Below are 72,089 nucleotides of genomic sequence, written 5' to 3' on the forward strand. Positions count from 1 at the left end.
TTTTTTGACTCCACTGAACTGATTACCATATCAGCACTTATAGTGTCTTATTGTTACATCATCCCATCAGTTTTAAATATCTGTTCAGCTCAGCTGAGGGAAGATTTCTCTACCTGCTCATCCCACTTAACTGTTGTTGCAATTTTCCAAGGAACTTTGCTCTTCATGTGTTTTCAGCCCAGTTCTTCTTACTCCTTAGTTCAAGACAAAATGACCTCATTGTTTTACATGCTTGTGATCCCCATGTTAAATCCTTTGATTTACAGCTTATGGTACAAGTATGTGAAAGAGGCCATGGGAAGAATGAAGAATAAATGGTCATTTTGAATATTTATTTTAAATAACATATATGTATGTGTATACATATAGCTGTGGTTCTTGTTTTTATAAAATTAAGTGATATTAAATGACAGAATGTGTAAAATACTCATTTAAATATAAGGTTGTTTGTACTAATTTACAATCATAGCAAAAATTTTCACTTTCCTAAATGGTTATATTGCATTAGAGATCCTAAATTTTTAGATAGTACTTCTTTGTGGAATATTAACTGATGTTTCTTGTTATGTCTAATTTATTCTTTTTTTCATTTTTATACTATTTCAAATATCTAAGATACATTGAATGTTTACTAATTCTGCCATACTTTTAGGTGCATAGTATTTCATGGTGACTCCAGTAGTTTCACACTAATGAATATTATAATCTAATGGAAGCAGTAAATGTTATTTAATTATCATACAAATGATTCATGAAAGCCTCAAATAATCATGAAATATATAGACTAGGTGCTATAAATCCAAAACATGTCTGTGTTTTGTACACAGAGAAGGCAGGCTTCCCTGAAAGGAGAAATTTTGTCTCACATCTAAATGATGAGAAATGATTTAACTTAGAGAGAGGAAACAATTATAGTCAATGGGACTGGTAACTAGAGAGGACTTGAGAAGATCTACACTTTACCTTTAAAGAAGAAATAAGATCCAAAAAGCTTAGGTTATAAAGAACAAAGGGAAGGGCCTCAGGAAAGCACATCCTTGAACGGTAATTCTTAAATCTTCCTTCACTTCATCTAGAAAGTTTTCCTTCCCTTCTCCCCCATTCTCAGCCAGGGAAAAATACTCTTTTGATTGTGTGTGTGTGTTTTAAATTAATTTATTAATTAATTTATTTTTTCTTTTAAATGTTACATTCAAAAAACATGAGGTCCCCATATACCCCCCACCCCTCCCATGCCACCCCTCCCCCATCAACAAACTCTTCCATAATTGTAGCATATCCACTGCACCCAGCGAATACATTCTGGAGAACCACGGCAGAACATGGACAGTGGTCCACATTGTAGTCCTCACTCTCCCCCAGTCCACCCAGTGGGCCACAACAGGACACACAAAATCCAGCTTCCATCCCTGCAGCACCAACTAGGACAACTCAAAATCCTGAAAATGCCCCACACCATATCTCTTCTTCCCTCTCCCAACCATCAGCCACCATAGCCACCCTCTCCACATCACTATCTAACATTTCTTCCCTTACTAATCACAAAAATACTCCTTTTGAATTCATAAATGCTCTCCTGAGAGTGTTTGAAAATATTATTCTGTTTACTAAATCATTTACTTCAATATGTAGTTGTGAACAGTTTGTACTCAAGATTTGAGTGCTTCATTTCTCTTACCCACAGATTTCGTAGCATGTCTAGGACATAAAATGGAAAACAAGCAAATAATTGATAAAATCAAAATTTCAGGAATATTTTAGTTGCTCATGAGGCTTTGTCAAAACACAATTAACTAAGGGTATGCATGTGTCCTGATATAAATTTTATAATTTAAAAAAATTACATATACTGGTTGTGGTTACTGAAGACTATGGATGTATGAGGAAATGTACATTAATTATTTCAGGACGTAAAGAGAATTCATCAATGTAATTTTTTGATATTTTCCTACTTTATCTGGCTCTCTTATACTTTTCTATGGCCAAAGCACTGAATGTCCTTGAAAAGGAAACATGTTTATGGCCATTTATTTGAAGGGTCATAGACGACTCAAGAACACTCCTAATTATATATTATAATTGAACGAGCTAAAAGTTACTGAACAGCCTAGGCTTTGATATCTATATTGTAAAATGCTCTGTGTGAAAACATTTCAGAATGGGAGTAAAACCAAACAGCACCTTTGATTTTCAATTTGGCATTTAAGGAAGACAGGAACTTGTTAGGGGAAATATAGGAATTGAAAAAGCCTATTGAACCAGCAGAATATCTCAGGTTACATGTTGGATCAAGTGTTAAAAACTATTTGACCTTGAATGAAAGGAGGAAATGGCAAAGACAAATGAGTTGATATGGCTCAGAGTCTTCCAAAAAGAGTTGGGAGGTCATCAGAGGGGTCATGCTTATGCATACCTCAGCAGGACCCCAGAAAAAGCCAAAGTAGATACAATCCTAGGTACTGGTTCTCCTGAAGGTTACAGAGATCCATAGGGTGTAAAGTCATGGCAGATGGATTTGGAGCTCTGTGCCATGTCAGAGGGCCCTACTTTGAAATTTGTGCTCCTGAGTGTGATGGAGCTGGACTCAGATGTGACTTTTCTACACATGCCTCTTCTGTCACTTTTACTAACTTGTGGATGGCACTAGGGATGGTCCATACCTAGGAGACTTGAATCTCTGGACGGCCCATATGCCAGCTGGGCCCTGAGCCTCAGCAGACTGGCGATTCCTACTCTTTGGTTCCTCAGTCTTACCCAAGTCAGTAACCGGGAGGTGAAGATGATCAACCACCACACCAGGGAATCAAGACTGCCTACAACTGTAGTAGAGGAATTGTATCCATCATCCATGTGGAATCTAAGCCCCCTCTTGATCTAGAGGTGGAGAGGACATCACCATCCCAGGGTCCACAGTATGGAGGAATAAAATATGGAGTAGAGTGTACTTAATGATATTCTACTATAAAACTATTGTGACGAGTAATAGAAGAAATTTTAGTATTGAGGTGGAGAAAGTGGCCACAGTAGTTGCTGAGGGCAGGGAGAGGGTAGAAGAGATGTGATGTAAGGGCATTTTTTGGATTTTGAGTTGTCCTTAATGATATTTCAGGGTCAGATGCTGGACTTTATATATCCTGCCATAACCCACTGAATGTACTGGGAGAGAGTGTGAACTACAGGGTAAACTAGTATCTGTGTAGTGCAGCAGTGCCCCAAAATGTTTTCACTGAGTGTGATGAGTGTGCCGCAATGATGAGGGAGGTTGTTGGTGTGGCAGGGGTGGGGGTTATACAGAAACCTCTTATAATTTTTAGTGGAACATTTTTTTTGTGATGTATATATCTTCAAAAAAATATAATTTACAAAAATGATGTGGTGGGGGTGGGGGGTGGGTTAAATGGGAACCTCTTATATTTTTTTTGTTTTTTTATGTTTTTTAATGTAACATTCCTTGTGATCTATTAATTTTAATTTTTAAAAAAAGCCTATTGAGAATGTTTGTTTAGACAAATAGTTTGAAAGTTTTCCTCCTCACCCATATTTTCTCAATTAACCCATAATATACTGGAATTATTTCTTATAGCAGTAACATTGCAGAATAATGTATTTGAAATTAAAATATTAATGTCTAAACAATTTCAGGGACTGCCATTAATTTGGAACATGGAAACATGGCATCTGATTAAACCATCTCCTTTCTGTATGATATCATCAGTCTAAAGACTGATTTGATTTCCATTGTGTTCCCTTTTATTAGCACTGGTGGGTGTGACTTAAAGGTAGGGATATATTAAGCCCTGTAAATGGATGACCAAAAATTGAAATGACTAATTTGATATTGTGCTTCTGTAACTAAGGGTTAACAATTAACATATGAGTGTGATTACTGAATCATTATATAGATGCCTTTTCACTTTTTAGTATACTGTAGAATAGGCAAAAGTGCATACTTGGAATTACTGAAACTTGCTGAACTAGAATCCAGGTGCCTTGATCTCTGATAATGATTGAACAACTATAGAACCTTTTTCTCCTCATTATAAAAACCTGTGACTGACGCCCTTTTGAAATCCCCATCTTGCTTTACAACTTCAGAGTCTTATGATCACTAGACACTCCCTTAACGTCTATTAATAAAGGAAACTGAGCAAGCACTACTCCAATTACTCATTAACTTAAACATGCCTGTCTTTGGATACTATAAAACTATCAGAATTACTGCAGTTTGGAGGGACTCATTTTAGCCATTAGGCCACTGTTCTTGCTGTGTGCTGGCAAGAAACTCTTCTCTCTTTGAAATCGGTGTTTTAGGAACTGGTCATTATGAAATGCATTGGACAAGAAACTCGCTTTTGCTCAGTATCACTTCCTCTACCTTAATTGTGCAAGTTGTGGATGACTAACCAATAATTGGGAATAATTTAAGAAGGTTTATGACTCAAGAGCTTGGGAAGATGGTATGAGGTGGCCTTTCTACCTTGGAATTCTAAAGATGTAGTAGAAAAATAATATCAAAAGGGTTTAATGTATCTTAACCTATTTGTTCATTCCCCAGTAGTCACTTCTTTTCTGTTCCTCTACCTCACAGTCTTTCCACAAGTATATCACTGACTAATGGGGTTTCTTCCAAATATGATATTAAAAATATGTGCTAATAGTGAGCTAATATTTCAGGCATATTCTTTTATCTGTAATTCTTTCTTAAGCTTTGTAACTGAAATCCATAAACATAGGAATGATATGGTAATGGTAGGTTAGTTATGTGTGTAAGTCAGCAAATAGATAAGTACATAATGGTAATTTCTTACTTAACCACATTTGTAAGAATAGAGTAGTAATAACACTCAGTGACACAGTTAGTGGGAAGTACACATTAGAGCCAGAAGCTACAAATTTATCTCCTTTTAAGAAATCCTTCTGCAGGAACATGAGATGAACTAGGTACCAAGGGTCACTCAAATCACTGTGATCTTTCACATTCTTGCTTCTTTATTAGACTTCATTTCTCTCTCTGTAAAAAAGGGGCTCAAATTCTTTATTATCATTATTATTATTATTATTTATTTTAAAGAAGCTTTAGATTATACAAGTTTTACATAAAAATACAGGGCATTCCCATATGCTACACTCCCCCCACACACACACACATTCTTACATTAACAACATCTTTCATTAGGTTACAATTGTTGAACACATATTAAAGTAATGTTACTAACCATGGACTCTCGTTTATATTGTAGCTTAAACTCTGTTCCACACAATTTCGTAGGTTATGACAAAATACCTAATGACCTGTAGCCATCATTGCAATGTCATGTAGGACAATTCAAATGTCCACAAAATGCCCTGATATTATACCTCCTCTTCCTTCTCCCTTCTCTTGGAACCTCTGGTGGCCACTGTCCTTTTATCTATGATAAAATTTCTTCCACTGGTAGAATAATAATGTCTATAACAGAATAATAATAAGTTTACTTTAATCTATTGTTCATTCCCCTATCTTGTGCCCACTGTATTTCTAGTTTAGAGGGGAAAGATCACATAGGGGAGATGGATGGAACTATCTTGCTTGCAGTTACAGACACTCTCTGTTCCCTGGGATGGATGTTGTCAATCATCATCTTCTTGTTAGTTGTCCTAGGTGAGTCTGGTGAATTGGAGAGTAGGTGCTGCAGCTCTGCTGAGATTCAGGGCCCAACTGGCACATGGATGGACACAAGATTTGAGTTTCTGGGACATATATTTAAAAAGTATAGTGCTAATCATAGGTTCAAATAAAAGAGACAGAAGAGTCATATGTAGGGAAACTACAAATGACTCTAACTTTATTACATGGGGGAGCATAAATTCCAAAGTAAGGTCCACTGAAAGTCTTCATTCTCTTGCCTGAGCAAGAGCAACTTTCCCAGAGAGGCACGGTTTGCCCTAACACATTTCTGTCTGTTACTTCGGTCTATTGCTCTTGGAGCTCTTCCACCCTCATCTCCAGCAATCCTGAGGGTTCCCATTTAAGTGGGTCCCAAATCACAGACTTTGTCCATCCCTGTGCCAATGACACACAGGGTTGTTCACTGCAGCGGAATAGGACATGAAAGTAATGAGCGAAACAGGGACTATTTTATCCAGTTACCTGCCATATCATTGTTTCCTCCACCATTTTGACAATCTGGATAAAGAATAAAAGGATATATTTATTACCTGCACTTCTCACTTAAATAAAGTTCTCTATTACAGGGTCTAATATTATAAGATTAACAAAAAATTCTTGCCGGAAGGCTTGTCTTACCTGCCAATACTAACTGTAAGAACCATGCTTTTCAACTTTAGTATGCAGTTTACTTTTTGCAATCCTAGCATTATATATACATGTAAACGTGTGAGCTTGTGTGCTGACACATCTCGGGCTCCGTGGCACCAGGGACCTTTTCAGTTGTCCACTGGGCCCACTGGCTCCTGAGGCCTGCCGCGCCTTCTGCTTTGTGGCTGGCCTAGGCCTGGGAGCTCTCTGGGAGCAGGGCCTGTGCCTGCATAAGGCGGCCCAGCCCCAGAGCCTCCACCTCCCTCCTACCCTTCTGCTCAGGCCTCCTGCAGCCCTGAACCCGGCTGCGGAGTCCTACCCTCCTCCACCAAGTTCCCCCAACCTGTGGGCTGCCCTGGAGGACCCCACACACCTGTGGCCTCAGGCCAGCCAGTAGCCCCCCAGGTGACTGCCCCCTGGCCAAGGGACTCATTGCACTGGGACTTCGGCCATGGCTCCCTGGAGGTGAGCGTTGCCAGTCCCGCCACCGTGCATCGCTAAGTGCTGCTTGGGTGCGATCACGTGTACCCTGCTGGCCCTAGGAGCCACCTCAGCCCAGCTGGCAGCTTAGGTGCAAGTACATGTGCACTTGGAGCTCGAGTGCTTGGCTTCCCTGTTCAGCAATGAAACCTCGAGTTCGGTGTCAGAAACTGCGAGGGCACGGCTCCGAAGGCCTCTTACTGAGTTGTGGCCCTGGGGGAGAGGCCAGGCCAGGTGGTGCACCCTCTCTGCTCCTCGGACAAGAAGGTCTTCCCTGGCAACTGGTGGCAGAGGAGGCAGCCTGGCTACAAGCACAGGAACTGAGTCCAGACTACCATGGAGATGCCTGGCTATGGTGGGCAGTCCAGCACGTCCTCCTCTTTGGGTCCATCAGAATCCAGGACGTGTGGAGGGGCTGGAGCTGGGCATAGTCTGCAGCCTGGAGAGCTGCCAGAACTGGCTGCCCTGGGAGCCGCATCCTGTCACCTCTGAGCACTGCATACACCTTGAGCTTGCAGGGCAGTGCTCGATGCTGCACAGTCACATCTGAGAGCTGAGGGTGGAGGCCCTGAGTGGGATGCTGAGCACTTCCCTGTGGGAGTGCCCAGTGGGAAACTGCAGGGAATCCTAAACCCTATCACTACAGGAGGCCCTTTCTGCGCCTAGCAAGCCTGTGAAAGTGATGGTATTCCAGGCTGAGCGTGCAGAGTGAAACTTTCTTCCTGGAATCTGAGTTCAGGACCCAAGAACTCCCTCAGTCCACTCAGGTGTGGCTGCAGGTCCATGGGTCCATGGGAAGAGCTGGGGTTCCAGAAGACAGTGAGCCTGAGAGCAGGTCTCCAGACAACAGGTCTAAGTGGAACCCAGTTGCAGACCGTAAGGGCGCCTGTGCCGGGTTGCCAATGTCTGAGTGCTACTGGACACCCCCTACTATCCTTGGGCCTGGGACAATGGGCCAATGTCAGGCAGAATATCCCTGAGGCCGCCTATGCCCTGTGGACAGTGTTCTCCTTGCTGCAGGCCCCTCCCTACTCAATAATTGGTGTATGCCCTGGCCTGAGTGCAGGTTGCTCCCCAACTGGCTCCTCAAGTTTTCTCAGAGGTCTGAGTCTCATCATGAAACAGATAAAATCCAGATTCTTCCCCCACTCTTGCCTGTCCCTATTCTCATGCCCCTCTGCAGATTGAGTAGCCCCCTCAGAGGATTTCCTCAGTTCCTTGAAAAATAGACCCAGTCCACAATGTTTAAAAAATATGAACTAGAATTTAGCATGCAATTTTACCAATGCTTTGCAAATCTTGAATTTTGTGTAAGACTTTTTGCAGCAGAGGCTTCTGTTTTTAAAAAAAATTAAGCATCAAATAAGACCTCTATTACGTTTTATTAGATTATTTTTCAAAATTTAAATGAAAGTTACTGTTCTTTCAGATTGTAAAGGTATAATATGAACGTATTAAAAGCAAAGCTAATAATCTTTTTCTTAGCCTTTGTCATTCTCAACCATTAGAAGGTTATTTAATATTCTTTCAGATAATGTCCTTGAATACATGAAAATAAAATAATTTGTCCACACAGAAAGATGTTACATATATTTTGGAAAAAAATTAATCACACAATGTAATTTGGTTTTGTTTTTATAAAGCATATGCTTGAATATCCCCATGCCAGAAGATTTAAATCTATCTTTTAAAAAAAGTTTAAGTAAGTACACAAATGAAAATACACATATCTACACATATTTCATGTATTTTTACTTTGAAATTATAACATAGAATTTTACTTTACTTAATCAATGGATTCTTTTTACCCCTCCTTTGTTCCATTTCACAAATTTATGTTCAAAACTGTATCTTTCCTATTAAGACAAACCACTAGAATTCCATTTAAAAGATTGTTTTTTATTTTTTTTAAGATTTGTATATCATTTGGTATAATGATGCATATATACTTATTTGTTTATTAATCTTCTCAGTCAACCACAGCCTTTTGCAAATACTTTCTCATCAATAGAAAGAATGCTAGTGTATCCTACTTAGTGAATATATAACATTCCACATTATGGAACTATCTTAATCTATTTGCCTATTCCCCCTATTGACAGACATTCTTTTGTTTCCAGTTCTTGGTCACTATATACTATGCTACAATAAATGTCTCAGTAAATTTGTCATTTTGAAGGCTAATTACAGACCTGACATGGGGTTGTTCATCAAAGCAGTCAGGGAACAGTCCACATTCAAAGGAAGTGGGGAAGGACATTATGTCTCCATGGTAGAAGTGACAAAACAATTGGCAACTATCATCAGTGTGCCTCATCTACCTTTAGAAAGATATAGCATCCTGAAATGTATTATTTCCATATTCTATTTTATTAGCTTTTAGCTTATATAAGTAAATATCTAGGAGTGTGTATGTGTATATGTGTGAATTTTTATTATTTTTCACATACATTCACTCAACAAAGGACACTGATAGAAGAGATACTTAAAAATCACATTACCAAAGGAAGGGTGGAAGGAAATTTATATCATCAGATCAGTGTGAAGGTAAGTTTAGCTCAGGTTCTTGCTGAAGTAGCTAAATCAAACCAGGGACAAGAGAGTAGGCTAAGATGCAGCAAGTTTGATGATTACATAGAGACTGTTGGGGTGAATATGGGTGGAGAAAAACGTACACTTTTAGTACATTTCAATTTAGAAAAAAATATATACAAATGGCAAAAAATTGCTTTTGGAAACAAATGGAACATTGCTATAAACAACAATAACAAAAAACAAGAGTGCACAAGAAACCTTTTCAACAGGAATCCTTAGCCCTTACTCATTATTGTAACTTGGGTCCCTTACCTTTAACTCCCTTTATGGCTTCCCTGTTACCTGTGTCCCTAAAGGTAAGTTTGCCTTAGCCCCAACTAGTCCTACTGAGCTAATGGAGACTCTCCAAGACCTTGTGTGTGCATTTCCTGCTAACTGTGACTGAAAGCAACCTAATGAGGTCTGCCCTGCTAAAACTCGTGATAAAGATGCCATTTTCTAGTTATGCCACACATAAATCAGAATAATGTCCATCTTGCATATGTTCTGTTTTTGAACCTAAACTGTAATCCTCTCCTCTTCTGATCAGATGTTAATAAACACCCAATCAGGACATGTCAACCCATATTTCAAGATAGTCCCCACCTCCCATTGTTCCCATCTTATAAAACTTCCCTAAGTTTTCAACCTGGAGAGACAGATTTGAGCCTTGCCTCCTGTCTCCTTGCTGTCGACCTCATAATAAACTCTTTCATTCCTCAATATCCTGGTATCATGGCACTGACTTTTGTGCATGTTAGGTAATGGACCACCTCACTCGGTAACACATAGCTGTTTTTTGTTGTTGTTGCTGCTGTTGTTGGTTGTTGGTTTTTTGATGTGTTTTTTTTTTTTTGTAAGAATTACCCTTGTATGAATGAACTATGTTGATTAAAACAACCCCAAAGGTTCTTTATTTCAACTCTGTCACTAACCTGACCACCTCAAAATGTTTTAACAAAACTGTGATTCAAGTCTGTTTGCTAGGGGTTTTAGGATATTTAGTAATTAGCCAAACCTGATTTTATTACTAAGGAGTTTACAATGTTGGAAAGTGACACATAAGTTAACAAAAGAAATATAATTTTATGCTATGCATAATGGATGCCCTACATTCATAAAATAATTAGTATTTTGCATATGGTTGGGGAAAGGCAATCACAAATACTTAATTTAAAATGTGGAATTTCAGATAACCATTGAAGGAGTATCAGATTTCTAAATGGAGAGGTGAAAGAGACTGTTTCAGCAATGAAAGAAACAGGATGAACAATGTAAAGGATATTAAAGTCATTAAGTAGAGGGTCTAAAGAATTTATTTAGACTTCTCCTTGAACTGTACAAAGAGTGTATACATACAGGATAGCTGAAGACCATAATATTAAATCAATTCTGCTCCCTTGTTGTCGTTGATCAATTTGGAGAAAAGAATGAAGCATTAAAAATTCAGTCTTTGTTAAGTTATTGCAGCATTCACAAGGGAAAACACAGAATCAGAAATCTAATTAATCTTATGTATACATAATAAAGCAGACTAAAGGCAGAGGGTTTAGGGATTTAAGTCCCAACAGCCATTTAGAATAAAATAAAATGTGATTGGTCTGTTCTTCCCCTACCAAAGGCATGGTGAGAAAGACTTGCTCATGTAAGGTAGGTTTCTGAGTTTTCACAATTAAAGAATAGAGAGAAAACCTGTGTGTGTGTGTATGTGTGTATGTGTGAAATATGAAGAATCAAGTATTGTGGAATATTTAAGTGAATCATTTTATGATTTTTTTATCCATTAAATGAACTGTGAACCCTAAATTGTTGACCAAATTTGATTAGAGAACATACATATTTTACTTATTTATTTATATTTTAACCAAGATTTGTAAGTCATTATGTTTACCACTGTGATAGTGGTATTATTTTCCTCATTAGTTTAATTGATTCTAGTTTTAATGCAAGTCATAATTGAGGTATCATATTACAAGAAACAGTATGTGTAAATATGTGTAAATTCAAGCACATGTGGACCACATTCTGTAATATTTAATTACAGAAAGAATTAAATCCAGACCAAAGACCACATTCTAATTTTCATATAGTAACAGAGAGATAAAAACACACCAGACATACACCTAAACATACACATATATACAAGAAACAGAATACTCTATATATACAAAATATTTATTGCTACTCTTCCCATTGTCATTTTAAATGGAAAAGTCCATTAAAAAGACATGCAAATGTATGAGTTATAACCAGTGGACACTACTTCTTTTTTTTTTTTTTTTTTTTTTTTAAAGATTTATTTATTTATTTAATTTCCCCCCCTCCCTTGGTTGTCTGTTTTCTGTGTCTATTTGCTGCGTCTTGTTTCTTTGTCCGCTTCTGTTGTCGTCAGCGGCACAGGAAGTGTGGGCGGCGTCATTCCTGGGCAGGCTGCTCTTTCTTTTCACGCTGGGCGGCTTTCCTCACGGGCGCACTCCTTGTGCGTGGGGCTCCCCCACGCGGGGGACACCCTTGCGTGGCACGGCACTCCTTGCGCGCATCAGCACTGCGCATGGCCAGCTCCACATGGGTCAAGGAGGCCCGGGGTTTGAACCGCGGACCTCCCATATGGTAGACGGACGCCCTAACCACTGGGCCAAAGTCCGTTTCCCGACACTACTTCTTGGTACCATATCTGTTTGGTTTCTCAGGGAATTTGTCAGTTCAGTCATACAGAGGGTTATAAATACTGTTGAAAAGAAATGAGGACCTGTGATAGAAAAAGTCAATAAAATATGTCTCATATGTCAAGAAACACTAAGGACATAATACACTAAAAACAGTAACATAATTTTGGTCATTTACTTACATGCAATATGATTAATTCAGTGATATGTCCTTTGTTGCTGAAACTTATAAAGTCCATTGTGTTTTTTGCAGAATGCAATGAATTTAGCCAATTTTTTGTCCATTTTAGTGTTTATTTTCAAACATATGAAATGTTTATGCTGTTACCTTCTGTTTTTTCTGTCTAACTTTGGTGTTTCTTAGACATCATTTTGATCTGGAATAAGCTTTCAGTTTAGTCAAATCTGCATGAGATAAGGTAAGATGTTAAGACCTCATATATCTCATGAATGACATCTAGATTTAGAATAAAATATTTCCAAGTCCTGTTTCAAATGTTTTTTTTTTCTTCAATGAGAAAACAACACCTCTTTAAAAGTGATACTTAGGGTATTTTCTGAGGATAACAAAGAAATTTTACAGAAGAAGTAACATTCTATTTTACAAAAAATAGCTTGTGGATGTCCAAATAGTTAGCTGTGGATTGACTATTTCCTTGATCATTTTTGCAAGAGAAGAGAAAAATGAGCAAGGAAATTGCTCCGCCTTGAATGAATTCATTTTCTTGGGAATAACTACTAACTCTGAGATCAAAGGGACCTTATTCACCATACTTCTAGTTGGGCCAGCTCCACATGGGTCAAGGAGGCCTGGGGTTTGTACTGCAGACCTCCCATGTGGTAGACAGATGCCTTATCCACTGGACCAAGTTCAATTCCCTATAGTGTCTCATTGTTATATCAGCCTATAAGGTTTTTAAAAAATATTTATTTATTTATTTTATTTCTCTCCCCTTCCCCCCCGACCCCAGTTGTCTGTTCTCTGTGTCTATCTGCTGCGTGTTCTTCTTTGTCCGCTTATGTTGTTGTCAGTGGCACGGGAAACTTTGTTTCTTTTTGTTACATCATCTTGTGTGCGGGGGCCATTCCTGGGCAGGCTCCACTTTCATTCACGCTGGGCGGCTCTCCTTATGGGATGCACTCCTTGAGTGTGGGGCTCCCCTACGCGGGGGACACCCCTGTGTGGCACAGCACTCCTTGTGCGCATCAGCACTGCACATGGGCCAGCTCCACACGGGTCAAGGAGGCCCAGGGTTTGAACCTGGGACCTCCCATGTGGTAGACAGATGCCCTAACCACTGGGCCAAGTATTCAACATCCACTCAGTTAATGGGAGGTTCAGAACTTTCTCTACATGCACATCCCACTTAACTGCCGTTGCTATTTTTCAAGGAACCATGCTCTTCATGTATTTCCAGCCTAGTTCCTCCTACTCCTTAGATGAAGACAAAATAGCCTCATTATTTTACACCCATGTGATTCCCATGTTAAATCCTCTAATTTATAGTCTAAGAAACAAAGATGTGAAAGAGGCCTTGCAAAGAGGGAAAAATAGAAGGTGGTTTTAAATATTATATTAATAAATATATATATATTTATACATACATATATGGTTGTTAAAATCATAATGAGTTAAAATCAACTGGCAATACATGAGGAAAAAAGTTGTCTTAAATGCTCATTTAAAAATCATAGAAACAGTTTGATCTTTCCTAAATGGAAATGTTGCATGATAGATCTGGAGGTAATGCATATTACTTCCTTTTTATCAAAAACTTAGCTGGCCCTTTTTGTCATGTTAAATTTTTATTCTTTCTACTTTCAGTTATGTAGTCTTTAAGCTATTCTAAGATGCACTCAGTGTTTATTAAATATCTTTTGTGCATTTAGGTGCTTAGTATTATATTTCAGGGTGAATCCAGAAGTTTTACACTAAGGAATTTTACAATCTAGTAGAAATAACAAAAACATTAAATAATAAGCATCCAAATAATTATTAAAACCTGCAAATCATCATAAAATTAAAAGACTGTATGCTTTAGATCCAAAGAAATTGAAATTGTTATGTAGAGAAGGAAGATTTCCATGAATGAAGAAATTTTGTCTCAGATATGAAGTATGAGTAAACGTGAAATTTGGGTATAAGAAAGCATTATAGTCAGAGGGACTGGCAATTAGAGAGGAAAAGAGAAAGTCGTAACTGTACCTTTTTAGATGAAATGAAGTTCAACACGTTGAGCTTATAAAGAACAAAGGGAAGGGCCTCAGGGAAATATGTACTTGAATGGTAATTCTTAATTCCTCCATCATTTCCTCTGGAAAATTTTCTTTCTCTTCTTCCCCATTCTTAGTTAGGGATAAATATTCCTTTTGGATTCACAATAACCCTCTCCTCAGGGTATTTTAAGAGTACTATTCTGCTTATTAAATCATTTTTACAATATGGTATTGTGAGCATTTTTTGGTCAAGGTCTGAGTTTTTCATTTTCATTCCTGTTATCCAAAGACTTTGCCCTATGTCTAAGATACAAAATAGGAAATAAACAAATAATTGATATAATCAAAATCTCAGTAATATTTTAAGTATTTGTGCACGATAGTTAAAACAGAGGTAAATGAGGGCATAGTATGTGCCTTGAATATAACCTTTTAAAACTTGTAAGAAATCAGATATACTGGTGGGACATGGAAATCATATAAGTGTGAAGAAATGCATTTTTTAGGAGAATGCATTATTTAGGAGAAATAAAGATCTTTCTTGGAATTTCTTGATATTTGCCTACTTCATCTGGCTCTGTTCTGGCTTTCTGATGGGCAACACACAAAATCACCTTGTTGAGAAAACAAGGATATTGTCATATATTTGAGGGTACATACAAGACTCAAGAGTACTCCTAATTACTTAACTGTACAAGCTAAAAGTCTCCTATTTCCTTATTGATGGCCTTTCCCCCCCCCTCCCCCCAGTTTTTGGTCACTAAGAACTATGCTACTCTAAGTATCTATGTAAATATAACTTCTTGAAGGTTAATTACAGAGCTGACTTGGAGTTAATTCTTCCATACTTTTCATCAAAGTCATCAGGGAACAGATGAAATTTAAAGGAAGGGGGCAAAGACACAATGGAAACATGGGAGAAATGACAAAAGTTTGCAACCAATTTAATCTGCCGTGATTAACACCAGCCAATTGTAAAACCCTAACATTTCTCATCCCTAGACTCTTTTTATATTAGCATTTTTAGCTTATTCAAACAAATACCCATGTGTGTGTATGTGTGAAATTTTTGTTGTCACATGCACACACAGCAATGGGCCCTGACTGAAGAAGTACATAAAAATCACATTACCAAAGGTAAGGTGGATGGAAGTTTATTTCAGTAAGGTCAGTTTGAAGGTATGACTAACTCAAGTTCCTGTTGATAGTCAAGTCAAGCCAAGGATCAACAGTGCAGACTAAGGCTCAAGATGCATAGAGGATCACATCAGAGCTCTTGGGGCAGATTGGGGAGGACTCAAATTTACAATTTTGGTACTTCACCTTTTAGGAGAATTGGCATTAATAATGGCAAACAAATTATTTTTTGGAAACAAATAGAACTTGCTTTTCACAAAGATGAGATCTTTCATTTTCACAATGTGCACACAGCTTTTTTAAAAAATCACCCTTGCATATTAGTCAAACCATCCTCCAAATCCTCTTATTTCTATTTTTTGTCCATCACCCACCAGCTGCACAACATAAAGGTGTTTTGAAAAAATATTAAATCGCCTATTATTGTGCAAGTCCACAGTTTTAGCGGTTATGAGATATACAAAAATTAGACAAATCTATTTTTATTTCTGAGGAAGTCATTAAAAAGCAGTTACAAGGCACATCTGTGAACAAAATAAACAAAATTAGAGAGTGTTCAAAATTTAGTTGTGGTGAATTGAATTGTATACTCCATTTAGACATGTTCTTATACTTGTTCTGCATGGTGGTGGCTGTGGACTCGTTGTGGATAGATCTCTCCAAGATTTTACTTCAGTTGAGGTATGACAGCATGAGAATCAAATGGATTTAGTTGCCAGGACAGGTTGCTGTGTGCATTGCCAAGTGACAGAAAAATGAACAACCAAGGATTACCATAGGAAGAAAGTATTTCCTTGCTGATGCTCTAATTTTGGACTTTTACCTAGCCACAGAATCATGAACAGATTCATTGTTTAAGCAAATCCATTGTATGATATTTGTTTTAGCAGTTGGAAAAATAAACCTGTTTTTTGGTACTGGAATGTAGGGTGCTTTGTAAAAAACCTAAAAATGTGGAAATAGCTTTGGGAATAAGGCTACTTCCAATGAGGTATTAGAAGAGAATAATTAATATGTTATTGTAAATTGGAAGAAAGGCAATACTTGTCATAAATTGGCAGAGAACTTGGCAAAATTGTGTTCTGGATGTTGGTTTGAAAGTAAAATTTTTAAGAGATGAAATTGGATATTAACTGAGGAGATTTCCAGGTTAGGTGCAGAAGGTACACCCCATCTTCTACTTGCAGCTAGCTTATAGTAAAATGCAAGAAGAAGGGGATAAAGTGAGAACTAGATTCTTAAGCCCAAAGAAACCAGAAAGTGAAGTTTGGAAAGTTCTAAGTTTATCCAAAAATTGCTTTACTTTCCCTGCTGCTAACCAAATGCCATGTAATAGCTTTGTTTCCTTTCTGGAATGGGAATGTTTATCCTACGTCTGTTCCACAATTCCCTATTGGAAATATATAACTTATTTTCTAAGATTCACAAGTCCACAGAGGATTACTTTGTCCTAGAATGGATCATATTCTTAACTGATTTTGATGAAACTTTGTACTTACCATTATTACTGAAATGACTCAAGTCTGTTGGGCTTTTGTAGTGTGTCCCCTGCTCCCACCCTGCCTTTCGCTTCCTTACACTTTGCCCGCCTGTTGCTCGTAACCTCCCTGTATTATGGCCCTTCTCAGCAGCAGTTTGTGCTGCTGCCTCCCTCTGCCCCTCCTCCCAGCCACTGTTATCTTCCCCCTCCCAGCCGATCGCTGTTCTTCCCGCCTCATTTCAACCGCCCTCATCCCGTATCCGCCCCGGCACAACCTCGGAAACAGCCCCCTCTGCCATCAATGGCTTACGTCATAAACCGCAGGTCCGCCCTTGCCTCTGCAGCCAATCCTCAGCTGCCCCGCGGACATGCCCCTCCCACAACCTCCCTGCCTCCATGACACTATAAAACCCCATGTACTTCCCGAATAAAATCAGACCTGCGCATAGACCTCGTCTCCGTGGTTTTTCCTCCATCGAACCGCGCGTCCCCCAAGCCTTGAGCCACCCGCTGCCGCCCCGGTCAGGCCGTGGCGTAGGCCCGATCCCCGGCAGCGACTCGCCTGCAGTGACCCGCCTGCAGTGCCGCAGCGGAGGCCAACAGTAGTGTAATTAATGCATTTTGCTGTGGGAAGAACCTGTCCTTTTGGGTCTAGATGGATATTTTCTTGATCTTGGTCCACATTCTGGTGAACCAAGATCTCTTAAAAATATTACTTCAGTTAAGATAGGGCCTCATTGAATCATTTTGGGTTTTAATCCAAAATTCTAGAGTCCTTTATAGAAAAAATGAGAATCAAAAAGACATAGAAGCCAGGAGAGACTTCCATGCGCATTGCCATGTGACACAAAAGCTAAGGGCCAATTTTCTCCTGCAACCAGCCAGTCACAGAATACCACAGTCTTTGGAAAGAAAGCATCATCTTGCTGACACCTCAATTTTGCACTTCTCTTAACCTCAAAATGGTGAGTCAATAAATATCCATTTTTAAAGACAAACTTTTTAATGTTATTTTAGCATCTGGGAAATTAAAACAGTAGTGAATGCTATACTTTCATAAAATCATTGAAATTTGAATTGCACATGATTGGGAAAATGCAATCAGACACACTTAAGGAAAAAAGTTTTTATTTAAATTAAACATTGAATAACTGTAAGATTTCTAAATGGGGATGTGAAGGAAACTTTCATAAATGGAATAAACAGGATGAACAATGAAACGGAAATTGAAGTCTTTAAATAGAGAATCTAATGAATTTTATTAGATGTCTCTTTCGACTGGAGGAAAAGAGTATAGATTTAATGTAATGAAGCATCACATTAAAATCACTTCTGTTCCCTTCCTGACTTGGATCAATTAAGTTACAAAAGTGAAAAATTAAAAGTTTAGTAGTTGCTAAAGCTGTTGTAGCATTCACTAGGGGAAAATACAGAACCGGATATCTAATTAATCTCATGTTTGCCTAACACAGAAGTAGGCAGGCAGAGACTTTAGAGACTTTAGTTCCAAATGTCATTAGGTAAAAATAAAATGTGATATGTCTCTTGTTCACCTACCAGATGCATGGAGAGAAAGATTTGCTCAATTCAGGTAGAGTTCTGAGTTGCCATATATAAAGAATATAGGAAAATATTTAAGAAAAGTGTGCGGTCAACTATTGAGGAATTTTTAATGAATTGTTTTATACCTACTTATTCCATTAAATAAATTCTGAAATCTCATGACCAAACAATATTTTTTTATTGGAGCTGTGTGAATTTAATTGACCTCATTTGTGTGAAGCATAGATTTTACAAATTAATATTTTAACCAAGATTCCTAAATAAGCCATTATTTTTACCTCTGAGAAATTTATATCACTATACTTATTAATTTGATGTGTTCTGGTTGTTAAGTTGACGTTTCACATTTAAAGAACCAATATGTGTAAACTCAAGTCCACATGGGCCACATATCACAATATTAAATTCTAGAAAAAAATTAAAATCAGACAAAAGCTCACATTCTAATTTTCATATAGCAACAGAAAGATACATACATACCACACAAACATATAATCACATACACACGTATATAAAAAATGGAATTCCATATATTTACAAAATATTTATTGTTCCTCTTCCTATTTTAATTTTTACTAGAAACATCAATGTAAAATCCAGAGATGTAAATATGTGTTAAATCCTGTTGTTGGGAGCAGATGTGGCTCAAGGTCCTGGGTTTGTACCTGGTGCCTCCTAAAAACAAAAAAAAAAAAAACAAGCAATCAAGTGAAAAAGAAAAACAATTCAGGAGAGGCTATGTGGCTCAGTGGTTGAGTGCCAGCTTCCTGCATACATGGTCCTGGGTTCATTCTCTGGCCCTGGAAGCTCAAAAAGTGATAGTAGGGAATGAATTTGGCTTAAGCATTTGAGCGCCCTCCTCCCATATGGCAAGTCCCAGTTTCAGTTCCCAGTGCCTCCAAAAAGAAAAACAAAACAAAACAGACAACAAGCAGACAAGGAGGCAGACAATGAGCAAAAACAAGGAGCAAACAATGAGAAGATAACAAGCAAACAGATGAGGAAGTGAACGCAAGGGAAAATGAAAAATAAAATGATAGTGAAGTTCAATAAAACTTATCTCATATTTCTGTAAACACTAAAACACCACAAAATAAAAACGTTGACATGATAATTATATTTAATAATTTATATACAATATCATGTCAATGATACGCTCATTTTTGCTGAAGCTTTAAAATCATTCTTGTTTATTGAAGAATGAAATAAATGTGATCACTTTTGTTGTCCATTTGTTAATTTTCACATATATGAGATGTTTAGTACTGTATCATCTTGCCCTGTCTACTTAGTTTTGGTGTTCATTTCACATTAGTTTAGTTTTAAGTATGAAATGAGCTGTCAGTTCAATCAAATTTTCTGCCTGTGAAAGGCAATAGAGGCTAGTACATCACATATCTCATGAATGATATCTAGATTCAGAATAAAAATTTCTTAACTTCCTATCTCAGACTTTTAAAAACAATTTTCAACCAGAAAACAATGCCTCTTGAAAAGTCACACTTGTCTGGGTATTTTTTGAGGATAAATAAGAAAATTTGGAGAAACAAAGCACTTTCTGCTTTACAGATAATAGCATGTGGATATCCAGATAGTTACATATGGGTCAACTCTTTCTTGATCATTTTGCAAAATTTGGAAGAAGAATAAAGAATAGACATGGGAAATTTTTCTCCTTTGACTGAATTCTTTTCTTGATAGTAACTACTAACTTCAAGATCTAAGAGGACTTATTCATCATACTTTGAGTTGCTTATTTAATTAATATTCTTGAAAATCTTGGAATGATCATTCTAATTAGATTGCATTCCCAGCTTCATACACCAAAGTACTTTTTCCTCGGCCATCTTTCCTTCTATGACCTCTGCTATTGCACAACAATTGGGTCCAAGATGCTCCTGGACCTCTTTGACAAGAAAACATCAGTTCCTTATTTGTTTGTGTTCTTTATTATTCATCTTCTGTATCTTTGTAGATTCTGAATGTTCTCCTGTTGGTGGTGATGGCCTTTGGTAGGTACAGGGACATTAGCAATCCCTTGCTCTATACAGTCAACATGTACAGCAGGGTGAACTCTATGCTCATGGATGGGGTTTACTTGGTGAGAAAGATGGATGATCTGACACATAGAACATTAGCATTCTGCTTATGTTTCTATGAGTCAAATGAGATTATACATTTTTTTCTGTGATTTACCTCTTCTTTACCTCCTTTCTTGTTCTGATATGCAAGTTGATGATTTCTTGTTATTCACCCTTTTTGGCCTCCTTGAACTGACTACCATATCAGGAGTTCTGGTGTCTTATTGTTATATCATTTTCTCAAATTTAAGAGTACTTGGCTTAGTATAATTTCCAATCTTTCTTCACCTGCACACCCACTTCACTGTTGTTACAATTTTCCAGGAAACTATGATCTTGATGTATTTTGGCCCAGTCTTCCCACTCAACAGATGATGACAAAATGATCCCCCTGTTTTACACATTTGTGATTACCATATTCAACCCCCTATTTTGTAGCCTATGGATTAAGGATGGTAAGAGTCCCTGGAAAGACTAAAAAATAAAGATCATTTTAAATATATATATTTACACACATGCATATATACATGTACACATAGGCACATATACAGACAGTTTTATTCCTCAAATCATAAAATATTATACAATGTCTCAAATTATTTAATTCAATTATTACTAACCTCTAATGATATTAATATTTTATAGATTATATGTCATGCATCATTTGTCTTCCTTTTATCTAAGTAAATTATTCTTTTTTTAGAGAACTTTCCAACCTAGTTATTTTGTCAAATTTTCATTTGTTCAATCTGATTTTTATATATTACTTGAATTTCCTAAGAGTTACTTGGTGTATACTACCTGCCTGTTGCATTTTTAGGTGCTCTCTATTTCTGATGGATCCAATTGTTTCTATAATAACAAGTCACATAATTTGCTGGAAATGAGAAACATTAGCCAAATAATACAAATAATTCATACCAAATACAAGACACCATAAAGTAAAACATCAGAATTCAAAGCAACATTCTAAACCTAGTGTACAGGGAAGAAAAGTTTGAAATGAAGACTCTTTATTTTTGAATATAAATAATGAATAGATGCTGAGACCAGCTCAGCAATAGGTTTGCTGAAAGGGAAGATGACATGGAATTGAAGAAATAAAAGGACAGAAAGAAAGATACAAGAGAGGAAATAAAGATGGGACAAGGGGGCTTTCAGCTTCTGAAACTGAGAACCTTGACCCTAGTTTCCACCTCGTATTTAGTTGAAACTACCAAGCAGCTGTTTGCTGTTAGAATTGCAGCATCATTTACAATAACAGGGAACAACTGCAACATCTAACGACTGCAACATCTACAATAGAACAGGTGTACCATTTACAATAAGATATAGGTAAGCCAGTTTCTCACAACAAGTAGAGATACAAATTGCAAGACAAAAGAGTTCTAGTTAGAGAGTTTGCTAATTAGATATACTAAGGTGGTTTGGACTACGCTTTTGTAGAGGAAATGGAATCCAATAGGACTAGGTTAAAAATAGTAAAACTTAAGTCTTGGTAAAGTAGTCCTTTTGCTATAATTCCTAACATAGTCACTTCCTCCAGAAAGCTTTTCTTCTCTCTTTCCTCATTCTTAGCTCTAGTTAAATGCTCCCTCTTTGTGGTTCATAAAGGTCCCTCCTCAATCAATCATCATATCTATTACTGTTAAATCATTACCTACATTGAGTTTGTGAGCATTCTGTGCTCAATTACTTCATCCCTATTATCTCAAGCACCTGCGTCACATCTGTGATACAGAATGTGAACCCAAAAAATAACAAAACCAACACTCCCAATAATACTTTTTCTTTTTCTTTTTTTTTTTTTTTTGAGGCCCTGGGGCCAGGCTTTGAACCCTGGACATTTTGCACAGGAAGCCAGCACTCAACTATTGAGCCACATTGGCTCCACTGAGTTGGCTGTTTTGTCGGTTTCCTTGTTGTTTTGGTTTTTTTAGAGACACCAGGAATGAGCCAGGGATGTCCATGTGTGAAGGAGATGCTCAAACACTTGAGTCACATCTGATCCCCCAATACATTTTATTTTTTTAAATATGTGCTTTTATATTTTTCAATTATACTTAGATAAAATAAATGTTACATAGAAAATATAGAAGATTCCCATATGCCCTGCTCCCTACCCTTCCCACATTTTCCCACATTAACAAAATCATTCATTAGTGTGGTACATTTGTACCACATTTTGGAGCACTGTCATGGAGTGTGGACTATAGTTTACATTGTAATTTACACTCTCTCTTGCACAATATTTAAGTTATGACAAGATATATAATGGCCTGTATCTGTCATTGCAATGTCACTTTCAGGACGATTCTCAAGTACTGAAAATATCCCCATATTATGCCTATTTTTCCCTCTTCTTCCCATCAGAACCTCCAGTAGCCACTGCCTCCATATCAATGATAGAAATTCTTCCATTGCTAGAATCACAGTAAGTCGATATGGAATAACAGAAAGTCTCTACTCTAGTCCATCATTCTTTCCCCAATCCTGAGAATTCTGGGATGGTGATGCCCACTTCACGTCTAATTGAGAGGGGCTTAGATTCCATGGGGCAGATGGATGGGACTCACTTGCTTGCAGTTTCAGATGCTCTCTGTTCCTTGGAATGGTCATTGCTCATCACCATCTCCATGTTAGCTGTCTTGGGTGAGTCCAATGTACTGGAGAGTAGATGTTGCATCTCTGCCGAGATTCAGTGCCCAACTGGTACATGGACAGCCCAAAGATTTAAGTCCCTTGGACCTATACCTCTCAACTCTAGAATTAACTATATTAACTATATTAACAGGCATATGTGCCTGTGTGTACATGTATATATAGTTTCAAATAGAAGCGGCAGAAGAACCACGTCTTCCAAAACATTTTAAATTGCTTATTAGATGTCAGTGAAAATAAAATTAACTGAATATAGTATGTGTCTTAATTTTTATAACTTGTAAGAAAGAAAATTAAAGTACATAATTTGGATGTTGACATGAAAGTAGTATATCTATAAAATATTCATTGGGTACTTTCCTGGAATTTACCTACTTCATCTGTTCTGTTCAAGTTTTCTGATATCAAAATATCGGAAGAAAATTATTGAGAAGACATGGATATAACCATATATTTGAAGGAACTGCCAAGACTCAAGGACATTCTTAACTATCCATTACAAGATGTGCAAGCTAAAAGCCAAATGTCTTAGATTATTTAGCGGTCATTGTAAAATGTCCTGTGTGAAAACATTTCAGAAAGGAAATAACACCCAAGGAGCAGCAATGCTTTTCAACATGGCATGTCTTAGTGGAACTCTGTAACATATTAGGGGGAAGTATGATGGTGGAAAATGTATGAGAATGCTTGTTTGGGGGAAAAAAAGATGTTAATGAAGGCTTTAATTTTCTCAATTAACCCACAGTCTTTCAGAAATCTTATTTATGATCACCAGCATGGTAGAAAACATTGTTTGAAATATATTAAAGTCCAAACAAAGTGAGAGATCAGTGGATTATCACTAATTTGAAGATATAAGCATGTCATATTAATTAATGCATCTCCATTCCATATGACAGACTAATTTAATGCGCTTATTTTTCCTTTTAATCACATCTTATAATGTGAAACTAAAGAGAAGGAAAATTTAAACCCAATAAATAAGGTTTTTAATTCTCAATAAATGGATATCTAAAAGTAGAATGAATCTATTTAATTGAATGCAGGCTTCCTTGCCCTGAAATTGGATAATCCAAAATGAATGATAACTTACTGAGATTTAGTTTTGGAGATTCATGACTCAAATAGGAATTGATAAAGATGGTCCAAACTAACTCTTCTATCTGGAGATTTTACAAAATATTGGGAAAATATAACATAAAGTTTTTTATCTATTCTAATTTATCTATTTCAATCCTTACCTTTCCCTCCCATTTACTCTCTCTGCATCATACCCTTCTCACACATTTACCAATGACTGATAACAAATATTGTTGTCCAAATAAATATTATCAATGACTATAGAGGTTTAAAATTATATGTGTTTTTATACCTTGATTCATTCCTTAAGGTTTGACACTGAAATCCAAAAATATAGGAATGGCATAGTTATGATAGATTTTAGTATATGTATAAAAGAGCAAATAGGCAGGCATATACTTGTTAGATAGTAACTACCACTGTAATAAAAGAACAGTGATAATAATGATCCAGTACGTGGGAAGCCTTGTGTTAAAGTCAAAAGCAGCAGCTTTTATCTGCTATGGAAATCCTCCTTTAGAAGCATACTATAAAAAGTTACCCAGTGCCACTCTAAATCACTGTGGTCTTTAAGAAGCTATTCTTCCTTATTGGACCTCGGTTCTCCCTTTGTAAAGGAGTAGTTCAAACTAGATTATTTCTAAAGTCCATTCCAGTTGTCACATTCTTTCTCTATGTATTGATGCTTTTACTGTTGTATAAATTTCCAACTATTGGAGATATTATTTGAAAAGATGGGTGGCTTCACACAAAAGGACTGCATTGCATCTCTATATTGATTTGGCTTGAAATGACAGTGATAATGATGTTTGTTAGATAGTGTAACTTGCAAATTGCAGAAAAGCAAGTATTTTTAAGTATGGCCCTTTAACTGACCTCTTATTCCACATTTAGATTTTAATAGACCCTTAACAGAAGTGGTTATCCAACACATTGGTGTTCAGGTAAATAAAAATTACAACTTCTGTCATGTACCCTAGCTGAATTAGAATAGCTAAAATGAAAATGACAGACAATATTAAATATTGGTAAGGATGTGGTATAACTATATGTCTCACAAACTGGTAGTAGATGTGGGAATTAGCATCCCACTAAGGTGAGGAATTTTCTTTTTTCTTTGTTTTTTGTTTATTATTATAGAAATAATGAAAATTCTCTAATAATGATTGAAGTGATGAATATGCAACTACGTGATTATACCAAATACCATTGATTGTACACTTTGGATGAACTGTATGCTTTATTAATATGATCAATAAAATTGATTTGTTAAAAAAATCTATAAAGGAAATTCTACTATAGCTGGACATATACTAATCTTATGACCCAAAAATTCCATTCCTAGTTTTATACTCAAGAGAAGTGAATTAATATATCTACCCAAAGAGTTTTAAAAATGTTCAAAATGTTCATAGTAGCACTATTTTTAATAGCATAAAACTGAAAATAACTCAAATTTCTGTCAACACATTAAATCAGGGATTGGAAAACTTTTTTTAATATTTTATATTTTAGGTTTTGCAGGCTATAAGGTATTAGTCACAACTACTCAAATACATCTTTTTATTATTAAAATAGCCATTGGCATACATAAATGAATATATTTGACTGCTCCTATAAACCATTACAGCTCATACCTTGCCTCCCCTAGCACTAAATTAGAGAATAACTTATGGTGTAGTGGTACATTGAAATTTTATACCACAATGATAATAAATGAACTGTTGAACATAATGACATTTAGGAATCTCTCAAACATCATGTTGAGCAGAAGCACTCAGACAATTATTTAACTCCTATATAGTTAAAAAACATCTAATACTAATCTAAAATACTGGATATCAATTTATGATGGGGCCCACAAACTGCCACAGAGTGCTGGTAAAGGTTTATCTTTTGACCTGGGTTCTGGTGTAGGGATGTTTGAATTTCTGAAAATTCACTTGATGTATACTTATTTTATGATCATTTTCTATGTATATCCTACTTTTAAAAGATTTTCCGAAGACAAAGTCTATACACTATTAGACTGTAAACAATTGCAAGAGATCATTATTATGATTTTTTAAAAATCTCTGGCGTTTCTTGTATACAATATGTTTCCAAAATATGTTTGCAAAGCTAATAAAGCATGACATTTTCATAGAATATTTTCATTAAATAAGTATCCTTTATGTAACTATGAATGTAATGCCTTTCTTATAGAATAGAGCTTTCATTATCAACCTAGGGGCACTTTAGTCTTGTTTCCAGCAGAGAGAGACAATGAACCTCCTTCTCATGCACACTACTTATTTCACAACGCCCATGCCTTGGAGCCAAACTATTTTCTGAAGGAAGCAATTTATAAATAGACAATTGCCAACATGGCGTTATGTTAAGAGCATCAGTGACAATAGGAAAATTATTTAGGTAGGTATGTTTTATTTTCCTTCCTTTTATGTCTCAGATATCTTAAATTATACTTTAAATTTGCTTTCTTCCTGTGTTTTTGATAGTCATTCTCAATTAAAATACAAATAGCCATGGTAGCTGCTGAGGGTAGGGAAAGGGAAGAAGAGATAGGATGTGCCGGTATTTTCAGGACTTGGGAGTTGTCCTGGGTAGTGCTGTAGGGACAGATGATGGACATTATATGCCCTGCCATTGCCCACTGGGTGGACTGGGGGAGAGCATAAACTACAGTGTAAACCATTATCCATGTGGTGCAGTAGTGCTCCAAAATGTATTCGCCAAATGCAGTGAATGTCTCACTATAATGAAAGAGGTTGTTGATGTGGGAGGATTGGGGTGTGGGGGTGGGGGTTATATGGGGACCTCGTATTTTTTTTAAAGTAACATTTTAAAAAATAGAGAAAAATTAAAAATAAAAATAAAATAAAATACGTTAAATCATTAAGTCACTTGGAGATAATTTAGATTATCCAAATTTCAGCAGTATTCACACTCCAACTCAGATTTTAATGGGAGAGGGAGTTATACTACATGATACATGGTGTGGACAGGCAATGGTTTTGGGGAAGTTAAAGTCTGGGTCCTGCCTAAATTCAGCATAGCCTGAGGGAATTTGAATCCCTGGAGACAGGGAAGCACCTGTGGGGAAAACTTGTTAGAAAAGGACTCAAAAAGTGACCAAGGATGACTCCATCTCTTTCAAATATATACCAGAAAAGTAGATAATAGTAGCAAAGCTGTTTAGTAACATAAATAGATACATTTCTTGAGTATACCTGGTGGAAAACTATTGCAATTATTTAGGTGGTTTGAGGTTCGTCTCAATAAATTTCCCACAGGAGTACATTTGGTATTTTAGTATTGGGATCATAACACTAAAAATGGCAATGAAATATGAAAAGGCATTAAAATTGTGGCAAAAATCACTTTTCCCCAAAGCAGAAACATACTAAATTCCCTGATTTTAGTCTGGGTGTTCTAGATTTATAGAAGGCAAGAGAAAAGTCAACAACGACAAACTACATAAAATCAAGAAAAACAACAATAAAATATGTGAACCTTTTACTCCCAGGTGAGGTTTCAGAAGAAACAAAAGATTACCTGGAGCATTGGTGTGCATAAAATACTACATACTACACAAGTTACTTTTCACTGCTTTTATTTATTTATTTATTTATTTATTTATTTATTTATTTTTGAGGTACCAGGGATGGGGATTGAACCTGGGTCGTCATATGTTGGACGTACATGTGCAATCACTGAGCCACATCTGCTCCCCTTAACTGTTTTGAAAATGCAAATTTCACTTAGACTGGTTTAGTGGTAATTAAGTTAAGAGGCAGAATCTTCAGATGATGCGTATTATGATTGTACATTACCTTTAAATATAAATTGACTGTAGATGCTTAATAAACATACAGCAAACTACACACATAGTTGTACTGCAGTGGTTTATGGGTTATCAACTATTGCTCTTGACATGGCCAATATAGAGAGCTTCTCACACAGTTGTTGTTTGTACAGCTTCAGGGACACTAATTTTCTTATTTTCTATTTGCTTTCTGGAAATACACATTTAATACAGCAGTCCTCCATGTCGTTTTTCCTTTACACCAAAAGTAATAATGTGCATATGCCCAGCTGCTATAAATAAAACAGACCACCTCCCAATTTGGCAACACTTGCTATTTGTTCCCCTCTGTCCTGAAGTACTTTTTGAATCCTGCCTTGCATTAAAAGTAAAATTTGCATTAAAAGTTCTAAGTTCTCTTAGAACTCTATGATTCCTTGGGTCACTAATTTCGTGAATTTTCAAGCATATACTTTAACATAAACACTCTATAACATTCTATCAGAATATTAAAGAGAATTAAACTTTTAAAAATGTATACTTCATTACATAGTATTCATGAATCTATTGTGGGAAATTGCTTTGGAGTTAGAAAAACATGTATTTTCAAAAAAATACAATAAAAAAAGACTTTATAGGTTTAACTATCACTTCTAAATGTCAATTCCTTCATCTGTAAAATGAGGTTGTTAGGTTGTCAGAGACAAATCAGGACATATGAGATAATACATGAAAAAAAGATAATATGTGGTGATAGATAATATATGACAAACACCTGATATTTGGTAAGAATTCCAAAATTTTTTGACTTTAAAGTCACATATCTTGGTCCTTAAGGGTCATTTCTTAGAACTTATTTATATTAAATTATATATGCATAATTGTACTTATTTCAGAATTGTTTGTGATCTGAAAATTTATATTAACCAAACGGTTATTAGCAGAGGGTATGTTAAATAAATTAATGCATATAAAAATAATACATGTTCATGATATTTATTTACTTATTAAGTATATTTATTCTGACATTTTTCTTTCAAAAATTTAAAATGTGAAAGTTAATACAACAAAGCCTGGTTATTCCTAGGAAGTGTGATTATGATTAATGTTGGCTACCTAAAAATCTTTAATTTGTTAATATTTTTGAGTATGTGTGCGCATTTATATACTCATGATTGTGCATGAGTTTTTAATGCATATTATGTAGTTAAAATGGGGAAAAAGTCTGTCTCATAGGCCTACCTATATAAAATATCAGATAAATAAATCATATGATTATATCTGCTACTTATTCTGGAGAGACCAAGTGTTGAACACCCAGGGACCAAACACAGTAATAGTATATAGTCTAGAGCATTCAGGAAACAATGTTGTACACTCATGTAGACAGAGCTGTGTTCAAGAAATAAGTCACTAGTTCTGGAGCAGGTACTAACAATTTCTGCTGCTTTTCTGATTTGTATTTTAGGTTTCTTTATTCTTTTTTCCCCTGTCTAATAAAATCATATTACAAAATCAAAAGAGGGTATATGGAACTTTAGTTAAAATTTTCATTTTAATTACATGTATTAATGTACAACACAATGCAAGCAGTGTTTGGGAACATAGTCATGATATTTAGTATTATACTTAATCTCTTATTGGTACTTTTATATAGTTTTTAACACACTCTTCTTCAGTAAAGGAAATGTTATATTTTTAAAGGTGTGTCTACAGGGATAGATCCTTTTGGAAATAGATTTGTATTTTAATCTCTAGATGATTATGGAACTTTTTTGTTCTTTATCTAAACTTCAAACTCCACTGTTCCTATGTTCCTGCAGAAAGAAAGAGTACAGGTGTGCTATGATGTATGATCTAATAGGTTTGGTGAAACGTAACAGTAGGACGTAAAATTCACTGGCATCCCAAGGTCCACCAACTTTATTTTTTAACCAAGAGCTGGCAGATTTCAGAGGTATCAAAGACAAAGAGAGATCAAAGAGTACAATAAAAGTAACGCAACAACTATCAAAATTGGGATGGGGAGCACAATTCAGACATGACTCTATCTGTAGGTATGGGAGTTCACTCTGAAAATTTTTATCCCGTGTCTGTTTGTGAAGAGAAATCACAAAAGTTCTAGTAGACTAGGCAGAGGGAGCACATGGTAAACCACACTTCTCTTCTTGCTTCTCTGAACCCATTCAACCAGCATCTTTGTGATTAGGTCTAAAATGTTCTTCAGAATTTTCTGTGAGTAATAGCAACTTTCTCAGAGAGACTTGGTTACCCTGGCACATTCTTGTTAGTCACCTCAGCTTATTGCTCATCAAGACCACCCTCTTCTCTGGCAAACTCTGCTTTTCTACTTCCACGCATCCTGAATTCTAGGCTCTGCCCATCCCTGGGACAGTGGGACCCGAGGTAGTTTATTGAAGCTTAATAAAACCTGACAGGTTAATGGGGAAAAGAGGAAATACTATATCCAAGAACATGCCGTAGCTCTGCTTACTTCATAATTCTGGATGATCTGGTAGGAAAACTATTGCAATATACCTACACTCCTACTCAACTGTCTTTTTAAAAAAAATAATTTCTTGTCAAAAGATGTGGATTTTCTGGGCTAACTGTTTTAAGAACCATGATCTTGAACCCTTGTGATACCAATTTCTTAATCTATAGTCAGCTTTAGTAAAGATTATCATGGCTACTACATAAGTGGGTATGGAAATAATATGATATAACTTGAATGAAGATGCTGCAAACTCTGTACAGTGCTATAGAAATAGAAGACATATCATCATTATCATTATGATTTCATAGATTTGAATTACTGTGGGTATATTTTCAGTTGAATTGGTTCACTTCAAGCAGTCAAAATACTCCTTTTTTTAATTACTGAAAATGAGAATGGACATGTGGTTAAAATAAGACAGTAAGATAATGTTAACCCTCTGCTTCCACTTCCTTTTTTCAGTACCAGATATTTCATGGATCTGAATGATGGCTGATGAGAACTACACATTGTTTACTGACTTCATGTTCTTAGGATTCTGTTTCAGAAAGGATGTGCAGCAGGTGATCTTTGTGCTCTTTCTTCTGGTTTATGGCACAACTGTGATTGTCAATCTAAGAATGATTATACTAATTAAGATGGACTCCAGACTTCACGCACCCATGTATTATTTCCTGAGCAGTCTGTCTTTCTGTGATGTCTGCTACTCCTCCACTGTCTCTTCTAAAATGCTGGCTGATCTCTTATCTGAGCAAAAGAAGATTCCATATAATGTATGTGCCATCCAGATGTATTTTTTTGGACCTTGGCAGATGTGGAATGTCTCATGTTGGCTGCCATGGCCTATGACCATTATGTAGCCATTTGTAACCCACTTCTTTATATAGTAACTATATCCAGGAAAGTCTGTACCCAGATAGTGGCTGTTGCCTATATTATAGGCTTGGTGGATTCAGACATCCACACTTGCTGCACATTCCTATTGTCATTCTGTAATTCCAATGTCATCAATCACTTTTTCTGTGACATCCCACCTTTACTAGCCCTTTCCTGCTCAGATACAATAATCAATGAGATAGTAATGTTCACTTTCACTGGCTGCATTGTGGGGTGCAGCACTCTCACTGTCCTCTTCTTCCACAGCTATATCATGACTACCATTTTTAAAATAAATCCAACTGAAGGGAAACAGAAAGCATTCGCCACATGTGCCTCCCACTTAACTGCTGTGGGTATATTTCATGGTACACTCTTGTTCATGTATTTCTGGCCAAGCTCAAGTTACTCAATGGGCACAGGAAAAATGGCCTCTGTTTTCTACACAGTTGTGACCCCTATGTTAAACCCTCTGATTTACAGCTTGAGAAATAAGGATGTGAAAGGTACTGAAGCAGGCTAATAAGATAGTGAATTAATAGATGGATCTGGAACCTGGCAAGGGAGTTCATGTGGACATCAGAAACCCCCAGTATGGCTGCAGGAGGAACTCCACTTCTAGAATTCTGCTACCTAGAACAAAGACTTCTTCCTGGGTACAAGGAAAAGCCCAGATGTTCTCTAGAAACTTTATCATTGGGTCCTCACTAAAGAATTGACGAATGGGGTAATCAATCCAAACAGCAAACCACTGAAACCCCCTCCCCTTCCATTAGCAAAGGGGCAGGATAATTAGCAATTTAAGAGCAAGCCTTGATGTTTGAGTGTGCTCTCTCTTTCCTTACTCTCTTGCCTGCGGACCTGTCCTTCGCTCTGTACTCCGTTGTCACCATTTTTCCTCTGCCATGTGGCCACGCAAGTAACCCTGGGGACTTATAATCTATACTGTGGAATTGTAGCTTGTAAATTAGCCTTCTTCATCCCTTTTCATCCCCTTCCTCAGTACCTGGGGCCCCTGCTCTGTTACTTTCTATTATTTTCTCCCATTTCTCCTCCCTCCCTACCTGAATAAATTACTGGCCTAGCTCACTTGGCATGCTCTTGGAATTCATTTCTCCAGCATAGCCAAGAACCTAGATAGAATCCGTAACAGTACCCTGAAAAAAACAATTGACACTAAATTGTGTTCTGTGTGAAACCATCTTTTCTACCCAAAGAATTTATTTAAAGATTCTGAGGGCTGAAGTTCAAGAGTTTTAACATACGGTCCTGCAGCTTTACCAGTATATCCCTCTAAGTATTTCCTTCACTTGTCTTTGTGCCTAAACTGAGTGCATGGGGCAGTTATTACTAGTCTTAGTCTTCCCTCTAAACTAAAAAGTATGGGAGTGGGCTCACCTTGCTATTTTCTTGCCAAAATCCTTTTATATCTTCCATCTTTGTCCCTGAGTATGTCACACTGAGAATTCATGAGTTAAATTCTACAAAAACACCAATTCAACGTACCCTCCTTAAAGTTCTGAATAAAAAAAGTGTTGAACAAAAATAGTTGTTTAGACAAAAGGGAGTTTCAAAGGGCAAAACTTAGTTGCATTTGTGTCCAACCTATGTACTGGTATGGTCCCTATAAATGTTCTCTCATAACACTTAGATATAAATAAACAATTGGAGGCAACGTGAAGGAATCTCCTGTACTAGACTCAAATTTCCATAAAGGCAAGGCCCTTCTCTGTTTAGTTCACCATTATTTTTGCTTTGCTTTTCACAATGCTCAGCTCCAAAATATATCATTCAAAACCATTTATAAATAAATGAATGAGTGAACCCCTGCAAATTCAATGCAAAAAGAGCCTTTACACAAGTGATTGTTGCCCTTAAGACTTCTGTACTGAGATGTTTCAAGGAATGCTCTAGCTAGTGAATTGTTCACAGTTTGGTATACAATGAATTATAGAACAGGTATAAATTGACCTGCTGTAGCTTATCTATCAGAAGGCATACATGTGGGTATAACATCTGGAGTAAAGTTAACACAATTCCTCTGCCAGAAGCTGTTTCTTGCTGCTAACTGTGTTTGTGGTACGGGAAGAAAAGTTCAAGGAGTTTGCATGGATCTACATTTTGCTTAATCAACCACATCAGAAGAATTGTGACACTTGTTCAAAAAGGGAGGAAACAGGATGACTTTCTGTAGCTACAACTGTGAGTTACGATTTGAAAATAATTATCAGATCTGGAGAAGCTGTAAATTTTAAGATATTCAGCTTTTTAAAAATTTGTTTTGTTTTGTTTTTCCTTCAAAAATTGAAGCAGAAACAGAATTATGCTAATTTTGTCAACTGGCCATTATATGGATTTACCATTTAAGTCTTATAAAGGAAATAATCCCATTTCACCCATTGTTACTTTTGTCCTTAGGGAAGCAGGGAGGACGCTCAAAGTACTGAGGACCTTAGCAGTGATTCCCTAATTTGAAGTCAGGTTAAGGTATTCCATCTCCAATTTAATTTACTCTATTACAAGTAATTATTAAATATATTCATGATTATAAATACTAAAATTACTCATGTTATTTGAATTTGACACACTGCCTATCTTTCACACATGTGTAGGAAAAAGATATTCTTCACATTTTCTATACCTTTTAAAGATATTGATTTAATAGCCTTTACATGGGCAGAAAGCCAGGAATTTTTTTGTTTGTTTTTGTTGTTATGTTTGTAAAATTGATAAAGATTGGAAAGCGTTTAAGAAAAGAAGTTGGACTTCAGAGTGACACAAATCTGAGCTAAAATATGTACACTACCATTTACCTGATAGCTGTGTGATCTTAGTCAAGAAAATTTACCTTATTAGACCTCAGTTCCCTCATCTGTTTGAGATTTTTAAAAAATCTATTTAATTATGGTGTCAGACATTATTTAAAGGATCAAAAGATGCTAATTATTATTACAGGAACACATATTTTCAAAGAGAGTTTCCAAGATTATATAGAGCTCTTAACAATGATCTCCCTACCCAGGGACAGTAACCCTATTGCTGGAAGAAAAGGTATATTTTTCATAACATCATCTCATGAAAAGGAGCCTTCCAGCTACATCTTCTATGCTTTTTAGAACTGGTTCACTTCTGCATACTTCTGTTGTAGATGCCAGCCTGGGCCCAGGTTTATAGCTCTCTGCTCAGCTATTTTAGGGCTTTTTCTTCCTGACCCATTCCCAAGAAGTGAGTTAGATAATTAATCCGAGACTACATGATTTTATGATATCCCATGTGACTCTATCCCCAGATCTGTGAACAAAGTGACACCCTTAGCTTCAAAAGAAACAGTAGCTATCTATTTTAACTGACCCATGCACTTCGGAGAATATTTCCTGCTCAGTATTTAGGAATAAACAATTGGTTTTTATCAGCCTCAGAGAACAATGAATTCCAGTCTTCACTGTTGAAAGCAAAAACTGGTCAGAGCTCTGCCCTTTGAATGATCTTGTGAAAATAGATCCCAAAGCAGTGAATGGAACTGTGGTATGGAATTAGAATCCAGCATAAATTTTCATTGTTAGAAGGCTTTCTTCTCTAGTTCATCCTCTCTCCTCACCTTTTAGTTTAGCACTTCCTTTAGAATTTCCAGCCACACCTTCTCTATGTGCATTTGAATAGACAAATAAACCCAACAATACGCCAGATTATATCCCACCCTTCATAGGTTCTAGTGTCGATCTCTGGCTCTAAAAATACACCATTCCACAGAACAATGCATTGTTTGCTTACCAAGAAATAGACTTCAGACTGAATGTATTTTTGACAAACTCTTCTTTGAAACTGTTTTTAATTTAGTCAATATTTGCAAATTGGTGTCAAAAAAAGCTACCATGTTAGGCAACCTATTTAAAGTCAATTATATATTCAGTGCACTTGAGAATGTACCAAAAATACTACAAGAGAGAGAAACAGTTTCTTCCTGTTTGAGGCATATAATCCAGGTTAAAAACAGTCAATAATAAACTTCCTTAGGTTTATTTCATAAAGATTCAATCAGTATCTATACTGGGTTGGATCTTGTGATAAAGAAGCAAGGAATCAAAGAATGAATAAGGAGTTAATAAGTGTATTAGGGGGATATATAACAGTCACAAAGAGCTACAAGGCAAGGTAGAAAACACTGAGGTCTTAAAAGAAAGTGTACATTAGATTCCAGTGAAGTTCAAAATACAAGCTATCATTTGAAAATTAAAGGAAGTTTCAGGAAAGAATCATGTGGAGTTACTATTTGAGCCGTTGTTAGTGTTAGCAGAATTTGAAAAACTAAGTTACAATGCACGCATATGTAAAAAGGAACAAAAATTAGAAAAGAGACTCAGTGAATTTATTTTCTTTCACAAAAGGAATTATGATATGTCAATGACTTAGCCAATATTGTTATTGTGATGGGAGCTTAAAGTGAGAAGATACAATGAGTAAGAATATGAAATGTAAGAGATAAAATGAAGTTTAAATTTGCCTCTGAAATACATATTTAGAATTTCAACTTTAAAATGATAAAAAGACATACTATAAGTGATGTGAGAGTACCCTGACTTGCTTGTTAGTCCCTGGCCCCATTCTGTGGTTGGTAATGGTCTCATTACCTGCAGATTTGGTGAAATATTCATATTAAAATGAATTTTCCATCAATTCTAACCACACAAGGAAGGTTGTGAGGTCCAGTTTTATCCTTTTCTAAGAGAGCAATTTCAAGCTGATCATTCTTCTGAAAGCATTTTTGACATCTTTGTTCCTTAGACTATAAATCAGAGGATTCAACATAGGTATGATCAATGTATAGAACACAGAGGTCACTTTGTCAATGTCCAGTGAGTGACCTGTGCTGGGGCGCAAATAGATGAAGATTAAGGTACCGTGGTAAATAGTGACAACGATCAGATGGGAAGCGCAAGTGGAGAACCCTTTCCTTCTTCCCTCGGCAGACCCTGTCTTGAAGATAGCTGTGATGATATAGACATAAGAAAGAAGAACTGTTAAAAGACAAATAGTTTCAACCAAACTAGCGAAAACCACCAGAACCATGTCATGAATGTAAGTGTCAGTGCAAGACAGAGAGAATAATGGGGAGATATCACAAAAGAAATGGTTAATTTCTTTGGAACAGAAAGACAGATGAAATGTGTTAGTAGTGTGTATAATTGAGCTCATGGTGCCCCCCAAAAATGCTCCAATTGCAAGCTGGCAACAAACTCTCTTGGACATAATAACGGTATAAAGTAGAGGGTTGCATATTGCTATGTACCGATCATAAGCCATGGCAGCCAAAAGGAAAGATTCTGTATCAACCAAAGAACAGAAAAAATATAACTGTGCAGCACATCCATAGTAAGAAATGGTCTTCTTATCAGAAACCAAGTCCACAAGTAATTTGGGAGTAATGACAGAAGAATAACATGCATCAATGAAGGACAATGTGCAGAGGAAAAAGTACATAGGGGTGTGCAAATAAGAACTGATTATGATTAAACAGATCATCCCAAGGTTCCCCATCAGGGTCACAGCATAGATGGAAAAAAACACAGCAAAAAGAAGACTCTGAAGTTCTGGGTGGTCACTAAATCCCAAGAGAAAGAATTCAGTCTTCATAGTGCCATTGTCCTCCTCCATATCTCTACGGTGATCCTGGATTTTTGGAGCTATGGCAGAGTAATGATGATGACATTAGTAATAACCTAGACACTTACCGAAAACAAACAAAAAAGGTTAAAAGAAATAGAGCAGTAATCCTAAATTCACCTGGGCATCCAGATAGCACCTAGACATGTTTACAGTTGGATAATTGGTGCGGTATAATGCATAGGTTTTCAAATATTTTAGTGGTGAAATCCTGCAATTTTTAAATAAACTCCTAGTTTTGCATCACTTATTCCTGAAAGCTATTTGTTTCTATTAAATGGCACCACCATCAAGCAAATTTCTGAACTCTAAACCTGGGCTTCATCCATAATTTTTTCAACATTCTTATCCACTACATCCAATGCATCAACAATTCCACAACTAAGCTATCTCATCTCTATCCACTCTTCCCAATCCCTACCATCATACCAGTCAATGTCTCCTTCACCTCTGCCCTAGACTGTTGCTCTCCTCTCCTTATCATCTTCCCCAAATGCAATCTGATCTGATTCAATCCATTTTGCTCACATCTGCCCTCTTCCAGCCATATAAACTCCTAACACATTAAGATCTTGCCTTCATTAGCATTGCTGGATCTAAAGGAAAGTTGCCACCCCTGAAATAATGAAACCACACAGAATTGTTGGTTTTGTGCAAAGAAAAAATTCCATTATTTAGTTATCTCAGCTCTTTGACAGAGTTTAGTTTAGCTAATCTAACAGGATTTGAACTCCCATTAACTCTCCCAGAGCAGTGCTTTTGTGTAGTGCTGTTATATGAACCATGTCCGTCAGAGCCTTTGCACATGCAATTTCTTCTGGCAAAACCTCTTCTTCCCACTTTTATTATTTTCATGCCATACTTTCAATACCAACATAATTAAAGCCCTTTTTATTCAACATCTCAAACTATGTCATAGCTGCCAATTTTAAAGAGTATTATTTCATAAGTAACTCTTATGTCACAAGTAGTGCACTTGATTTCTCCATCCCATAAGATAGTTTTGAATCTTTTGTCTTAAATTCATACCTTTTTTGACTTCTAAACATGTCTCTTGAGTTGCCTGTATAGTTCAATATACCTTTACTTAGTCTCCTTCCCAGACTGTTGCACTTTCCCAGGGCTTCATTATTTACCTGCTTCTTTCCTCATCATGTACAATATCTCTAGTTTATTTTGTCTTTTCTTATATTACCATATGTACAATGAAAAAAATCATATTTTCACTCCAAAATTCAGTTCCAGCTGAACCATATTCTCTATTTCAGGGCATATTTAAATGACAGTATCCATTTGGATATATGCAAATTTCATATAATTAAAGCATATCTAAAACATGATTTATACACGTTGAAAGATTTCACTTCCTACAATTTATTCTATTCTGTAATCCCTATCTTGAAATATTTCTCTACCATCCACACTACTGGTACAAATAAGAAGCTTTACCTAACTAAAACTTAGCCAAGAAACCATTGACTCATTCTTGTAAATATGGCAAATAGGCAAACTTTTCTCTTTATTATCACTCCATTATTTAACTGTAGTACTTTATCCTCATTTGAACCTCTTCATTGGTCTCATTCCCTCTAGGCTTTCTCTACCCTACCTCTAAACATCCAGCAAAATCTATCCATGTATCATTGTCTAAGTAAGACCTGTATAAAATGGATTTATTATGTTACCTTCTTACTTAACTCTTTCAGTGCTTCTGTCTCCTTCAAGCTCAGAATTTAAACACCTTCAAATTTGATATTATTTATATTTATTTCCTCTTTTCATTCTATCTATACCATCTCAAACCTTATCTCACAACATTACCAACTCTTAATCACCCCAATTTTTCACAGGTTCTTAATAAATCTAAATGCCCTTATTAAAATTGCTAATTCACATAATATTTCTTTCATAGTGCTTATACTTGTTCAAGTTCTTCTAATTTCTATAATATATTTTCCATATGTTTAATCAGCCTATATATCACATACATTTCCTCAGTTACTGTTTTTAAAATCAACCATCTATAATAAAAACAGAATCAGTAATATTTAAAAAGTCATCTATAAATTTAGAGCAAATAAAGAAATGTATTTGAGGAACTATTATCTGGGACAGAGAATGAAATAAAATCCAATAATAATTATGAATTCTGGAATATTATTCCAGTTTATTTTTCTACCTTTATTTCTTTTCTGACTAGATAAATTAGGTGAGTTCTAGGCAAATGTGGACTGATTACATTGGGTTGCATAGCTCTGCTATAAAATTGCAGGGGAAGAAACTAGAAATTCTGTATCATTAGCATAATAAATATCTCCCCTAAAACTTGTCTTTCCAGAATATGGAACTGAGATAGGTATAACAGAATATAAAATGATTAAGTAGGTGTCATTATTTCCTATCAGCTCAAAGTGCTACATTTGATACAGAAATATTATTTATAAACTAAGTTAAATTTCATTTAGGGTATGTGGGCAAGAACAGGGAAGTTTATTTCTTTCACCACAGAATTAGTGGCTTATGATGAGGTGATTAAAAACATAGACCCTAAAGGTAGAATACTGGGCTTATTATTAAAAACATTATTGGTTAATTTTCTGATACATAAAGTATATACTATTGTAGTGTTAGCATTGTGATGATGATTAAATGAGCTAATGATACATATGGATTATTTTAAAGAGTGAATGAAACATACCAAACACTCAGTAAATATTAGCTGTTACTATTCAATGGTTGGGCCAAGTTAGAGTTTCACTAGATATTAGTATTTGTTCATTTTTCTCTCTTTTTTTTTTCAATTTACTTTTATTTTTATTATTACTTTTTTAAAGATACATAGATCACACAAAATGTTACACACCCCCACTCTCCCACATTAACAACTTTTTAAATTAGTGTGGTACATTCATTGTGTTTGATGAGTACATTTTGGAGTTTTGCTATACAGTATCGGTTTTGTTTATGTTGTAGTTTACACTCTCTCCCAGTCCATTCAGTGGGTTATATTTATTTAATTTTGTAACAACAAGATTATGCACTGTTTTCTAATAAAAAGGCTTAATTGGAGAGAGATAGCATTATTGAGCTCCCTTTGGATTTCTGCTTTCCTGAAATACATGATTCCCTCATTAGAAAATATCGACTTGGAAGCATATGTATTCCTGTCTATATAAACACAGTTGAATTTAAACTGACCAAGGTGAGAAGCAATGGCCACTTTAGTGAAGGTGAGAGAGAAATAAAATTAAATCCAGTGTCCAGAAAGTAAAAGGTGGAAGGAAGTGCTTCTCTCTTGTGTCATTCTCTATTTTGGTAATTGTGAAGAACAAACCTTGAGAAACAGTAGGCAGTAAAGAAAGAGGCTCATTTTTAGGATCAATATTCAAATAAGTTTGGGGTCTGGGAATACCCATCTCTGCTGAAGGTAGTTTTTCACCAAAACCCCTTATTTCTTATCATAGAATTATGTTGGGAAGAAATCATTTAGACAATTTATATAGAGTATTACTAGTAGTGATGTTTCAAAGAAGTTATAAACATCAAGACTGAAAGAAATTTGAAGGATGCAAAAATGAAATATGAGAAGCCAAATAGAAAAATGAAGTGAAACAAAGATTGAGAAAAAAAGAGAGGTGTCAATTAATGTTCTATGCAATTGTTAGCTTGCAAAAGTTTCTGAATGCTTTCCTGCAACATGTTCTCATCTTTTTTTATTTTCTTAAAACCAGGCCCCCACCCCAATCCCAGTCCTTTCACTTGTTTGTCAATTGTTGGCATCAGTGTATTACCATAACATAGAATAAATAATATGATATAAAAAACATGGGTCAGCCTCAATTGCTATTTAAATCAGTTTAACTTTTAATAAGAGCTAATGGGTTTAGATTTAGAGTCCTAACCAGACACCATTAATGCTGACAGTTGCCCAATGAAAACATATGTTAAATGTATTTGATTGTTTTTGTTGTTTTTATAACCTGTCTTCTCCCAGTTTCCTTCCAGAACATCAGTTTTCTCTGTATAAACTAAGTGAAAAAAGGAGATGAGCCTTTAACACACAAATCTAGTGCAGTTATTCTATGATTCTGTCACATTACTTACCAGGTTAATACCTCTCTACATCCACCTTTTTAATACACTGTCCAAAGCCTCAGTTTGTTTCCTAGTGGTAAACTCAAGTTTGAAATGGAGAGACAAATGTAAAAAAAAAGTTCCTTGTAACATTGTCAGAATCCATTTGTGGAAAGATTTCTCTTTTTGTAGAAGAAATTTTTGCCTCCCATAGGGAAGCTGTGGTTCCTTAGGAAAATGAATATGTATTTATCCTTTGCTTTGAGACTGTTAAGATCATCTTCATGATGCCACACCAGATTTCAAGGCCCTAAGCTCCCATATCCAAATTCCAAAGGGAAAAGATGGGTAAACAATTAAACACTTTTATTTAGAAATTGATTAATCAGCAAGCAAAATGATGTAATGTGTTTTTCTACGTCTTGAGAATTCCCCAAAGAAGTATATATTGGCTTTCAGAGAAAATTAGATTATAATATTTGTTATATATTTTGATTTAACCAGCTCAAAATAATTTATTATAGAAATATTGGAATATTCTATATGAAGGGATGGTGAAATAAACTGGGTGAAAACAAAAATTTACCTAGCTAACCATCACAAGATAAAAAGATCCTGACATTCAATATGTCTAAAGAGAACAAATTGAAAAGGAAGCTAATCACTCTGATGTATTTTATGATATATTTTTATCTGTGTTCAAAGTGATTTCTTGTAATCCAAGGCAGGTACAGATCAGGAAGTCTTCATTCAATCCATTTGTGTATGTCTTATATAATGGGTCCAACCCTGCCCTAAGTATAAAATAGAAAAGTCAGATGATTTAAACTGGGTATTAATGATTTTGTCAAGTACAGAACAGTGAATAAGAGAAGAGAGAGAAAAAAAGTAATTCCATGGAAATAACAAACTCTGGGTCATGCTTGAGGAGGTGAAAATGAAGTTTAGAGATAATCTGTTTCCAAATGAATAACATATACTGTTCCAGCAAAGCCCAGAGTTTTGAACTGCAGAAGAAACCCAACATGGCACTCAGAGAGGAGAAGAGATTTATTATGCATGGGCCTGGAGGAGAGTAAATCTTCAAATTTTGAGCCCTGTTTCTCAGTTTCCATGTGTTTATATTGGATTTCATGTGGGATCATCATGATTTTTGCTCATTGGTTAATGCGTTGCTGGGCAAAATTTTGCAAGTCGGGTTACAGAAGCAGAATGCAGGTGCAAGGCCAGGCTTTTGCAGGCTTATTTACAGAAGGGGGTGGCAGGAGTCATTCATTTCATATTTTCCTGCTAGGCTATGATTTCACAGGCTGATTTAGAGAAGCAGGCAGGAGAGCCTTGTTAGATATTTTTGCAAGTTTATGCTTTTTATTTCTCAATAACATGACTGCAAAGATATATTTATTTTTGGCTAATTAGGACTTGCATTCTTCTTCATGGGGAGTGAATTTTATTCTCTGATAAAGAAGATACTTTAATGTGTCAGACACCTTTTGGGTGCCAAACTTTTTTTTTACCTTTCAGAAAAGCAAAGATTTTTTTTCTGAAAATAAATGAGAGACTTACAAGCTTTTTTTTTTTAAAGATTCATTTATTTATTTATCTTCCCTTCCCCCCTGGTTGTCTGTTCTCTGTGTCTATTTGCTGTATCTTCTTCTTTGTCTGCTTCTGTAGTTGTCAGCGGCATGGGAATCTGTGTCTCCTTTTGTTGCGTTGTCTTGCAATGTCAGCTCTCCACGTGGGTGACACCATTCTTAGGCAGGATGCACTTTCATGCTGGGCAGCTCTCCTTACGGGGGCGCACTCCTTGTGCATGGGGCTCCCCTATGCGGGGACACCCCTGTGTGGCACGGCACTCCTTGCATGCATCAGCTCTGCGCGTGGGCCAGCTCCACACGGGCCAAGGAGGCCCAGGGTTTGAACCACGGACCTTCCATGTGGTAGATGGACTCCCTAACCACTGGGACAAGTCCGCTTCCCTCCAGATATATTCTTTCTTTGATGTGCACTCAGTGTGAGTTCATTATTCTCAGAAAAGTGGAGGTCTTTACCTGTGAGGTGACTTTGGGTCTGAGGAGAAACTTCTATTTTTAAGCTTTTTGTGAAGCTGAATCTAACACAGATGGCCTTTTTCCTAACAGCCTGTAATGAGTCTTTATACACATTATGTGCTGTATTAGTCAGCCAAAGGGGTGCTGATGCAAAATACCAAAAATTGGTTGGTTTTTATAAAGGGTAATTATTTTAATTATTTGGGATAGGAGCTTACAAATACCAGACCATAAAACATAAGTTACGTCCCACACCAAAGTCTATTGTCATGTGTTGGAGCAAGATGGTTGCTGACATCTGTGAGGGTTCAGGCTTCCTGGTTTCCTATGTTTCTGGGGCTTGTTTTCCTCTGGGTTCAATGTTCCTTTCTTCCTGGCGCTGGCTTCTCTTTCCACAATGAGCTTACTTCCCGGGGTTCCAGCTTAAGTCTTCATCATCAAACTCCAACATCAAAAATCCAAAATCAGAATCCCTCAACTCTGTTCTTTGCCATGCCTTATATCTGTGAGTCCCCACCCCTTGTAGGATGAGGACTCAATGTCCTAATCATAACTCAATCATGAACAGGTACAGATCAGATTACAACATAATCCAATATCTATTTTTGGAATTCATAACCATATCAAACTGCTACATATGCTTATCTCTCAGAACGATGAAGAGGCACATAGTTATTCACACTAAAGTGATACTGTGTGTCCCTTAAGTCTTAATAACAGGAGTGATGTAGGTCCTGGATACTCCAAAGATATCATCATTTATTCAGATAATGAAGAATTAAGGTAAAATGAAGTGTCAAAAGAAAATTGAAAGCATAGGGAAACGGACTTTGGCCCAGTGGTTAGGGCGTCCGTCTACCATATGGGAGGTCCGCGGTTCAAACCCCGGGCCTCCTTGACCCGTGTGGAGCTGGCCATGCGCAGCGCTGATGCGCGCAAGGAGTGCCTTGCCACGCAAGGGTGTCCCCCCCGTGGGGGAGCCCCACGCGCAAGGAGTGCGCCCGTGAGGAGAGCCGCCCAGCGTGAAAAGAAAGAGCAGCCTGCCCAGGAATGGCGCCGCCCACACTTCCCGTGCCGCTGACGACAACAGAAGCGGACAAAGAAATGAGACGCAGCAAATAGATACCAAGAACAGACAACCAGGGGAGGGGGGGAAATTAAATAAATAAATCTTTAAAAAAAAAAAAAAAGAAAGCATAGTAACAATATTAGATAATTATTTAATCAACTGCAGTATTCCATATGTAACACTAATAATTAACATTCAATATTCATTTAATAGTCACAATATCGTTATGATACTTAGAATATTATCTCTATTTTTGGTAAGAGAAATTTCTAAAATTTATTATTTTAAACCTTGCAAAGGAAAAGGGAGTAAATAAGAAGATAACAATCAAAAAAGGATGAAAAAATAATACCCACAAATAATATAAAACCATGGGATATGTAGTACATAATTTAAAATAATATGAAAGAAGTGTATATTTATTTCCTGGAAGAAAAATGAAGTCAATTTAATAAGAAGGGTCACATCTATTAAGATTGTTGTAAAGACATATCTCCTGAGTTGCACTTTGTTTGAATTAGTTTTGCTTAGACCACAAAAGTTAAAATTTAAAAAACATCTCCCACACCCCACTCAAAATACATGGGAATTGGAGAAGAACAGTAAAGGTGGCAGGTGTATTTGAATTATGCTTTCTCCAATACTGGGTATTTTAAAATAAGGTTCAAGGCAAGTAGACATTTAAGAAAGATACATGGAACCAAGCTCTTAAAAGCCATCCCACTTTACCATTTCATCCCCATCCACCCAAACACAAGCTCCTCCTTAAACCTTTCATTTGAAACACTGAGTCCAGCTAAGGAATTGGCCCCTCAAAGAGTAATTTGAATACCACCATTTTCCTGACAGCTGCTGTCACGTTCTTGTTCCTCAGACTGTAGATCAGGGGGTTCAGAATGGGAATCACTACAGTACAGAACACCGTGACCACTTTATCAGTTTCCAGACTGTACTCAGAACTGGGCCTGCAATAAAGGAAAAGGATTGTTCCATGGAAGATAATGATGGCTGTGAGATGGGAGGCACAGGTGGAAAAGACTTTGTGCCTTCCTTCTGCAGAGTGCATCCTCAGGATGGTGATTAGAATAAACAAATAGGAGGTAAGGATGATTGCAATGATCTCATTGAATGTGGCCACAATGTACACCACCAGTTTATTTATAGACACATCAGTGCACACAAGAGAAAAGAGAGGGGGTAAATCGCAGAAGTGGTTAATCACATTTGATCTATATGATAAGATCTCAAGAGCTAAACACATGTGTACCAGAGAACACCCTACTCCACAGATAGAGCAAGCAGAAACCAGTCCTATTCCAAGCTTCTGGGACATTATCACCATGTACAGCAGTGGCTAACACATGGCCACAAAGCAGTCATAGGCCTTTACAACCAGCAGGATGACCTCTGTGATTGCATAAGTACCAAATAATTAGAATTGCACCATGCAACCCAGAAAGGATATCGTTTTGTCCTTGCTTAAGGTATTGGTCAGCATTTTAGGTACAATAATGGTGGAGGAGCAGAAATCCTCAAAGGACAAGTGACTCAGGAAAAAGTACACGGGGATGTGAAGCTGAGAGCTGGCCTGGATCACTGTGATTATGCCCAGGTTGCCCACCACAGTGACTCCATAGTTGAGAAGGAAGACCAGGAAGAGGAAGACACTCAGCTCAGGGAGGTCTGACAATCCCATGAGAATGAACTCTGACACAAAGCTGCGGTTTCTCTTCTCCATTTGTCACTACATTGCATGTCTGGCAAAACAAGTGAAATTTTTGTCTGTGTCCTAAGAAGTGAAAACAATGGTTTTTTTTTTTTTTAATTTATTTCAGAGATATAGAGCATTTATATCACAATATTTTAAGGTGTGTAAGAAAATAAAATAAATATAAATGCCAAAATTCTCATCAGAGGGCATTGGGCAAATATAATTTAAGTTGGGAGAAAATTTAAATGACACCCAAACATTATGTACCACAATAGATTGATATGTTCTATGAAGTTAGACTGCTTGGTAGATTTTATACAGATTCACTGTTAGGATGTACAGCCACATGGAAATTAACACCTGTTCCTTGAAGACCTTAATATTATCTGTCCAAATCTGGATTAGGTCTGCTGTGATACTTTGTAATACACAATTTTTTAGTTCAGTCTATCAGTAACATCAATTTAGAACAGAATTGATTTTCTACAATTTTATTGTTGGGGGGGTGTGAGATCTTTTTTGAGATTCATGAAGATGAAGTGTCTGTACATTAATATGACTCAAAATGAGAGAAAAAAAAGATAGTTAAATACACACTAAAAGACAATCACTTTTGCTTATCAAATAAACAAAGTGATTTTACTAACTATATTGGTCAAGGTCAGCAATGATTCAGAATTTGCAAGTTCTGGTATAAACTGGGAAGCAGTTAGGTGACGTATACTCAAAGCCAAAACCATAAAAGCTAAGTGATATTTTTGAGGAGAATTTATGATAATCTAATATAAGAATGGTTTAAATATATTGACAAAATTACAATAAAAACATGTTCAATGTGCCATTGCAGCATTATTTATGAAATTCACAGAAGGAAAAACTTAAAGGACAGAAATTGTTAAGCTGTGGTTTACCATAGCTTTGATGGAAAATTATGCTGATTAAAAGTGCTTTGAAGATGGCTAGTTAAAACACAATACCTAATAGCAAACATGATATATAGATGGAGATGGAGATGTTGATGCAGATGCATTTGTATATGTCTGAACAGAGAAAGATATATGCTGCCATATTTATTTGGCTACATGCCATACTGATAAATATTTTACCCACATAAAATGAAATAGTGAAAACTTTCCCAAGTTATATCAAAGAATAGTATCTGGGAATGTTGCATATTCTGTGTGAGAGCTGCTATCAGACTTTTACTTTTTTAAATTTAATTTTAATTTTTTTTTTCCTATCAGACTTTTAAAGAAAAGGTACACAGAAATTCAGGACTTTTACTCTCTATTCCCCCTCTTAGACACAGAAAGGGTACATATCTGACTTCATAGACAGATGTGTAATGGAAATCAAGTGAAGAGCATCTGGACTAGAAATACACCCAGCCTGAAAATTTCCCCATATCTTGGACTAAATTTAAAAAGATGACTAAATTGTCATCCTCTAGTCATAGTATTCTAATTCTGACCAAAAAATTAGTTATTTTCCTGCCCCAGAACAAAATGAAAATAAACTTGGAAATGTTCTTTCAAATTTTCTAGGCTGATACGAGAAAATTTGACTATGTTAAATAAAATAGAAATGGTAAAGGTATACTTTCCCTTTGTTGAGCAGAGATAATTCACATGTTCATGACTGCCCATAAGCATAATAAGCACATTAATTCTACCATCAGAATTAGAGTAACATTTAAAGAGCATCTCCATGGTCATCTTTTCTGGATTCCGTGAATAATATTCATGTAGAAGAAGGAAGAAAGGGAAGAGAGTAAAGATGCACTAGTAGATTTTGCATTACAGAAGAAATTGGTTCAATTTCCCATCCACTATCTCTTATTACTGACAGGAATATTCCAAGCCATAATTGTCTAGGAATATAGGTTCTGTTAAAAGATATTCTAATTAAAGGAGATCTGAATTAGGTATACTTTTTAAAAATAGTTTTTTGCTCTGAATATATATTTATTTCCATTTTCAAGTGACCAGAGTCTAGTTATAGCTTACAAACCTAATGGATAGACATTTCCTTCTTGGTCCTGAAGATGTCAGGATGTGTACAGAAAAGAGTTAATACTTTACACTGTACTTTAAGCTCTTAGGAAATAGATCCCTTAAGGATATCCAAACATTTATTAGTCTCCATGGAATGCTAAAAGTGAAAAATAAAAATGAAAGTAATTCTATAAATGGTACAAAAAAACAAATAATAATTAACCTTTCTGGTATATCATGAGGAATGTTTTTAAATACCCTAATTTGTGAAAAAAATATTTGAAACTAAAGGTCTCCTTCAAAATTCCTTGGTGTCTTATGGAATTCTACATGTCATTATTGTATATATGAGCTACATCTTATATATCATTCTGAAATTACATGAATATTTCTTATGAACTTTCCCTTTCTCATAGTATTACAAAATTTCCTATCTTTCTGCAGGCCATACTGTCAAAAGCCTCATCAGAAAGGCAAAAATTCTCCTAATCAAAAAACTGTATTACACTTATTGAGCACTTTTTATGTAGTTCAAACTGTCCTGAATATTAGACAAATCTTCATTTTATCTTCTTAAAAACTTGCCAACAGATCCTACATACTATACAAGTTTTAACTAATTTAACTATCATAATAACTTAATATGAGGTCAGTTCTCCTTTACACCTATCAAATATGCCTATCTATCAAGAGTTGACTGAGGCATAGAGAGAAATAAATTGGCCAGTCAAAATCATAGCATCATGTTGCTCTATGACTCACGCTGAAAAAGCCTGGAGACAGTGCTGAAGCTGCATTTTCCCAAATGAATCTACATTGTTGGCAGCCTTTAAATGAATCCACCTCAAAAATTTTCTAGATTTTTTTCTCCATAGTATCAATCTAGGCCATTGTTTTCAAACTTTGTGTATCCCCATATGTACTCAAAGTCTTTTCAAGATGTACATGAACAAAAAGTAGTTTCAAGTAAAGCAGTTATCATATTCTCAACTATCATAAAATGTGTTCCTAAAACAGATCTGCCAGAGAATGTACCTAAAGTCGAGGAGACATTCTGGTTCTCCTTCCCACTCTCCTTCTCACAAGTTACAAAAGAAAGAAATACTTTCACCAACCTATATGTTATGATAAACCCCTTGAGTAGAAACCTGAGGACCAAAACAAAGGTCTAACTTGTGATATTGTGCGTGAGGCCTTTTACAGTTTTTAATTCTTCAATCAAGTTGCCTTATACTCTTGGACAGGATTTTCCCCATTGTTTGTCTCATATGTATTGCTTTTATGTCAAAGTATATCACTATATTTAGAGAATCTTGGCTCATTTGATGATATTAGTATTGGTTTTTAAAAATTTAATGATCCTGTTTCTTCTATTTCTTAGCTTTTGTTACATATTCTACTTCTATTGAAGGAAATTCTCATAGTAGTCAAGCAAAGAGACTGTCGAAAAATTTACTGATTTATTTTATCTTATAAAATAATGAGTCATGGCAAGCAGGAGGATCTATACAATTTTTTCGGTCAAAATTAGAAATGAGATGAATTATTATTATCATTTATTTAAAAATTTATTTGAATTGGAAATTGAGTCAGATTTTTTAAGGCAGAGGATAAGTCAGATTCCTACGTATGTATTACAGTTTATTTATCCATTCCCCAGTCAAGAGAGTATCTGTTTGCTCTCAGTTTAGCTGGTGATGAATACAGTGTCTATAAAACTGTGCATAAAGATTTTTACATGCACAAAATATACATTTTGCTTGGGTAATACCCACAATGTGGAGTTTGGGTCTTATAGTAAGTGTTTGTTTAACTTTAAAGTAAAATGTCAAACTGTAATCTAAAGGGACTCTATCATCTAGCATTTACACCAGCAATGTTTAAAAATTCTGGTTTCACAACACTTTGTATTGCCATGTTATTGTTTATATTTATGACATTTTAAAAATGTGGCCACTCCATTAGGTCTTTAGTTGTATCTTATTTTTTTATAGTAAATTTCATTTTAAAGTAGTTTTAGGTTAGCAGAACAATTGCACAGAAAGTGTGGACAGTTTTCATATACCCAGAAATACACATAACTTACCTTATTATTTGCCTCTTGCAATATGTGGTGCAGTTGTTAACATTAAAGAACCAATATTGACACATTACTAGTTACTAAAATCTACAATTTACATTACTGTTGACTCTTCATATTGTGTAGTTCCATGAGTTTTGATAAATCCATAATGTCATATATATACCTTGATAGTATGTTACAGAATAATTTTACTGCCCTAAAAATACCTATTCATTCCCCCTCTACCACCCACCCTGAAACCACAGCAACACTGAACCTTTTAATGTTCTATATCTTTGCCTTTTCCAGAATGCTATGTACTTGAAATCATACAGTATGCAGTTTTTTCACATTGGCTTATTTCTCTTGGCAATAGACATTTAAGTTTCTCCCATATTTTTTGTATGGCTTTGTAGCTCATTTCTTTTCATTGATAACTAATATTCTATGGTGGACATATGTTACTGTTTATTTTCTCATTTACCTATTTACCATCTTAGTTTCCTCCAATTTTTGTCAATTATGAATAAAGTTTCTATAAACATTTGTGTGCAGTTTTTTGTTTTTTGTTTTTTTTGATTTAAGGTTTTAATTTCTTTGGGCAAATGCCTCTGAGTGCAATTGTTGGATTATATGGTAAATTATCTTCAGCCTTGTAAGTAAGTACCACACTGTATTCCAAAGTGACTGTACCATATTCCATTCACACCAACGATGAATGAGAGTTCCTGTTGCTCCCACATCCTTGTCGCATTTGGTGGTGTTGGTATTTGGGAATTTAGCCACTCAGGCATATAGCGATATCTCATTGTTGTTTTAATTTGCAATTCCCTAATGATATTTGATGTTGAGCTTCTTTTTATATGCCTATTTTGCTTTCTTTATGTCTTCTTTGGTGAAGTCTCCATTCAAATCTTTTCCCATTTTTAATTTGGTTGTTTATTTTCTCATTATTTAGCTTATACAGTTCTTTGTATATTTTTTATTCAAATTCTTTGGCAGATGAGTACTTTATATATATTTTACCCCAGTCTGTGACCTTTCTTTTCATTCATCTAACATTGTCCTTTGCAGAACAGAAACTTTAATTTTTAATGAAGTCCAGTTTAACTTTTTTTTCTTTCATGGAACATATTTGTGGGGTAGTATCTAAAAACCATTGCCGAGTCCAGTACCATCTAGATTTTCTCCAGTGTTTTCTTCTAGAAATTTAATAGTTTTGTGCTTTACTTAGAGGGCTCTGATCCATTTTGAGTTGATTTTTGTGAAAGGTGTAATAAGATCTGTGTCAAGGTTCTTTGTTTCAGCACCACGGTTGAAAGTACTTACCATTTCTGCTTTGAATTGACTTTTTCTCCAAAAGATTTATTTTATTTATTTATTTCTCTCCCTCACTCCCTGCTGTGCTCACTGTCTGTTCTGTGTCCATTTGTTGTGCACTCTCTGTGTCTGTTTGTCTTTTCTTTAGAAGGCACTGGGAATTGAACCTGGTACCTCCCATGTGGGAGACAGTTACTCAGTTGCTTGAGCCACCTGTGCTCCCTGCTTTGTGTTGTCTTTCATTGTGTTTCCTCTTTGTGTCTCCTTCTTGCATCATCTTGTTTGTGAGCTGGCCATACAGGCTCACTGTCTTGCTCATCTAGGAGACACCAGGAACTGAACCTGGGACCTCCCATGTGGTAGGCAGGCTCCTAAATGCTTGAGCTACATCTACTTCCCTGAATTTGCTCCTTTGTCAAAGATCAGTTGACTGTATTTGTGTGGGTCTATTTCTATGTTCTCTATTCTCTTACATTGATCTACTTGTCTATTTTTCATAAATTCCTTGCTGTCTTTGCTCAATGTAATATTGTAATTCATTTTGATATTGAGTAGTAACAGGTCCCCAACTTTTTTCTTTCTCTGTATTGTGGTACCTATTCTGGGTGTTTTGCATTTTTACCTAGACTTCAGAACGGATTTTTTCAATATCCACAAATTAACTTACTGGAATCTCGATTTCAGTTGCATTGAATTACATGTTTCAAGTTGGGTAGAACTGACGTCTTTACAAGGTTGAGTTCTTATTTATCAATTTGAAATATATCTCTCCATTTATTTAGATCTTCCTTGATTTCTTTAATTGAGTTTTATAATTTATTCCTATAGCTCTGGTATATATTATGTAAAATTTCTAAGCTTCATTTTTTAATGAATGTAATGGTATTAGTTTTAATATCAAATGCCATTTGTTCATTGCTTGTGTATAGAAAGGTAATTGACTTTTGAATTTTGACTTTGCATCCTGTATCCTTTCTATAATCACTTATTCATTCAAGGAGATTTTTTTCAATTCTTTGGGCTTTTCTGCATAGGCAGTTCTATCATTTAGGGAAAAAAAAGACACTTTTATTTATTCCTTCCTTATCTGTATAACTTTATACTTCTTTTTTTTTTTTTTTTGTCTTTTTGCATTAGCCAGGAATTTCAGTATGATTTTGATTAGGAGTGGTGAAAGGAAACACCCTTATCTTTTCTTGAATCTTAGTAGAAATCACCCAGTTTCTCATTATTATCCATGATATTTGCTGTAATTTTTTGTGTATGTTTTTTATCAAGTTCCAGAAGTTCCCCCTTTTTCCTAATCTGCCAAGACTTTTTTTAATGAAAAACTGTTAGATTTTGTCAATTTTTTTGATCTATTGATATGAGTGTATTATTTTTCTTTCTTCTAGCCTGTTGATATGACAGGTGACATTAGTTGATTTTTTGAAAAGTTAAAACAGCCTTGCCTACCTGGAATAAATCCCATTTAATCATGATTCTTTATATACACTGTTGGATTCAATAACAACAACAACAAAAAACTGGGTCCACCAGAGTCCTTAAATCTCAACCTAGCCAAAACTGATCTAACAATTTATTAATTACAGTTTAAGCATTCCTACCAGAACTTGTTCAAATGGTGAGATTTTTTCTGTAAGTTTTTCCTATAGGTAATCTTTGGTTCTCTATACCCATCTCTTTTCTCTTTTCAAGACAGTAGTTTTGCCTATGACTTAAATTTGCTGCTGTAACTAAGAAGAGTTTTGGTGTTTTTTTTTTCTTTTTTACTTCATTCAGCCTATTTTTTATTGTTGTTATTGTTGTTATTAAGACGGGATGAAAACTTCTAAGCACCTTATGTGTCAGACCCTGTTATTATTGTTGTGTTGTTGTTTTTGTTGTTGTTTTGGCGAATGAGGGGGAAACACTTTCTTGATTTTTGTCTCCAAGAACCCAGCCAGGTTGTCACGGTGAAAACCAGAGAAAATCGCCTTCTACTTTGAAGAGAGAAAAGAAAAAAGTAACCATTTTTAATACAGTCAGAGCAGTCTGTTCTCTTTAGCAAAGGAGTGCCCTCACAATAAACAATTTTATAAGAAGCCAATAAAATTAGGTTTTACCAGAACCTCCCAAACTTAGGAAAGGGCAATACAGATATCCAGCCCACTCTAACCTATAAAAAATGAGAAGAGAAATATCCAATTACAATTCCTTTTACCTTTCTTGTCCCATGTATAACATTAAATCAAGGTGCACAATATTTGAGAAGATCAATTTCCAAGGTCATAGACTCACTAAAAACCTAGACAAATCACAGGGAATAAATGATTTCCTTCCCTCTCCCTATACCTTACCATCACAGTAATAGCAAAAGAGGATAACAATGGAAAGAAATGAAAGTCTTAGATCTTATATCAAAAGAAGTCCCCAGGAAAGAAATCTGAAAGACACAAGGAAGACAAGAACAAAACCAGAGGAAATTTCAGGCTCTAACATCTACAGCTAAAGCAAACAGTAAAAACAGTCTAACTCCTGGGCAGATTAACTTAAAAGTGTACGCTAAATTTTGGTTCTCTGACAACTTAAAAATAACCCTTCCACCCCCAGGCGGAGGGAGAACAGGCCACCGAGGAGGGGGACTAACGGCAGATGCAGAGTGGTCCAGCAGAGGAGCTCCAAGGCAGCTAAAGGGGGATCCCAGCCCCTACGCCCAGGGGCTTCCGCAGTAGGAGGTCAGATCAATTCCAACGCCAACAGGCGCATCTGAACCTCGCCCCTGCCTCTCCTCCCCGCAAGGGCTCCCAATGGGAGGGAGGTCGAGGGGTTCCCTGAGGCTTCTGCCCTCCCCCAGGAAGACTGACCTGGTCTCAGCGCCTGCGAGGGCAGTGGGGAAGGCCCACATTTAACAGGCTCATAAATAGGGAGGTGGAAGCTACGCCAGGATGGGCTCAGTCCTCGCTCCGGGCCTGGGATGGCGTGGCGCCTGAGATCACCGCTGCCCCTGGCAGTGCTGGACAGGAAAAAAAAACCTTTGTACCTCAGTCATTCCTTTTTACCTGATATATTATGTGATGTATATTCTAAAGGTACTCTAATGTAAAGTATAATGCATTTTAAAAAATAAAAAACAATTGGAAGAGGAAGAACAAGCATCAGAAGGAGATTCAGAAATGGCAAAGGTTTTAGAATTGTCACGTCAAGAATGTAAAACAAATATGGTTACTATGTTAATAGCTTTAATGGAAGAAGTGGGCAACATGCAAGAACATATAGATAATATTGCCAGGGAGATAAAAACTCAAAGAATGAATTAAAATGAAAGACTACATATCAGAACCACTACAGGAGGACTGTGGGAAGATAGCCACTGACTAACAAGCATAGCTGAATGTCTCACAGAAACAATGGAGAAACAGCCAAAAACTGTCTAAGGGACCTGATTTGGGGATCAGCAGACAAGTACAGTGCTACACAACTCCCAGATGAATGAGGAAGAGAGAGCAGAGAAGGTGAAAAGGCAAATGTTAGTTACCAAGCCCCTGTGGTGGCCAGGAAGGGCTCCACAAAAGGTACTAAGCTGGAGTAAAACACCTTGCTCACTGACAAATGAGAGGGTAACATTTTCCTCCCTGTCAGCTGTTTCAAGAGAAAAGCAAGAGTAAGTAGGGGTGTTTTTCTTCAGTGAATTCAGCAGCAGAGACACTTTGAATCTCTGATTTGAAGATTCAGAATAGGAACACAGGAAAGCTGAGACTGAAACACCTCTGTGGAAAAGTGTGCTGACTAGTGTCATCTACTGGCCATTCTGGAATTGTATGGACAAAAACTGCACTCTCTGTACTCAAACCGAGGGAGAAAATCTGTGCTTCACTAGTGAGTTCCTAGCTTGATTTTGAAAACTTAAGCTGGGCAATTTTATACTGAGAATAAGTTAAACCAAATATCAAAGAAGAGCTGTGGAAAAAAATAGAAGAATAGGAAAGAGAGATATCAGTCATCAGAGTAAATTTACCACCTTATTCAGATGCCTAGACATCAGCAAAAATTATGAGCTATACTAGAAAATAGAAAGAGATGTTACAGCCAAAAGAACAAACCGAATATCCTGAAGAGATACTGGATTTAATACAATTAAGCAATGATAACCACACAACTCTCCTAAATCACTTCAAAGACTTTAAAGCAAATATGACTAAAGAAATAAAGTACATTAAGAAGACACAGAGAGCATAAAGAACAATTTAACAGCCTGCAAAGAAAAGTAACATACCTTAGGGAATGAAAGACACAATGGATGAGATTGAATATACAATAGAATCACATAAGAACAGATTTAATTGCTTGAAGACAGAATTAGTGATTTTGAAGACAGAACTGGAAAAGACAGGAGAACAGAAAGAGAAGAGAATGGATAAATGAACAGAGACTCAGGGAATTGAGTGGCAACTTGAAACGCACAAACATTCACATTATTGGTGTCCCAGAAGAAGAGAAGGGAAAAAAGGCAAAAGCATATTTGAGGAAATACTGAATGAAAACTTCTCAGCCCTTATGAAGGACACAAATATCAATATCCAAGAAGGACAACATACCCCAAACAAAGTAAATATATATAGACTTACCCCAAGACAACTACCATTCAGAATGACAAGAAAAGAAAAGCATCACATACAAGGGAAAGTTGAAAAAATTAAGTGCTGCCCTTTCATAAGAAACCAGAGGAGAGAAAAAAAGTTATATAATATATTTAAGGTACTGGAAAAGAAAAATTGCCAGCCAAAATTACACTATCTGGCAAAGCTGTCCTTCAAAAATGAGGGTGAGTTCAAAGTCTTTGCAGACAAATACTGATAGACTATTTTACTGAAAGACCAGATTTTCAAGAGATGCTAAAGGGGATTCTGCAGCCAGAAAGGGAAAAACAAGGGTGTGAGAATTGTAGAAGAATTTAGAAATTAAGATTATTAGGAAGGTAAACTAAAGGATGAGAAGCTTGACAATAGAATGATATGACAACAGGGAGCTGAAGAACAAAATGAATGAAGTAAATTATGCCTTTACAGTAATGATACTGAATGTTAATGGATTGACCTCCCCAATCAAGATATAAATTGATGGAATGGGTTAAAAAAATATGAGCCATCTATATGTGGTCTGCAAGAGACCCACCTCAGACATAAAGATGCAACCAGGTTAAAAGTAAAAGTTTGGAAAACAGTATTCCATGCAAACAGTAACTAATAAAGAGCTGCAGTAGACCAGATAAATGTAAAATAATAACATTATAGTATGAGCAATAATACTCAGTGCAACTGTCAAATTGTTCCTGTGATCATTATTCTGTAATTTTTTTTCATGCAAAATAAACACTTGCTTTTAATGGAGGATGGCTGGAGAAGAGATAAATTTTTGGATACTTCATTTTTCTTTAACCCTTTCTTATTCATTCTCTTTAATTAATAATCTATCTGGATCAATAATGATTTAGCATGACCCTGTTAAATAGGATTTTGACTTTTTCTGCCTCATAAAATTATTAGTTAGCACATTGTTATCTGCAGTAATTCATTCCACTAAGATGTGAAGAACTCCAAACTGGAGTTTGATTATCTAGAATGGATTAAGGTCTAAATGGAAATTAAATAACTAAACAAATAATTTATTTCATTCTTACAGATTATTATGTCCAATATTTAGCACTGTAATTCAAAAAGTAGAATTATGTTATAATTAATTTCTATTATATTTGAATTACTATTTACATTTATAAATGTTTGTTGCTATGCTTCTATAGTTTACAATTAATAATATTAAATGTAACTTGGCCTTGCACTCTCATTTAAAATGTGTGATTTCTTTCAACTTGTTTTTCTATTTATTTTACAATTGTACAGTAAAGGACTTTTTAACAGCTAAAATAAATCCATTGATTATGCCCTTTGGATAGATCATATGACATGTAAATATATCTCAATAAAACTGCTTAATAAACAACAACAACAAAAAATTACTGTGCAAAAATAGCCAGAAATAGCAGCTATGTGCAGCAGGGTAAACACAAAATTGAAGTATCTTGATATTTCAAGCTTTCCATGAAACTAGATCTGAAGGCTAAAATTAAAAAAAAAAAAAAAAAGATTTTCTACTTGCTTGATGTCTTTAGACCCATTGCGGTCATATCTCAGTAAGATAGATAGGCAGATAGTTATCCTCAATAACATGACATTAACTATTATGTCCCTGAGGCCATAGAATGCCAAAGTAAGGGGACAATGTAAATTCTGGAGGAAAGATGAAATTAATAACATAGTAAAATGCTGGAGCTTGGGTAACTGAAAAGACCACATACAGGGAAGTTCAATACTGAAGGGTTCTCTAAGGAGAATAGAGGTTTGTATATCAATACTCTGCAGCTCAGTGGTTCCCAACATGGGTGATTTTGTTTTCTAGGGGACATTTGTCAATGTCTGGAAATATTTTTGCTTGCCATAATTGTGGGGGCAGAGTGGTACTGGCATTGAGTGGACAATGGTTGTGGATGCTGCTAAACATCCTACATGCAAAGCTCAGAACCCCAGAGCAATAACTGTCTTGTCCAAAATGTCAATAGTGCTAATGCTTAGAAACCCTGCTACAGTTAGAGAAGCAGAGGTAAAAGATTTTTTCTATCTTCATAATAAATGCAATTTCTCAGAAGATATTGAATTATCACCTCATTTAAAATATTTGAGGATAAATGCAGTGTCATATTTTCATTTTTAATATATTTTTTGTATTTTTAAAGATATATAAATCATACAAAATATTACATTAAAAATGTAAGAGGATCATATATACTCCACTCCCCACACCCTACCACTCCTCCCACATCACAAAATTCTTTCATAAGTGTGGCACACTCATTGCATTTGATGAACACATTTTGGAGCACTGATACACAGCATGGATTATAGTTAATATTGTAGTTTACATTCTCTCCCAGTCCATTCAGTTGGTTATGGCAGGATATATGATGTCCTGCATCTGCCTCTGCAATATCATTCAGAACAATGCCAAGTCCTGAAAATGCCCCCATATCACATCTCTTTTTCCCTCTCCCTGCCTTCAGCAACTCCCATGGCCTCTGTCTCCACATCAATGATACAGATTCTTCCATTGCTAGAGTCACACTAATTCTATAGTAGAATATCATTAAGTCCACTCTAATCCATACTTTATTCCTCTATTCTGAGGACCATGGGATGGTGATGCTCACTCCACCTCTAACTCAAGAGGGGCTTAGATCCCACATGGCTGACCGATGGAATTCTCCTGCTTGCAGTTATAGACTCTTAGTTCCTTGGTTGACCATCCCCACCTCCCTGGTAGTCAATATGGGCATGCCCAACCAACTGGAGAGTTGATGTTGCAACACTGCTGAGGCTCAGGGCCCAGTCAGCACACAGTCAGTCCACAGATTCAAGTCTTCCAAGCATACACCAATTACAGGTTCAGTAAAAGTGACAGGAGAGGCATACACCAACCACAGGTTCAGTAAAAGTGACAGAAGAGGCATGTGTAGAGAGGTCACATCTGAATCCAACTCTATCACACTCAGGAGCACAAGTTCCAAAGTAGGACCCACCAGCAAGGCAATGTACTCCAGAGCCATCTGCTATGACTGTAGAACCTGTATGACTCTGTAGCCCTTAGCAGATAAAACTTGGGATTGTATCTACTTTGACTGTCTCTGAGAGCCTGCTAAAATGTGCATAAGCAAGACCCTTATGATGACCTCCCAACTCACTTTGGAGTCTCTTAGCAGTATAAACTCATTTGTCTTTACTGTTTCCCCCTTTTATTCAATGACAATTTCCAGTTGCATCACCAGCTGGTGCTTGGTAGAAATCCTTTGATGCTAGGGAGGTTAATCCCCAGGAGTAATGTCCCAAACTGGGGGAAGGTAATGCATTTATATGCTGAGTTTGACTAAGAGAGTGGCCACATTTGAGCAACATGTAGGCTTTCAGGAGGTAATTCTTAGGCACCTTGTGTCAAAGATCTAAATATAAGAGCCAAGACCATAAAGACCTTAGAAGACAATGCAGGAAGCATCTACAGGATCTTGTAATAGAAAATGGCTTCATGAACTTACCCAAAGCATGGGCAGTGAACAAAATAATAGAATAATAGGACCTCCTCAAAATTAAAGCCTTTTGCACCTCAAAGGAGGTCATTAAGAAAGTGAAAAGACACCCAATGGGAGAAAATATTTGGTAACTATATATCTGATAGGAGTCTAAAATCCAGCATATATAAAGAAATCCTATATCTTGAAAATAAAAAGACAAATGAACCATTTAAAATATGGGCAACAGATTTGAAAAGATGCTTCTCCAAAGAAGAAATATAAGCCTAAAAAACACATGGAGTTTTGCTCAACATCCCTAGCTATTAGGGAAATGCAAATCAAAACTACAATGGGATACCATCGTACACCCATTAGACTGGCAGCTATTAAAAAAACAGAGGACTACAAATTTAGAGAGGATGTGGAGGAATGGGAACCCTCATCCACTGCTGGTGGGAATGGAGACAGATCCAGCCATTGTGAAGGACAGTTTGGCAGTTCCTCAAAAAAGTAACTATAGATTTGCCATACAAAACAGAAATTCTACTGCTGGGTATATACCCAGAAGAACTGAAAATAAGGACATGGCCTTTTAAATGCACACCAGTGTTCACACAGCATTATTCAATATTGTCAAAAGTTGGAATCAATCCAAATGCCCATCAACAAATGAGTGGATAAACAAAATGTGGCATATGCATACAGTAGAATATTACTCAGCTGTAAGAAGGAATACAGTACTAACACATGGATAACAATGTTGAGGATCTTAAGTTGAGTGAAGCAAGCCAGGCATTGAAGGACAAATACTATTTTACTTCTCTGATATGAATTAAGCATATCAAGCTATCTCAGAGAGCAAGACACTGGAAGATAGGCTTACAGGAAATAGGTGGGGGGGGACGAGAGAAAGGAGGCAAATCAACACACACACGTCAGCAAAATCTATGGTAAATTGGAGGTAAGTAGTTGTGCAGTAAAGGGAGAATATGGGGCATAGGGATTCTATTGGTCTGGACTTTGGAGGCTTGAGGAGGCTAGGGTTGGGAGGATGGGTCAGATGGTCCACAAAATTGGGAGGAGAGTTGGAAGGGAGCAGGTGAATATGGGATATTGTTGGGTATGCCGTTGAAGCTATAATGTTGAGAAAACTATTTAGAAAATATAATAAGGAACAGTTACTGCTTTAAGATGTTTGGTGGGGGGATTCTGTCAGAGGGTGCACCTGGGGCTGACTTCTAGGGAGTGTGTGAGTGCTCATCATGTCATAGTGTATTTTATCAGTGGGTGCAGACCCACTAAATTAGTGTGAAGGTGTTATACCCATCCTGGGGAGGCCAGATATTTTCAAACAGAGGGGAGTATGTCTCTCGAGTGCATGGATGGCTCCCAATTGGGAAGGACACACTAATGTGTTAAGCCCTCAGCATTGTTGCAAATATCTAGCAATCTTCAAGTAATGAAGGATGGCTGTCACTGTGGGACCTGAGGGAAGGGGGTGAGAGGAATAGAATAGTTGGAAGAGAGGATAACTGAGGTGCAATAGAGATGTTTTACAGGATTCTGCAATGTTGGATACAGGCCATGTTAAACTTCACCAAAAATTTATGAAAGTGTATAGTCTAAAATGTAAACTATAATGTAAACTGTAATGTAACCAAAATTTAATAAAAGTATGCAGTCTAAAATGTAAACCATATTTTCATTTTAAGAACATCATAACTCCCTTCTTTCAGCTAGTGATATATTCATTTATTTTATTAAGATAATGAGTAACTATTTCTTCCAGGGATACCGAAATATTTCTAAGTGGTTAATACATGACTCATGATATCAAAGTTTTCTTTACAAGAAGAGTTAATAATACTACATTCTCCAGATTAACTCACCCAGGCAGGCAATTAATTCCCATTTTATAGTTAAGAAAACTGAGGTTAAAGCATTTAAGTATTTTGCTCAGTCACCAATCAGAGTCAAATCCTGGATCCAGTTGTTTAATTTCAAGATGAGTGTTCTTCCCAATTCATTATAGCAACAAGGATCAATGTTAAATTTGAATAAGTGACTTTATTTAAAATGCAGACAATAACAAACACCAAATGACATTTGGGGGTGAGAAAACAAATGCAGTATTAAGAGTGTTGGAATGTAGGAAATGCAAATTATGACTTGATTTTTAAAAGAGGGGATGGGTGAGTTAAGCTTGAAACTTGCCCCCCCTCCCATAAATAACATATTAATAACCACTGGAACCTGTAAGTGCTACCATAATTAAAAGAAATTAAGCAAATATGCTTAAATTAAGTCTTTTCAGGTGGAGATATTATTTTTGACTATGTGGCCAAAATGGCATCACACGTGTTCTAATAAGTGAAAAAATAAGGTTCTTTCATGCACACACAGAGAAGATAGTTTTGTAAAGATGAAACAGAGAAATATTTGAAGATTCCTTGAATATTGCGGTGATAAGTCCACAAGCCAGGAATGCCAGCAGCCACCAAAGAATGAAGAAGAAATGCATGGAGTCTCCCTTTGAGACCCAAGACAGAGTAAAATCCTGCAGACACTTAATTTTGGCCCAGTATACTGACTGTAAATTTCTGGACACCAACAGTTTGAGAAATAAATATCTGTTGTTTCAAGTCACTAAGTTTGTGGTAGTTTGTTCAGGAGTCACAGGAATCTAATATAATGAGTAAGAATTAGAAATGTAGAGAATGGTTAAAATAAAATCACAAAACACAGAAACATTAACAACATCATGGGAATTTGTAAAAGGTAGGAAATGAATGATCTGTTGTACTTGTTTAACCAAAAATTAAGGTGATGTACAGAGCAAAAAGTAAAAGTAAAAATAATATTAATAACAGCAACTAGTGCATTAATCAATTATACTCTACCATATCCATCACTAAGAACATTTTTTCAAGATTAATTTTATTTCTTCACACCCCATTGTTGTTTGCATTTGCTGTGTCTGTTCACTGTGTGCTCATTTTCCCTTTCTTCATGATGTACTGGGACCCAAACATGGGACCTCCCATATGGGAGTAAGGTTCCTGATCATTTGACCCACCTCCACTCCCTGCTTTGTTGTGTCTGTCATTGTTTTTCTTCCTAGTGTCTCATGTCACAGCATCTTTTTGCATTAGCTCAACACACCAGTGTGTCACCCCAGCTCATCTGCTTTAGGAGGCAGCAGGAACCAAACCCAGGACCTCCCATGTAGTAGGCAGGAGCTCAGCACTTGAGCCACATCTGCTTCCCCATGACTAAGAATTTAAATACATTATTTATATAATGTTCATTAAAATTAATGAGATAGGTATTCTTTTTACCTCTATTTTAAAGATGAGAATTTTTTTTTAATTTTGAAAAATATAAACCTTACAATAAAATATATTATAAAAGGGAATTAAGCAAAATAACTAAAATGATATCTGCAATTTCACTTAAGAACATGGGCAATTCCTTCCAAATTTTCAAGAATAATTATTATAATTATAATATGACACAAACAAATATATATTGATTCCCTAAAGAATCAGTTAGATGCATGAAGAGTTACAGAAAGAAATGACTCTTTATGTGAATTTCTTAGAGATACACTGTGTATCTCAAACCAAAAGCTTAAAGTGTAACATTACTGTCCACAAAGTCCCTCAAAACATTTAGGGATTAGAGAAGAGAAGCAAAGGTGACAGACACATTTTTACTATGTTCTTTCCTTTAAAGCAGATTTTAAAATACACTTCAAAGACAAGTAGATATGAAAGAAGCATGAATAGTCCCTTGGATTTTAATGTCCTTCTCTCTTTGCCACTTTATCTACGTCCACTAAAACACAACCTCCTTCTTGAAGCTTCCTTTAGAAACTTAATTTCAGTCTCATCACTTTCCTGAAAGTTTCCTTGACATCTTTGTTTCTCAGGCTGTAGATCAGGGGATTCAACATGGGACTCACTACAGTATAAAATACTGTGGCCACTTTATCAGTATCCAGATTGTAATCAGAATGGGGCCTGCAATAAATGAAGAAAATTGTTCCATGGAAGACAATGGCTGCGAGATGTGAGGTGCAGGTGGAGAAGACTTTGTGACTTCCTACTGTAGAGTGCATCCTCAGGATGGTGATGAGAATAAACAAATAGAAAGTGAGGATAATTGCGATGGTGATGATCTCATTGAAAGTGACCACAATGAACAATAACAGTTCATTCGTAGACACATCTGGACAAGCAAGAGATAAGATAGGGGTAAATCGCAGAAGTGGTTAATCATATTTGATCTATAGGACTGGATCTAAAGAGCTAAACACATGTGAATCGGAGAACATGCTGTTCCACAGAGATAGTAAGCAAATACCAGTTCCATACAGAGCTTCTGGGACATGATTACCATGTACAACAGTGGGCTACAGATAGCCAGAAAGCAGTCATAAGCCATCACGGTCAGCACGATGACCTCTGTGATTGCATAGGTACAAAATAAGTAGAATTGTACCATGCAACCCAGAAAGGATATGGCTTTGTCCTTGCTTAAGATATTGGCCAGTATTTTAGGCACAGTGGTGGTGGAGTAGCAGAAATCCACAAAGGACAGGTGGCGCAGGAAAAAGTACATGGGGGTGTGCAGCTGAGAGCTGCCCTGGATCACTGTGATCATGCCCAGGTTGCCCACCACTGTGACCCCATAGATGAGAAGGATGACCAGGAAGAGGAAGATGCTCAGCTCAGGGAGGTCTGACAATCCCAAGAGAATGACCTCTGACACAGAGCTGCAGTTTCCCTTGTCCATTTGCAACTATATTTCCTATTCATGAAAACACAAAATTTTTTGTCTATCTTTGGAAAAGACTAAGAGAGGAAAATTATTTTATACTAACTTCAGCCAAAGGGATTTTTGATATCAAAGACTGTTTTATGAGTTATAAGAAAAATAGTGTTTTCAAATTATTCTAATTACTAAATACCTCAGTTGACCCACTGACTAAAAGAAATTTTAACATCAAAAGAAGCTTTGCATGTTTCTCCTCACATATTCCAACAGTAGAATTGAAATATTCTAATTTGTTAGGTGATAAGTGAACTTGGAAATAGATTCAATGAAATGTTTACTGACCCATGGAAATTAACACCTGTTTCCTAAAATAATAAACTCTAATTATGGCTATTGTGATACTATATAATATATACATTTTAGTTCATTCTATCAGTTCTATAAATTTACCCAGGTAAGGTCCTGTGCAATTCTGTTAGAGAATATGAGGTCCTAGATATCAGGAAAAATATATGCCTGACTTCACACATGTACAAAACGAAAATTGAGTGCAGAAAGACAGGACTAAAAATTACAAAACCTGAATTTTTTTCCATAACTTGGACTAAATTTAAAGAAATGGGAACAAAGAGTAGTCCTGAACTTAAGTTTTCTCCTTTACTTATTCAAAAATATGTGAGTTATTTGGCCCAGAGCTAAAAGAAGAAAATTAACTTGGAAACTTTCCTTCCAAATTTTCTAGGCCAATATTGGGAAACTAGGTTTTGGTGAACCCAACAGAAAGTTTAAAGGAATATATTTCCTTTCTTCATCAGAGATAGTTTACATGTTCTTGACTCCCAATGACCAGCTTGTTAACATATTAATTCAACCTTCAGATTTAAGGTGATATTTAGGAAGCATTTCCATGGTCATTTTCTCTTGTTTCAATTAAGAAAATAGGTGTGAAAGACAGAGAAAAGCAAAGGCAAGAAGAAGAAAAAAGGAAAGGGTATACCATTTTGTTTAGACTGTATTTGTTCATACTAATAGATGTGATTCAATATTTGGTGTTCAGATGAAATTGCCCCAATTTCCCATCAACCATATCTTAATGCCAAAAAAAATATTTCACATAATAAGTTCATCATAGTACAGATTCTGTTAAAATATCTTTAATTAGAGGAGCTGAATTAAACATGCTTTTTAAAATGATGTTTGCTTAGAAAATCAATTCATTTCCACTTTCAAATAACCTGATTCTTGTTCTAGTTGATAAATCCGATGGACAGACATTTCCTCCTTCATCCTGAGGGTATCAGAATGTGTGAGAACAGAGTTAAGACTTTATATCATAGTCGAGCTCCTTGGAACTGGTGACCTTAAATTCCCCAAACAGTTATTATTCCCTATAGAATAAAAAAGATTGAAATTAAAATTAACTCTGTAGAGGGTACTAGAGGCAAACAATCATTCTCTATGGCATCTCTATGGCATCTCTATTATCAGGTTTTATTTTTAAGACTAACTTGTGAAACAATTATTTAATGCTACAAATGCCTCCTTCCAAATTTCTTGGTGCCTTATGGAATTCTATCCCAGAATTTTATATGTGAGCTACAACTCTTATGCCATACTGAAATTACATGAACATTTCTTATGAATCCAGGCCATAGGGTCTAAGGCCACCGCAGAACTCTTTCAAATACCAGACAGGTAATGAACCAGGTAATGAACATCCTGGCCTAAAACTTATATTATTAGCTTACAGAGATGAGCTCTTTTGAGCCAGAATCTGTTCCAAATATTATACAAGCATCCACTCATTTAATCTTCTTAAAATTCCACCCGCAGATCTTAAATATTATACAAGATTAGGTAGTTTAATAATCATAATATCTGAACAAGGTGTCAGGTCTTTGTTTACCCACCTATCAGAGATGACTGATGTGCAGGCAGGTATAAATTTGACAAAGTCAAAGCAAAATAATCCTCCTGCTTTCCTGTTATTTCACCCATATGACTCAGAGTCAGTGTTGGGGCTGCATTTTCCCAAATGAATCACTAATGTTGACAACCATTAAATGGGACCACATCAACGATCCATCCTAGATATGCTCGTTGTTTATAATGTCAGTCTATGTCACAATGTTCAAACATATGTCTTTATATCCATGAGCATATCAAAAATCTTTTCAAGGTGTACATTAACAAAAAGTAGTTTTATGTAAAGCAGTTTTCATATTCTTAACTATCATATAATGTGCTCCTAAAATTGATCTGTAAAGAGAATATTTCCAGGGTTGAGGGTATATTCTTGTTGAACTACTCCTTTCACCTAACATTTAGGTCTTCTGTTGGCAACTGCACCTCAGAGACATCTCTGTCTAGCTTCTTCTCCCTCTCCTAGAAACAGCATGGTCTGTTTATTCAGTGTTTGTGTTGATTGGTTGCACTGTGTCCTCCACTATCTGATGGGTCCCAGAAATTTGTGATTTGGCAGAATATTGAGTTTTAAGTGTCATAAGAGTTGGAGAAAACCTCTTTATAGATTTCTGCCTCCTAAATTGAAGGCAGAAATCTGATTATATATTTAAAATAAGAATCAAGTAAGTGAGATTTTTATAAGCTTTTAAAATTGTCATTTAATAAATCATCCTGAAACTCTTTTTATAAATGTCTCAGCAACAAAGGTAGTGAATGCCTCTAAATGACTCCATAAAAATTCCATCTGAAGATAAGATTAATACATTGGCAAGCAACTAAAAAGGAAAAGGCATAAAGTCATATTTAATCAATTCTTAAAATTTTCATTGGTGGTGAAAGACGAAGAAAACTTGGACATATGATGTGGATGATATAAAAAGTTGAGTGACACTGGTATTAAAAAAAAGCAATACAATCTATTCTCATCTTTGTTTCATTATGATCAAATTGAAGGATGCTTCGGGTCCGCGACTCCTGAGAGCACTGAAGCCTCAAGCTCATCAGAGGATGCTGAAACCTGTATTATTCTAGCAATAAGAAATTCGTCCATGAATAACTTGACTCCTTAAAAAGAAGAAAAAATCAGCCTCATCAATATCATTAAGAGATTCATTTCCAATGACATTTTTTAGTTTCTCTGAAAATTTTGCCAAAATTGTATTATATTTAAGTTTTTGAAGAATAGTATAGTAATGATAGTTGAAATGATAATTCAATGTTGATGAAAATCACAGAGACCTTTCTAAACAGGATACATATTTTTGTTGTTGCAAAGGAATACACTAGTCAGATTAATAAGGAATATAATTCTAGATAGCAAGTGGGATTTAAATATGAATTTATGGACAAAAATGATGATCTATTTATTTCCTATGAATCACAATGGATATTAGGTAGGTATGGTATATCTGTATATCTGGGATGCTATAGGTTTTTCTCTTTCAATGTAAATTTATGATGAAAAATACTCATAGAAATTATAGCAGCTCTGAGAACTACCACAAGTAGTTTGAAAAATAAGGCTGGAGAATGGAAGAGTATTGAAAATGTGTTTTTGCCTATGTGACTGAAGACCCAAATTATTGTCTTCATTATGGCATCCACTAACTTCAAAACACTGGTCAGTGCATTTAAACCTATGGACCTCAATATCTTCAGATTACTAATTAAGAGGATTGTACCTCTTCCTTCACAAAATGTAATTATCCTCTGTCAAGTTAGGGTAGAATTAAAAGTATTTACTTATATTTCAAAACGGATTATTCATTATTGATTCTGATCAAGATTAATATAATTCTGATGCTACTTTTTCACTATTGATCCTAGTAAGATAAATATCTTTGTGCCTGAAAAAAATTTCAAATTAAGTGAAAAACATGTTGGGTAAATGACTAATTTTGTGGGGGTAAAATAAAAAAATGAACAATGATTTTTTATTGCTCCAAAGAAATACCTTAGAAAAACATATGAAAATATAAATTTGATAATATAAAATTAAAACCTTAGGTCTTTGAAACCATCATAATAATTATTTACTATATTTAGACATTAGAGTTAATATAAAACAACATTAAAATCCAAAGAGGACAATTAGCTATTAATACTTATGGCAACACAATTCAATTGTCTATGAAGTCTGCCAAGAGAGTACTGGTAAAGGGGATTGATGTTATGCCCTTGCTCAAGTTACCAAAGTGGATTAATATATATTTGCACTGATTGTTACATCCTGAAAAGGAAGAATAAAACACAGGACATGACCTATCATCTCTGTTTTGTTCTCAATATTATAAGGAACAATCTAATATTTCTGAACCTCTTTAATAGTCTTATCATCTTCCACAGTGGAACTCTTTACTGAAAAAATTAAGAATAGTAGTTACATATAATTCAAATTTGCATTCCTTCAAGCAACTAATGGGGTTCTTTTTTCATGTGTATGTCATAAAATAGTAACTCAAAAATATTGTCAGTCATTGACTTAATTAAACATTCTTACCTCCTAAATGTTATTAAAAGTCTTTGTTCCTACATGAAACTTCTTTCTTTATCTTCTGTTTCTCTTTAAACTCTTCCCCATTCCTGAAGGCCAAGTAAAAACAGTATTTCAATTATGAAGCATTTCCTCTCATATACATACATGGATTTAAATACTTTCTCTTCATCAACCCTATTATGATATTTAATATGTTATACTTTATAAAATAAAAGTTATGTTTGCCACAATAGTACAATGGGATTTGAAGAGACTTGAAGGTGAGAAAGATATCTTTAATTAATTGTCATGAATTTTACTAATTTTTTAGTAGTAATTTGGTTATTTATCATCTCCTACAAACTTCTAAGTATCGGGGACAAAAATTGAGAGAACCGCATTTATTGTACATATCTATATACCATATATTTTCTTTTGCCCTATACAGCCACCACATAAAGTAAGTCATATCTCAGTTTTGTACATAATAACTAATGGGAAAGACAAACAAATTTGCCTGGTTTACACAGGCAGAGGCATGAGTAATCCTTTTGATCTAAAATTCATTTTCTTTCCATTGTAAAGAGTATTCTCTTTGTGAAAATCTAAAATGATCTTTAAGAATTCATTCTTTTTTATATAATAAACTTTATTTTTAAAGATGTTTTAGAAACAAGTTCTTGGTACAAAGTTCATTCACAAATCAGAGACAGATGTTATGCAATAACTGAAGAAAAAATTTGTCGATGCATGCACTCACTGAGTATAAAAAATAAATTCTCTTCACTATTCTCCTGTGTCACTGACAGCTCTATTTCTCAGACTGTAGATTAAAGCACTAAACAAAAGGCTCAACTCTATGCCAAACACAGAGGTCACTTTGAGCTGGAGATTTTGGATTTGGACACACAGTAGAGGAAATGGATGGTGCTGGAGAAGAATAGGTGTGAGTCACAGGCTTTGTGGAGTCCACTGGTTAGACACGATAATGATGAAGAAGTAAGAGGTAAATAACAAACAGTGTACTCACATCATTAAAGGTGGCAAAGATGAAACCAGCAACTGGTTGAGATAGATATCTAAACAGGAGAGAGTGAGCAGTAAGGGGAATTCACAGAAGACAAGTTTGATTGTGACAAAACCATGAAAAGATAATATTAAAGAGAGCATGTGATTTTCAAAGAACATGTTACTCCCCATGCATATAATTCAGCCACCAGAATGACACAGATATTCTGTGATATGGCACTTGTGCAGAACAGAATGTTGCAAATAGATATAAAATGATCGTAGGCCACCACAACTAATAAAAAGGATTCAGTCACCCCAAATGCACAAAAGAAAAAGAATTGTACTACATGTCCTAAAAATGAAGTGGTTCAGTATTCTACAAGTAGGTTCACCAGTATCTTGAGAGCAGTGATAGAAGAATAGCAGAAATCCAAAATGAGAGGCGGCTGAGGAAAAAGAACATGGGGGTGCAATATGTGCTTTAATTTTTATGATTGCAATCATTCCACAATTTCCTACAACAGAAATAATGTAGATAGCCAGAAATATCAAGAAAAGAAGGACAGATAATTCTGGGTAATCTAAGAAGACTAAAAGCCAATTGTATTGAGTTGTCCTGGGTGGTGCTGCGGGCACAATTACCGGACGTTGTAGGTCCTCCCATGGCCCACTGGATGGAACGTGGGAGAGTGTGGACTATGATGTGGACCACTGATGATGAGGTGCAGCGATGCTCAGAGATGTATTCACCAGATGTAATGAATGTGTCATGATGATGGAGGAGAATGATACTATGGGGGGAGTAGTGGGATGAGGAGGGTGAGGGTACATAGGGATCTCATATTTTTTGAATCTAATATTTTAAAAAATGAATTAAAAAATAAAAAATACAAAAAAAGTCAATTGTAGCCCCAGCAGTTATATTTCTGCCTGCTAGAATCAAATTTCCTGCTGATAGAATCTGAAAATCAATATGAAAATAAAAGATGAAGGAGCATAATGGATACTAAAAGCATGGTTATGTAGTCCCTGTGTAGACTGTAAGATGGAAAAAATAGACCCTTGTCATAATCCTGAAAAGTATTAAGTACCAAAGACAAGAATATTTAAAATTTCAGAAATAGAATTACTGGTTAATAATATTTTTCAAGAATCACAAAACTTATTTCTGTTCATGTTCATAAATGCAATTTTAAAGATTTAAACATATAGTAATTATTAAAATCAAGCACTTTGGAAAGTAACATGCAATCACATCCACATATAAGGCATTCTAATCTCAGTGAACTTTATGAGTTCTGGAAAGAAAATGAAAGAACTATTTATGTCTTTCCTACAAAAACTAGTGAAAAGTGGAAGCATCTTAAGTATCTTATGTAATTAAAACTAATTTCTACATAAAGATGTTATGTAGATATATTATGATATAAAGAAAGAATATCCCTTTTATATCATTTAGATCCAAACTTTAAACATCATATTAGCACTTTCTTTTTGTTCTTCTTTTTGACTAAATCAGACATCATTGTCAATACAGACATATGTTTTCAAAAAATAATATAGATCAAGTTGCCTTCTTCTACAAATGAGTAAACAGAAATCCAAGGATGCAATGAAGTTCTCAGTGGGATAATCAACCTACAATTCATATTTTCCTACTCTCAGAAATGCCCCCATCTCTCTATGCAAGGCTCAATATAGAGTGAAATATTAATATTTTAATTTAGCAAATTTCACATTTTCAAATGCTTTGTTTTACTAATTCCTTTCAACAATTATAAGACAAACTTTAGAAAATAAGTTTATGGAAATTAGTCCAATGAAAGTGTTTGGTATAAAAGAAAAGCTCTAAAAGCTATGCCAAAATGAAACACATGGGAATAGACTTTAGAGAAGTGTTATTATTCATGATTAAGTATGGAAAAAAGTATTAAATTTGAAAAAATTACATAGCTCTTTTAAGCCCCTCACTCATCTCTCCCTTCAAGAGATCTAGAATACATATATGAACCTGTATTACTTGTTAAGAAGATGGATGAGAATCTTAAGGTGTCACTATCCTCGAAATACTTTTATGATAAAAGAGTTCTTAATAGAGAAAACATGGTGAGATTTCTCAATTTGGTGCCTAACTAAGTTTATTAGATAAAATATAGACAGATAATGATTTTATTTGGGATGAGTGTATCTCACATATTACCTGGACTATACTCATATTTAAAAATGTTTTCATTATTAGCTGAGGTTCCATTTAAATTGGGCATCTTTTGTTCTTTTGTTTTTTTTTTTTTTATTTCTAAATCTGGCTACCCTGTGCCCAGAACCACTGAGAATCCCAACATTACCAACTGAAAAGACAGGGACATTCCTCATTTTATTTCTGTAAATTCCACACATCAATAATTG

The 72,089-nt window shown here is 35.8% G+C and overlaps 1 protein-coding gene and 4 pseudogenes across 1 annotated transcript; 2 read left to right on the forward strand and 3 right to left on the reverse strand.

Moving 5' to 3' along the window:
* Positions 1–13,586, forward strand: part of LOC105746449 (olfactory receptor 5W2-like) — a 14,185-nt pseudogene extending 599 nt beyond the window's left edge.
* A 17,441-nt stretch (positions 13,587–31,027) lies between these two features.
* Positions 31,028–31,938, forward strand: LOC139439915 (olfactory receptor 5G9-like; annotated as a pseudogene).
* A 4,196-nt stretch (positions 31,939–36,134) lies between these two features.
* LOC105746444 (olfactory receptor 5I1-like) lies at positions 36,135–37,067 on the reverse strand. Its single transcript, XM_012526530.2, has one exon. The coding sequence runs from the start codon at positions 37,065–37,067 to the stop codon at positions 36,135–36,137; it is 933 nt and encodes a 310-aa protein (XP_012381984.1).
* A 7,999-nt stretch (positions 37,068–45,066) lies between these two features.
* On the reverse strand, positions 45,067–46,008 carry LOC101436171 (olfactory receptor 5L2-like; annotated as a pseudogene).
* A 17,312-nt stretch (positions 46,009–63,320) lies between these two features.
* LOC101436586 (olfactory receptor 5L2-like) lies at positions 63,321–64,249 on the reverse strand (annotated as a pseudogene).
* Between the last annotated feature and the right edge of the window lie 7,840 nt (positions 64,250–72,089).

This window comes from Dasypus novemcinctus, chromosome 10 (genome assembly GCF_030445035.2).
Source record: "Dasypus novemcinctus isolate mDasNov1 chromosome 10, mDasNov1.1.hap2, whole genome shotgun sequence".
NCBI lineage: Eukaryota > Metazoa > Chordata > Mammalia > Cingulata > Dasypodidae > Dasypus > Dasypus novemcinctus.

Excerpts from the sequence above, each read along its gene's own strand:
- LOC105746444 (XM_012526530.2), bottom strand. The coding sequence starts at position 37,067 with ATGGAGGAGGACAATGGCACTATGAAGACTGAATTCTTTCTCTTGGGA.